Source organism: Cornus florida, unplaced genomic scaffold, assembly GCF_030987335.1.
Source record: "Cornus florida cultivar Cherokee Brave unplaced genomic scaffold, ASM3098733v1 CherokeeBrave_3.0.0_Hap2_Chr10, whole genome shotgun sequence".
NCBI classification, from domain to species: Eukaryota; Viridiplantae; Streptophyta; class Magnoliopsida; order Cornales; family Cornaceae; genus Cornus; species Cornus florida.
In genome coordinates, this window is record NW_026775580.1 from 27283372 (window position 1) to 27355460 (window position 72089).

General features: G+C 37.0%; 1 protein-coding gene, 1 long non-coding RNA gene and 1 pseudogene across 6 annotated transcripts; 1 reads left to right on the forward strand and 2 right to left on the reverse strand.

The window, feature by feature from the left end:
* The first annotated feature begins 25082 nt into the window (after positions 1–25082).
* Positions 25083–25181, forward strand: LOC132280588 (small nucleolar RNA R71; annotated as a pseudogene).
* Positions 25182–27256: 2075 nt separating this feature from the next.
* Positions 27257–31933, reverse strand: LOC132279502 (uncharacterized). 5 transcript variants are annotated; one of them, XR_009471334.1, is made up of 5 exons: positions 31838–31933; positions 31621–31725; positions 27954–28316; positions 27800–27868; positions 27257–27709 (listed from the first exon to the last, which is right to left on the reverse strand). XR_009471334.1 is itself a non-coding variant. In XM_059781488.1 (3 exons), exons 1-3 carry the CDS (start codon positions 31883–31885, stop codon positions 28080–28082), a joined length of 390 nt encoding a protein of 129 aa, XP_059637471.1. In that variant the 5' UTR covers positions 31886–31930; the 3' UTR covers positions 27877–28079. The 5 variants fall into 5 exon arrangements, 1 of the variants encoding a protein (XP_059637471.1); XR_009471333.1 differs by having other exon boundaries at positions 27794–27868; XR_009471332.1 differs by lacking the exon at positions 27800–27868 and having other exon boundaries at positions 31838–31930.
* A 700-nt stretch (positions 31934–32633) lies between these two features.
* Positions 32634–57189, reverse strand: LOC132279504 (uncharacterized). Its single transcript, XR_009471335.1, has 3 exons — positions 57127–57189; positions 52479–52573; positions 32634–32779 (listed from the first exon to the last, which is right to left on the reverse strand). It is a non-coding gene; the product is annotated as an uncharacterized LOC132279504 (long non-coding RNA).
* Between the last annotated feature and the right edge of the window lie 14900 nt (positions 57190–72089).

The following is a 72089-nucleotide window of genomic DNA, read 5'->3' on the forward strand; positions in this document are numbered from 1 at the left end:
ATTCATCTTCATGATCTATCTATTTTCGATCGATCGAATCACTCCTGTGATCGATCGAGCATGTCGGGATCAATTTTTTTAAAATGACCCAAGGGTCATTTAGATCGATTCTTATATCGATCTAAAGCTTCTTTTCTCTCCCGGCAACATTCCTTCATCTTCCCTATCTTCGACGAACCTCCAGCGAGTTTCAATGCTTCAAAACTTCCATCTTTGCACTCGATCTGATCTTCTCTCTCTCGATCCACTTCTCTCCTATTTTCTTTGGTAAGTTCTTGGTTTATCTTCCATTTTCAAAGTACAATCTAGTGTTACATGTTGCCATGCTTCAATTTTGAGCTTCCATATTTGATTTCACTTCCATATTCGAACTTCAGACATGTATATATATATATATATATATATATATATGTATATATATTTTGTTTCTAAATTTGATTCCGGGGGTCATGTGCCTATTTAAGTGACCATTTGTGAATTGTTGAGGTATAAAAGGGGTTACGAGACCATTTGGATGCCCCCGTGTTGTCCACGTCACAGATCCGTGATTGTTCATGTTTTCCATAGGTTCGATCGATCGAACCCAAGCTCAGATTGATTATAGTTTGATCGATCCAATCCATCTCATGATCAATCCAACTTGGATCTCATTTTTTTATGATCGATCGAACTTCATTGCTTTTGTAATGACTCGGTCTTTTTCCTCCTTTTCCAATTTCGGTGGTTTTTCTTTTTTCATCTTTTTCCCGTTTTTCATTTTTCCTTGCGTAACCTCACTTCTAGTATTCGGATTTGATTCCAGTTTTGCATGCATTCATGATATTTGATTTCCATGACACTGGTATTTTTACTTTTGCTAAAAAGCATACTAGTTGCTTCCTTTATTCATAAAGGGCATAAATGCATACTTTAGTGTAATTATTCATAACTTTTGGGGTTTTAGTGTAATTATGCAAAATAATTATTTTTCATTTTAGGGACCTTTTTGCAATTTAATTTAGAAGATATTTTGAAAAAGGACCATTTTGCAATTTTTGGAAAGTGTGACAAGTGTCACACTCTCATGGAGCCACTTGTTGGCATTTGGGTGAATAAACTTGGCACCATGACTTCTTGACATTTGGAGGGTGGAGATTCACCCACTTGTTGGCCTTAGATTAGTGCACATGTAGCCATTGATTTGGGACAAGTGTAGGCTTAGGATTAAGCCTAGGGTGGAGCATTATATTAGTGACAAGTGTAGGATCAAGATTTAGTCTTGCATTGTGTGTGTGAGAGAGGTAGTGCAAGAGCACATAGTGAGTGGAGGATTTCTAACCCCTCCACTCACCATTTTACACTTTACCTTTTTCATTTCATTGTCTCTCATGAACCCTAGCCAATCCACTATTGGAGGAAAGCTTAGTTCATAGCTTATCCCTTCAATTTGGCTCACTTCCATTCACCTTAGAGTAAAAACCTTGTGAGAGAAAAGATTCCTCACACTCTCCTCTTCAATAACCCTAAACTTGTTTTCCATTTTGTGCTTGGTAGCTCAGATTATAGAGATTCAATTCTCTATTGAGGTAGGGGTGGTAGTATGTTTATATTTTGAGTGTTTTAAGTCCTTTGGGGTTTAATATATATTGTATACATACTTTTAATATGGTAGTCTTGCATATTGTAGGAAACCTCACTTGTTGACTTAGGGTTTATTGAATTAAGCATGCATAATTTATATATACCATGTGTAAAAAGGTTGCATGATTTAGTAGTGTCCTGGGTTCTAGTGTTTTCACATGTGGTAGTAATATAGAATTCTTGTAGAATTATAAATGCCATATGCAATTTCTATTAATTTAAATTGTTATCTTATGGTGGTGATAATTCTATATGCTTGTTGACGACTTATTGTGGTTATTTTATAAGCTTGTTGCTAAATTGTTGATGATTAGTGGATAAAGTTTATTATTGAGGCATGACCTAAGTTGATGAGTTAGTGATATTTTTTATACATTATATCATGATGAATACTTCTCATTCATTATGCCATTTTAGACTTGGAACCCTAAGACATGGTTTGTGTGGTTTCAAAGTACTTGTGCTTGTAAGGTGGTTGATATCCCTTATAATCTATGTATAAGTTTTGAACTTGATATATTTTGAATTCTCTTGGGACATTGTTAAAGTGACATGGCTAAAGTTTAGCTTTAGTGCGAGAGGTATGAGTTCTCCCCAATTGAGATAGTGCGCACTGGGGTGGTCTTCCCAATGGGTTAATGCCCGGAATAACCATTTTGATCTTGGTTTAGTCCGAGATGTGATGTCCAAGTATTCCACTAATTGATTTCGCATTAAATTCCAAGTTGATAACCAATGCTTAATTGTAACTTGTAATTTCTGTTATTAGCGAATTGATGTTGTTAAGTACATTGATATTGTTATTGCGTTATGATGGGATTATTGCATTAGCTTAAGATGATCCCTTAGAATACCTTGAACATAGAAGTTAAGTGGATTGCTCCCTTATATTCGTCTATATTAATCTTGCAATGTTATTAAAACTTTAGGGTATACGCATATGTTTCTTCCTACGAGTAAATTGATTACTCACCCTAGTTGTGTGGGTTATTTTACAGGTAAGGAGACCTTGTGCTTGGATGTTCATCATCCTTAGGGGTTCATGAGTACTTTGAAGCATTTTTGTATATTGACATACACTTACTTCTTTGATTTGTAATGTATATCTAAGAATACTTGAAGATTCCTATTTTGTATGTATAACATGATGCCAAGTGCCATATATATTTGTATCATATGTACGCTAGTTTAATTCCATAGTTTGTTTTATGAAATTATGATAATTTGAGGTTTGATTGGTTGTATTTTGTATATGGCATGCTATATGGCCATGGGCTATTGGAACACATGTATTTATCTATATTACATGTGCGTGCATGATCGCTTTCGAGTTTAGAGTTATATTTTGCAAAACGAGCACATGGGAGAGCACTCATTTCCACTTTTTATAAAAATCTGTTATATTTGAAAAGTAAAACTTCTTTTGACATGTTTGTATGGAAAACACGATTTTAAGGGGGGATTCTTCTTTGTGTTTTTCTAGAAAATGTCATCTTGGTCCCGAAAATTCCATGGAAAGTTCATTATTCTACAAATTTACTGTTTCTGCTGCATTTGTTCAATTCTGGGTGAATTGAACCGGTTCAGAGGGGTTGAACTGGTTCAAGGTGTCATTTTGGTCTAGCATAGGTGTACTGCCCATGTTGAACTGGTTCAAGGAGGTTCAACCGGTTCAAGTTTTGCAGAACTGTTTTGTAGGTTCAGCTTTGGTCTTCCAACTTTGAACTATCATAACTTCTTCATTTTAACTTTGAATTAGTCCATTCTTGAGTCCAAACAGACCGCGTCGAAGTAAGCTTTCTAATGGTGTAAATTCTTGTTTCAGATTCTTCTCCTAGCTTAAGATATTCTTGTTTTAGTGAGAGGGTGTCAGTTTTAGTTCGAACCGGGATAGGGTTCGTTTGGGATTTTCACTTCCTTTGGCCTTAGGACTTCATGTGAAGTTACCAAATGATGTTTTAGGGTAATTTTGATCTCATTTGATTTGTTTTAAGTTAAATTCACTCAACTTAGGGTAAAATAACCATTTTACCCTTGGTTTTTCTCTTATAGGGTTGTTGATACCCTTGGCTCCGTTTTGCTTCCGTTGAGTCTCAAAACTCCTCGGAAGGTCACTCTTATGTCTTAAGGATGACGTACATCTCTAAAGACCTTGTTTAAGTTCTAGCTTCCGCATTTTGGATCCGTTGTCGGGTCATCTTTTGTTCATCACTAACACACCGGGTTTATAAAACTTGGGCCGTCACAAGTGGTATCAGAGCTCCTAGGTTTGAATACCTTAGGGCGATGGGTTTTGGGTGTATATCATGCTTTTGTTGATTTACTTTGATGTGTTCACATGCTTTTGATAACATGTTTTGGCTTTATAACATGTTTATGTATTTCTTGATAACACGTTTGGTAGTATGACATGTCTTTATGTTTATATGCCTATGTGGTTAAGAGCATTCTTGTTTGACATGTATGCTTATTTGCTTAAGTGCTTAATTGTTTCAACAGCTTTCTTTGATTGCTTTAGCATGATTGTATGTTGCATACCACGTCTTGCTTCGTGTTTTGTGCATTCATAGTGTGAGTTGCACTCGGTCATAATAACTTATGTTATTGTTGACCTCCTTTCCTTCGTACATTTAGCTTCATGGTTGTCACGCGTGGAGAGTCTTCGTGTTAAGGCATTGAGGAGCAGGTGGCTGACACCAAGTTCACGGAGGGTCCAGGGAGGCCCAGGATTCCAGTTCATGGCATGGATGCTGATCTGCCGCGGGCACCGACTTACGAGGAGCGGGTTGCTCAGGGAATCAATCAGGGGATCGCTGAATCCCTACAGGAGTTGATACGCAGGCAAGTGGTAGGGATACAGATCCTGGCACCGGCACCGACACCAGTAGTCAATGAGGCACTAGAGTACTTTATGTGGCTACAGAGGGTTAAGATTAATCCATTTGCGGGAGTTCAGATCCGCTAGTCTCAGAAGCTTGGTTGGACCTTATGGTTCACAAGTTGGACAGTATGGCGGTACCTACAGACAGGTTGAGGATTTTTTTTACAGCCTCTCTGTTCATGGGGGATGCAGATATCTGGTGGTGGTCTATAACTAATGTTCATAATGTTGAGTTGATGACTTGGAATGAGTTCAGGGGTTTGTTCTTCGAGCACTTCTTTCCTAGGGCTATGAGGTGGGAGATGAGAACACAGTTTGCAGGTCTTTATCAGGGCACCATAAGTGTCATTGAGTATGAGACACGATTTATTTCTCTCTCTCGTTATGCCGAGGATATGGTAGCAATAGACAAGGCCAGGGCAATGAAGTTTCAGGATGGGCTACATCTTGAAATCAGACCACGGGTTGCAATTCTTGATTTAAGGACTTACAGAGAAGTGGTCCAAAGGGCTATACTAGCTGAAGTAGAGGAATGGGATCAGTTATGGATCAGGGGTTCACATAAGCAGCCTCATAGAGATAATCCATCATCTTCCAGGAGTCAGTGGAAGAAGGCCAGGGCAAGGAACAGTACTCACTCATCGGGGGAATTGCAACAGAACCGTTCTGCACCCACAGTTCCTGTATCTTCGGGATCAACCCAGGGAGTGGTTTGTTACCACTATCAGTAGCCGGGGCACATCAAGCCTCGTTGCCCACAGCTTCGGGCACAGGTCAGTCAGACTTCAGTTTCTATAAAAATAGGGCGAGGAGCTTGCTTCTATTGCAAGCGGCCAGGTCATCTCAAGAAGGATTGCCCAAGGTTGTTGAATAAGTCACGTAGTGGCACAGATTCACAGACGGTACCGGCACAGTCTGCAGTGGTTTAATCTGGTTTCAGAGTTCCTCAGGCACTACAGCCAGTGGCGCCAGTTGGCACTTATCCAGCCAGGGGTTCTACACCTACTGCTTCTACACATCAGTAAGGCTATCAGGGCAGTTCATAGCAGGGCTCAGGGACTCAGGGATGAGCTTACGCTCTTCCACAGACGGATGCTTCCATAGGCACCTCTTCAGTTCGAGGTATCTTTCCAGTTTTCAATTCTTGGGCACGAGTTATTGTTAACATAGGTGCATCACATTCTTTCATTTCTGCATCATTTGCACATTTATTGGGTCTGGAGGTCACACTTAGGGATAGACTTCTCTGTGTTGACACGCCAGTTGGGGGTCCAGTATCTTTGGATCGTGTTTGTCGGGGTTGTGCGATTGAGATAGCTGGGCGGACCTTAGAGTTCAATTTCATTGTTCCCAACATAATGGGCTTTGACGTCATTCTTGGGATGGATTGGTTGTCATTCTTTTGGGCTACGATTGATTGCTTCTGTGGGAGGGTGTCCGTTTGAGCTCCCAAGGGAGATTGTTTCCACTTTGTGGGAGATCAGAGTGATTCCCACCCAGCGATGGTTTTCAGTATTGGTGACTGGAGTCGCTATAGATCCTATTTGGCTAGTTTGCTAGTTGATAAGGATAGCAGTTTGGGCCATGTTTTTCCGATAGTTGTTAAGGATTTTGTTGATGTCTTTCTAGAGGAACTGATAGAGTTACCTCCTTTAAGGGAAGTTATTTTTGCCATTGATGTCATTCCCGGAACAGTGCCCATCTTTATGGCACTGTACTGTATGGCACTGACAGAGCTTGATGAGCTGAAGGGTCAGTTAGATGATTTGAAAGCTAAGGGCTTTATTCGTCCTAGTGCTTCACCATGGGGAGCACCGGTTCTTTTTACGAAAAAGAAGGATGGGTCTTTGAGACTTTGCATCGATTATCAAAAGTTGAATCACGCTACGATCAAGAACAGATATCCTTTGCCTAGGATTGATGACTTATTTGATCAATTGAAGGGAGCGACATGCTTTTCAAAGATTGATTTAAGGTCGGGATACTATCAGTTAAGGGTTAAGGATGAGGATATATTAAAGACCGCTTTTCGCACACGGTATGGCTATTATGAGTTTCTGGTGATGCCATTTGGTTTGACCAATGCTCTAGCAGCTTTTATGGATTTGATGAACCGTGTATTCAGTGACTATCTTGACAAATTTGTGGTGGTGTTCGTTGACAACATTCTCGTGTACTCAGCTTCGAGGGAAGAGCATGAGTATCACTTGAGAGCAGTTTTGCAAATCCTTAGGGATAACCGATTGTATGCCAAGTTCGAGAAATGCGAATTTTGGCTACCAGAGGTAAAGTTCCTTGGACATGTTGTGTCAGGGGGCAGTGTTACAGTGGATCCATCGAAGATTGAATCTGTGATGGATTGGGAGCATCCGAAGACAGTGTTTGAGGTTCGGAGCTTTCTTGGCCTAGCCAGCTATTATAGGAGGTTTGTTCGGGATTTCTCTCATTTAGTGGCACCTATGACCCGACTTACTCGCAAGGGAGTCAAGTTCATATGGAATGAGGGTTGTGATTTTGCTTTTAAGGAGTTGAAGGTCAGATTGACATCAACTCCAGTTTTGATCACACCTGAACGTAGTTTGGGTTACGTGGTTTATTGTGATGTTTTGCGAGAAGGATTGGGTTGTGTCTTGATGTAGACAGAACGGGTAGTTGCTTATGGGTCTCAACAGTTGAAGACTCACGAGTTAAACTATCCGACACATGACTTAGAGCTTGCAGCAGTTATCTTTGCCCTGAAAGGGTGGAGACATTATTTGTACGGGGAGAAGTTTGAGGTTTTCTCCGATCATAATAGTCTCAAATATCTCTTCTCTCAGAAGGATTTGAATTTGAGACAGTGCAGATGGGTTGAGTTCATAGAGGACTATGACTTTGAGTTGCAGTATCATCCGTGGAAGGCCAATGTGGTGGCCGATGCATTGAGTAGGAAGTCACAGGGTACTCTTGCTAGCATGTCCATTCACAGATGGAAGATACTAGAAGAGCTTGTAGATCTTGGTTTGTAGTTGTATGAGGATGTTTCACCGGCTATTTTGTTTAGCTTTGTGGCTCAACTGGCTCTTGTTAGTAGAGTTATTGATGCACAGCAGGAGGATAGGGAGATAAAGTCCATCCATGATTGAATTACAGGTGGCGAGAATGTAGAGGGTGGGAACTTACATTCAGATGGTGGTCTCAGGTACAGAGGGAAGATGGTTGTTCCTCTATCTTATCATGACGTTGTTCTTCGGGATTTTCACCATTCTCAACTCGCAGTTCATCCTGGTGGTACGAAGATGTATCACAATTTACGGAGACAAATTTGGTGGAAAGGCATGAAATGGGATGATTCTCAGTTCGTGGCTAAATGCCTTACTAACAGTGGCAGAGTGGAAGTGGGAGCACATCACTATGGATTTCGTGATGGGACTTCATTTGTCCACCAAGGCAGGGAATGATGCCATTTGGGTCATTGTTGATAGATTGACTAAGACGGCTCACTTTTTGCCTATGGCAGTGATAGATGACACAGAGAGGCTTAGTGGACTGTATGTGGGGCAGATTGTTAGGCTTCACGGGGTTCTGGTATCCATTGTTTTGGATAGGATCCCAGGTTCACGTCTCACTTTTGGCAGAGTTTTCAGGAGGCTCTTGACACGGGGCTTCATTTCAGCACAATTTTCCATCCTCAGACTGATGGTCAGTCGGAACGTACCATTCAGATATTGGAGGATATGCTATGGGCTTGCATCTTGGATTTTGGGGGTAGTTAGGAAGACTACTTACCCTTGGTTGAGTTGGCCTACAACAACAGTTACCAGACCAATATTGGCATGGCACCTTTTGAGGCGTTGTATGGCAGACCTTGCAGATCTCCAGTTTGTTGGACTGAGGTAGGTGATACAGTCGCCTTGGGTCCTGATATTGTTCTTGAGACTATAGAGAAGATTAAGTTGATTCTGCAGCGGTTAGCTACAGCTCAGAGCAGGCAGAAGAGTTATGCAGATAAGAGGAGGAGATCATTGTCTTTTGAGGTAGGGGACCACGTCTTTCTCAAGATTTCTCCACAGAAGGGACTTCTGAGATTTCGGCAGACGGGCAAGTTGTCTCCTAGGTTCATTAGACCATTTCAAATTTTAGAGCGCGTCGGTGAAGTTGCTTATCATTTGGCATTGCCGCTAGACCTGGATAGGGTTCAGGATGTCTTTCATATATCTATGTTGAGGAAGTACGAGCCGGACCCATCGCATATTTTATGGTGGACAAATGTTGTTGTTGATGAGGATGTGACCTACGAGGAGGGTCTAGTCCAGATTCTTGATTCACAGGAGCAGGTCTTGCGGACCAAGACCAATCCATTGGTTAAAGTCTTGTAAAGACATCACGGCGTTGAGGAGGCTACCTAGGAGCTCGAACAGGAGGTTCGCTCACGGTATCCCTATTTGTTCCCTCTTTCAGGTACGACTTTATTTCGGGGATGAAATCCTTTTAAGGAGGGTAGGTTGTAATGACCCGGTCTTTTTCCTCATTTTCCAATTTCGGTGATTTTTCTTTTTTCGTCTTTTTCCTGTTCTTCATTTTTCCTTGCGTAACCTCACTTCTAGTGTTCAGATTTGATTCCGGTTTTGCATGCATTCATGATATTTGATTTCTATGGCATTGCTATTTTTACTTTTGTTGAAAAGCATACTAGTTTCTTACTTTATTCATAAAGGGCATGAATGCATACTTTAGTGTAATTATTCATAACTTTTGGGGTTTTAGTGTAATTATGTAAAATAATTATTTTTCATTTTAGGGACCTTTTTGCAATTTAATTTAGACGATATTTTGAAAAAGGACCATTTTGTAATTTTTGGAAAGTGTGGCAAGTGTCACACTCTCATGGAGCCACTTGTTGGCATTTGGGTGAAGAAACTTGGCACCATGACTTCTTGACATTTGGAGGGTGGAGATTCACCTACTTGTTGGCCTTAGATTAATGCACATGTAGCCATTGATTTGTGACAAGTGTAGGCTTAGGATTAAGCCTAGGGTGGAGCATTATATTAGTGACAAGTGTAGGATCAAGATTTAGTCTTGCATTGTGTGTGTGTGTGAGGTAGTGCAAGAGCATATAGTGAGTGGAGGATTTCTAACCCTTCCACTCACCATTTTACACTTTACCTTTTTCATTTCATTGTTTCTCATGAACCCTAGCCAATCCACTATTGGAGGAAAGCTTAGTTCAAAGCTTATCCCTTCAATTTGGCTCACTTTCATTCACCTTAGAGTAAAAACCTTGTGAGAGAAAAGATTCCTCACACTCTCCTCTTCAATAACCCTAAACTTGTTTTCCATTTTGTGCTTGGTAGCTCGGACTATAAAGATTCAATTCTCTATTGAGGTAGGGGTGGTAGTATGTTTATATTTTGAGTGTTTTAAGTCCTTTGGGGTTTAATATATATTGTATACATACTTTTAATATGGTAGTCTTGCATATTGTAGGAAACCCTCACTTGTTGACTTAGGGTTTATTGAATTAAGCATGTATAATTTTTATATACCATGTGTAGAAAGGTTGTATGATTTAGTAGTGTGCTGGGTTCTAGTGTTTTCACATGTGGTAGTAATATAGAACTCTTGTAGAATTATAAATGCCATATGCAATTTCTATTAATTTAAATTGTTATCTTATGGTGGTGATAATTCTATATGCTTGTTGAGGACTTATTGTGGTTATTTTATAAGCTTGTTGCTAAATTGTTGATGATTAGTAGATAAAGTTTATTGTTGAGGCATGACCTAAGTTGATGAGTTAGTGATATTGTTTTAGACATTATATCATGATGAATACTTCTCATTCATTATGCCATTTTAGACTTGGAACCCTAAGACATGGTTTGTGTGGTTTCAAAGTACTTGTGCTTGTAAGGTGGTTGATATGCCTTATTATCAATGTATAAGTTTTAAACTTGATATATTTTGGATTCTCTTGGGACATTGTTAAAATGACATGGCTAAAGTTTGGCTTTAGTGCGGGAGGTATGAGTTCTCCCCAATTGAGATAGTGCGCACTAGGATGGTCTTCCCAGCGGGTTAATGCCTAGAAAAATCATTTTGATCTTGGTTTAGTCCGAGACATTTTGTGCAAGTATTCCACTAATTGCTTTCGCATTAAATTCCAAGTTGACAACCAATTCTTAATTGTAACTTGTAATTTCTGTTATTAGCGAATTGATGTTGTTAAGTACATTGATATTGTTATTGCGTTATGATGGGATTTGCATTAGCTTAAGATGATCCCTTAGAATACCTTGAACATAGACGTTAAGTGGAATGCTCCCTTGTATTCGTCTATATTAATCTTGCAATGCTATTAAAACTTTATGGTATACGCATATGCTTCTTCCTACGAGTAACTTGATTACTCACCCTAGTTGTGTGGCTTATTTTACAGGTAAGGAGACCTTGTGCTTGGATGCTCATCATCCTTAGGGGCTCATGAGTACTTTGAAGCATTTTTGTATATTGACATGCACTTGTTTAGCATGTCTTCCTTTTGGATGTTATATTTTATATACCATGGATGTATGGTTTTTTAGGAGCTAAGATGACTTCTTTGATGTGTAATGTATATGTAAGAATACTTGAAGATTCCTATTTTGTATGTATAAGATGATGCCAAGTGCCATATACATTTGTATCATATGTACGCTAGTTTAATTCCATAGTTTGTTTTAAGAAATTATGATAATTTGAGGTTTGATTGGTTGTATTTTGTATATGGCGTGCTATGTGGCCATGGGCTATTGGAACACCTGTATTTATCCATATTATGTTTGCGTAGATGATCGCTTTCGAGTTTTGAGTCATATTTTGCAAAACGGGCACATTGGAGGGCACTCATTTCCACTTTTTATAAAAATCTGTTATAAGGGCATTTTGGGGATTTCCCTTTGAAAAAGAAAACTTCTTTTGACATTTTCATATGGAAAACATGATTTTATGGGGGGTTTCTTCTTTGTGTTTTTCTAGAAAATGTCATCTTGGCCCCGGAAATTCCATAAAAATTTCATTCTTCTGCAAATTTACTGTTTCTGCGGCATTTATTCAATTCTGGGCGAGTTGAACCGGTTCAGAGGGGCTGATCAGGTTCAAGGTGTCATTTTGGTCTAGCATGGGTGTACTGCCCATGTTGAACTGGTTCAAGGAGGTTGAACCCGTTCAGGTCTTGTAGAACTGTTTTGTAGGTTCAACTTTGGTCTTCCAACTTTGAACTATCATAACTTCTTCATTTTAACTCCGAATTAGTCCGTTCTTGAGTCCAAATAGACCGTGTCAAAGCAAGCTTTCCAATGGGGTAAATTATAGTTTCAGATTCTTCTCCTAGATCAAGATATCCTTGTTTTAGTGAGAGGGCGTCAGTTTTAGTTCGAACCGGGGATAGGGTTCGTTTGGGATTTTCACTTCCTTTGGCCTTGGGACTTCATGTGAAGTTACCAAATGATGTTTTAGGGTAATTTTGATCTTATTTGATTTGTTGTAAGTTAAATTCACTCAATTGAGGGTAAAATGACCATTTTACCCTTGGTTTTTCTCTTATGGGGTTGTTGATACCCTTGGCTCAGTTTTGCTTCCGTTCAGTCTCAAAACTCCTCAGAAGGTCACTCTTGTGTCTTTAGGATGACGTACATCTCTAAAGACCTTGTTTAAGTTCTAGCTTCCGCATTTTAGATCCATTGTCGGGTCATCTTTTGTTCATCACTGACGTACCGGGTTTATAAAACTTGGGCCGTCACAGCTTTGCATATTGATGCCCCTGCACCCTCATTTGTGTTCATACTATTATAATTATACCCAATGCCTATGTTTTCAACATTGGTTACATTCCATACTTATCATATCTAGCATGTTTCACCGTTTGAGTTATCTATTTTCATCTGACAAGCATGTTTCTATCTATTATGCTTTCGATTCTATATTTCAAATATTATTTCCTGTTACTAACTTTATTTGTAAGTCTTTCTTTCTTTTTGCAAACCATGACTCAGTACAAGACCACGGCGAACCGGACATATGACTGACGAGTTCGGTAGCGGGTAGAGGAGCCAGCTCTTGCTCAAGAGGCTGAGCGCTCCTCCTCTTTTGCAACTACCTCTTCATCTTCATCAGCTCAGGAGGCCAAACACATGCCACCTCTTTCTGCTATTCCGGCACCACTACCGGCACAGCCCGGTATGGCCCGTGACTGGGTTGAGACCAGATTTTTTATGCCTTACAGTGGTGCACGAGTTAGTATTTGATGAGACTTTCTTTGCCCGGTTAGCTATGACTAAGTGGGCCTATGATGAGATCTACTGGCGCAACATCTCTCCTATTCTGGCCTCGGTGGCCAATCCAGTTTACCCAAGGCTCGTTTGGTTGTTCTACCAGAACCTTCGGCTGGTTCCAAGTAACCTGGCAGAGTTACAGACCACTATAGATGGCCATCCCATCAGCATTACAGTTGAGACTCTTGCTACAGCCTCTCAGTACCGACACATCTGCCCTCCTGGCTTTGATTATCCAGATCTCCAGAGGCCACCCTATGTAGCCATGACCACAGCTCTTAATGGCCCTACTAGTGCCGGCGAGACATTTTCCATCAGGACCTACTTGCCCGATGACTTATGGTTCTTTGATTTGGTCTTGTACCGAAATGTTTTTATGGCGAGGCACAAGATTCAACGGCGGGCAAACTTTCTAAGAGCCCTCTATGCTTTCTACACAGATCATTGGTTCTCAGTTCCTGCCCTCTATTGGACTGTCATAATGAAGTTCTATGATTCCTTCATCAGCAAGAAAAAGCCCAAGCGGGCTAAATACCTCCCCTTTGCGCACTTGATCACTCAGATCCTCCAGGACCAGCGTTATCCTTTTCACCTAGAGAAGCATCCTGAGACAGGGGCTTGCTACTATGATAAGAAGGACTGGAATAAGAGCTACAATGCTATTATTAGAAGATTAGAGGAGGAGACAGTCCTAGCGGCAAAGGAGGCAGAGGCAGATGTAGTAGCAGCAATAGCACCAGCGGCTGAGGGTGCATTTATGGACATTGACCTAGAGCAGGAGTTTCCAGCAGGGTTACCACATCAGTCTCCCACGGGGGTCACCACTTCATTCGCAGGAGTAAAGTCAGGATGAGCATCAATTTTTCAATCCTACCATTCCTGATGCTCCAGCTCAAACACCCTAGGGGAGCGTATCCAGACATTAGAGGATGCAATCGTCTCCCTCCGAGTAGATGTGACCTCTCTCCACACAGATGTGCTAAATGCACTGCAGGGCATTTCCAAAGATATCCACAGTTCACACCTTGCTAGACCGACTTCTTCTACCTAACATCTGATCTCTCTATTTCTCTCTTTACTATATTTATATATCTATTCTGTGACTGATACTGTGATACTTTTATTATATTTTTTCGGCCAGTCTGTTGGCCCGTACACTGTGATGTATCATATACTATTTTTACTTTACTTTATTTTATGCATGGTATTTTGGATGTCAGATTATATTAATATATCTATTGTTGATTGACTCCACTATCAGGTACATCTTAATGACTTCAGAAAGAGAGTGTAGCCCATACTTTTCAGGACCACCCTTATCTCTCTCTCTCTATTTTCATTTACTATCCCACTTACACTTGCATGTCCACTGTGCACCATTATTATCCCTTTTGTTATCTGATAAGATTTTATCCTAGTGCCATTTTTTCAGGACCATAATTAATCCCAAGTTTTGGGGGGTTGTACCACCCACTTCGGATACTTATGTCCCGGCCATTCTTTGCCATAATTGCTTTGGTATACTCTTTCCATCTTTTCCATTATTCTCATTGCACATTGAGGACACTATGCCATTTAAGTTTGGGGAGGTAATGTGTGTTCTTTGCATTCAATTCAAGATTTTGAGCATGACTTGTGTATTTGAGGGATTTTCTATGATTGGTCCATGACTAGCTATGATTTTGATCTTTTAAGGACTATATTACTTAAAATTTAAAAATTGCTTCACTAGAAAGTCTAATACTCCTTGTATGCCTTGTGGATGCCATTTAGGAGTAAATTTTTCGAAAGATTGATATCTTGCTTGCATTTGTGGTGCACATCATCTTGATTTTGTGATTATTTTAGGATTCACTCTAGGATTCTACACTAGCACAGGCGCACGCACACTACCATTCATTTGTGGGGTATATGCTTTGTTGATTATTGATTTGGTTATATCCCAATTGAGCTAGAAGTGCATTGAAAGCTTTCATTCTTGATAAAGGTGGATAACAAACCCTTTTCATTGAGTGGCCGGGATTCTAGCCTCATCAAGCACTGAACTTCTCGCGCCGAAATGTGGAGGGCCCAAACTCTAGGTTAATAATTGTTTCTACAAAATATATATATATATATATATATATATATATATATATATATATATATATATATATATGTTGGAAAAGCAAATAAAAAAGTGAGGACTTCTCCCAAAAGGTGGGAAGTGGGAAATGATTAGATAGAGGTTGTTTTGATTTAGAGCCTAGTTGATTTGAGCTTGTAAGTCCTTAAGGGTGTTTTAACACCTAATGCCCTAAAGTTGTCCGGTTTGGGAGCCATTGACCTAACGCTCGACCTCATGGATCGCTAGAAAGCTTAATAGTTCAACACATTGCACTATGCTTCCATCTTTGATCCTTAGGGAAAAAAAAAAAAATTCGAGTGAAAAGAATAAGCGCACCTAGATCAATAAAGCTTTAATAAAAGGTCCGCTCTTTGTCTTAATGATCAGTACTAGATTTATGTGCTAGTTTGAGGATAAGGATGTGATCATTTCTTTAGTTGGCTTAGATAGCAACATATTTGATACCGCTTCAGGTTAAAAGGATTCTAGAGTTGTTTTGATTTGTATGATCATTTTTTTTATGTGTGGAGGACCATATTTGTTTGTTTGATGTTGAGATTTTGGGAGATTGCTTGGAAATGGTTGAAAAATTACATACTTGAGGTAGTTTTCTCCCAATGCTTGTTTGGAATATTGGTGCCTCTTTAGTGAGAAAGGGCTTAATGTTTATGGGTATCATTTTTGGAAACCCTCACGAGACTTCACTCGTCCACTAGGGGTAACCTAGGGGTTTAAAAGGCTTGTTACATGCGCTAAATGCAATTGTGTTCCCTACGAAAGTAGCGTTATCCATTTATTGCTTTCTAGTTCATAGTTGTTTAGTTATTCATTTCATTCCTTTACTTTGTAGTTCATTGCTAGGGACTACAATATTTAAGTTTGGGGGTGTGATGAGCACTGAAAAGTGTGCATTTAAACCCCTTAAGCTTAGACGTTCAAGTACCTTATCCTATCTTATTTTCCCGTTTTAGTCTAATTTCATGTTATTTCCCTTTTCAGGCACTTATCCCCAAAATAAGTTAATCCAGCTGAATTAGAGCATAAAAGATGCAATCTCAAGCTCAATGGAAAAAGGAGCAAAGTGGAAGCAAGTTGGTGAAAGGAAGCACTCTTCGATTGATCTAACAAAGCTCTGATCGATCACACAGTGATTATTCCAACAATACCAAGATGGATCAAACATTTTGTCTTTATCCTCAGCAAAATACCTACTTTGATCGATCCAATATTTCTTCGATCGATCGAACATCTTTGATCTTATCCTCACCTACCACTTTTGTCCTCTTCTCAAAAATATCTCAGCTTTGTATTTATTCCAAAAAGGCACTGCCAAGGTTCGATCGATCGAACCAACCTTGAGCTCGATCGAACGGCCTCGAGTTGCATAAAAAATTAATTTCAAGCGAAATTAAATGTGTGCTCATGGTGCAATCATTGGGAGGTCCTAGTACTCGAGGTCTAACCATTGGGTGTGACATTTGAGTACCTATATAAGGATTTTGGGTATTTTGAGTACGAAAGGTTGGTTAGATTAGAGAGACTTGGCTAGAGATTAGAGAGAGAATATGTAATGACCCGGTCATTTTCCTTCCTTTCCTTTTTCTCAGATTTTCACGGATATTTTTTTTCCGTTGATCTTTTCCTTTCTGAGTTTGGTTTCCCGTCACTTAGTGTCATCTTGAGTGCTCGGGGATAGTTTCCAAGACTCTTTTCCTTGGATTGACGACTTCCTTTAAGGACCGAGTCATTTTCACATTTTCACTTTTGTGACACCATGCACCTTTCGTCTTTTTCTCGGTTGTCACTTTGTTGGCATAACCTTACTTTGCATGTTCGGATTTGATTCCGGTTTTGCATGCATCCACGATATTTAAATTCCATGCTACATGTATTTTTACTTTTGTAGAAAAACATGCTAAGTGTTTACTTTTCTTGTAAAGGGTATGGATGCATAACTTTTTTGTAAATATTCTTAACTTGTGGGGTTTTTAGTGTAATTAAATAAAGTAATTATTTTTCATCTTAGGGACCATTTTGCAATTTTATTTAGAAGATATTTTAGAAAAGGACCTTTTTGCAATTTTTGGAAAGTGTGACAAGTGTCACACTCTCATTGGTCCACTTGTTGACATTTGTGTGGGGACACCTTGATGCCTTGGATGATGACACATGAAGGGTGGAGATTCACCCACTTGTTGGCCTAGGATTGGTGCACTTGTTGGCTTGAATGGTTGACAAGTGTAGTGTGACGGCCCAAGTTTTTCAACCCGGTGCGTCAGTAATGAATTGAAAGATGACCCGATAACGGGTCCAAAATGTGGAAGCAAAAGACAAACAACAGTCTCTAGAGATACTACATGACTCTAAGACACCATCATGACCCTCAACGAGGTCACGGAACCCAAAGGAATCAAATGCGGAAGTAACGTTTCAAAAACAAACAAGAATGAACCTAGGGGAAAAATCATCATTTCCAGCTTAAAAGTGGATGACACCGAGCATACCATTGGAAAGACAATGAAAAATCAATGAACTTAGACTCAAAAATCACTTGATTTGGAGTCCGGATGAAGAAGATATGGCTAACGGAAGAAGAAGGGGCAAAACGGTCAAAAAAGGGACAACTAGGAACATCTAACCGGTTTGGAGACCTTCCTAACCAGTTAGGAAGCCAAAAATCTTGACCAAAACACTGCCCATGCACATGTAACTGGTTATGAAGCCCCTTCTAACCGTTTACATGTGAAGGAGGCAGAATAGGCAGCCCAAAAACCTGGCAGCATGGGTTTTTCCGGAAAAAAATGAAAATTTGAGGGCCTAGATGACATTTTCTGGAAAAACCTCAGAGAAGAAACCCCCCTCAAAATCTACTTTTCTACAATTAATTTGAGAAAAATTGAAAAATATGCACTGTGAAATGCCCAAAATGCCCTCCCAAGAAAACTGGTCCAGAGGGTCCAAAAAGTTGCTAAATTTAAAAACTGAGAGCTGAACTTCGGGAATGGTTTCCGATGCCAAGATGATATTTTCTGGAAAAACACGAAGAAGAAACCCCCCCTAAAATCACATTTTCCCAAATGAAATTCCCAAAATACCCTTAGGTCAGAATATGCAACAAAAGTGAAAAATGAGTCTGTAGGAGGCCCATTTCACCAAAGAAGAAGCTTTGCCCAGAAACGACCATGCACGCAAACGTAACTTACTTAGTAAGATGTGCTACAATGGTCCATGACCCAAAAATATGGCCGATACAAAATGTGACCCCCCAACGGCCAAAAAGCCAAAAACAAAGTTTGGAACGAAAACTTGGAATTTAAAATCATGATATGGTTTCAAAATGCCGTTTGGCCCTTGGCCACACTTAATATATGGTGAATGAATGCTAATTGAAGAATCAAAATGGAATTCCCACACCCAATGCAAACATGGTGAATCAAAAACTCAATGTTTTTCAATACTTTCATAATATTCCATGAAGTCAAAAATTACATAGGATACAAATTACATGTCATTGGCCTTCGGCCTCATCTCATATATGTCAAATACATCGTAAAGAGTGTACTCAGGTACACATTACATATAAGGAATCAAATGTACACATGTTGACATATAAGACTACAATTGGCATTCCAAGCCAACCTTCACAAAAATGGAAGTCTCCAAGTCCACAAACCATCCAAGCATAATGAAGACCTAAACTTTGATTCTTGTACCTGAAATATGCCCCAGTATTGTAGGGGTGAGTAACATAAAGCTACTCATAGGAAATGAGCATGCATCGACCTACGTTTTACAAGTTTGCATGATTTAATTATTGTGGTTCATTCCACCTAAGGTCTATGTCAAAGGTGAGACTCAAGGAGCATCCTAGCTACCTAAGATCATTTCTAGCATTAATCACCTCATTCATGCAAGTTTAGTAACATAAGGTCATGCTTACACAAAGCAACAACATAGGAGCATGCTTACACAAAGCAACAATATAGAGATTCTCAAGGTAATCAACTTGAAGTCTAAAATGCAACATCAGCTAAATATAACAATTTAGCATAATTAGAATATCTAATACCACATCTCAAGACATAGATTCTCTAGGTTATCAGCAAGAAATCTAAAAGTGTGAAATCAACTAAATATAGCAATTTAGTATGGATGTACTTAACAACATCAAAATCGCCAATAGCCAAAACCACAAGTCAACAAGATAAACATGATTGTCAACTTGGAATTGAATGCGAAAACAACTAGTGGAAGACTTGGACATCAAAGCTCGGATTTCCACCGAGACAAGGCAAATTTGGAGCTACTAACCCCGAGGCAGCCTACCCAACGCGCAAACTGTATAGGGCTAATTTGGAGCTACTAACCCCCAGGTAGCCTACCCAACGCGCGAACTTTTGACTTAGAGGACTCTTGTCCCCGTACTAGAGCCAAACCCTAGCCATCACCACTTAACAATGTCCCAAGCAACTCCAAAATAATCCAAATAAGTTTATAACTTATACACATTATTACTACATAGTAACAAGTTAGCAATATAACTCTCAATTGTGCATAATAAGCATTTTATATCCATAATGCTATGAAATCACAAGCCAACAATATATTCACATTAGAAACATACTCACATGAATATAAATTTAATAACAATGCTCTTCAATGCATATAACACAATCAAGTTAATACATCACAAGTCTAAATCCATGATCTTAAAATAGAAGCAACTTCCAAAACATGATTAAATCAATGCATAAACAAGATAAAATTTAATTACATCAAAATAATTAAACTCTCTAGATTTCAAATCATTTCCAATTCGCCCCAATTTAATATATGCTAATAGATATATCATGGTCATTACATATATTCACACAAAAGCTTAATTAGGCCCATGAAACCACAAAATTGGATTTTAATTAATTCTCTTAATTTTCAAACTCAACCAAATGCTCTCAAATTAAAGTATGTTAACAAACATGCCAAAACTTAATTTAGAAGCATAATACAACTCAATTTCATGCAAGGTACGGCCATGAACTTTAATCTTTCACAAAAGATAAATAATAATTAAAAAGAGCAATTCTTATTTAATTAATCCAAATTTAATATATGTTAACCAACATATTAAAACAAGATTTTCTACCATGCCACAATTCAAGACAAAGTTATATATCATCATGAATTTTAAATCTTATACAAAGAATTAAAAATTACTAACTTTCTAGATTTGTCACAAGGCACATATATAAGTTGTATAATCATGCTAAACACTCAATACAACACACACAAAAGCCTACAATATTCCCTACCTCCATTTGAGATGAAATCTCAAATCCGCACCAAAATAAATCGGCTCCAAATCTGACGAAACTCCTAGGTTTTGTCGGGGACAACACCACGAACATGAATCCCAAGGAAGCCCCATCAAAAACACAACTTGACTCCAAACCCAAACTCAAGAAATGGCCAAAACGAGATTCCAATCGGTTGGAATCGAAGGCCTCGCCGAGGGGAACAACAAACATAAAGGCATCACCACTTTTTTATGAAGGGAGGAAGCTCAAAAGAAGAGAGAGAAGATGGCAGCCATGGCTGCCTCTACATCCGGCCAAGAGAGAGGATAGAGAGAGCAAAAATTTGATTTTTCTTTCTAAGGCCCCCTATTTATAGAAAAACTCAAAAAGTGCCTCGATCGGGCCCCGCCGGGTCCGGAAAAGTGAAATCCGAGCAGACGCGCTCAAATGGCAAAACTCTATGAACGAAAAAGATTCCAAATGACAAAATATGAACAATGGAAGAAACAGCGTTGAAAACTGAGTCCCAAACAAAGAGTTATGCCCAAAACAAGTTTAGCAGAAATTGAAGCCAGAAACCCTGAAACTGGAAAACATCGTCCAGGAGGAAATTCTAAGAGTCCACGACTCGACGAAATGTGAAAATGAATCCCATAAGAGGATCCAGGCTCAAAACAAGGCATTGAGCAATAACTTTCATTAATTGCACAATAGCCCCTATAAAAAGTGAAAACTGCGAAACTATCCCAGAATGAAAATATCTTCCAAAAGATATTTTCTTAGATACCCCTAAAATAAAATATCTTCAAAAGATATTTACGAAAAGCACCCCAAGAAAAGAAAAGGATTCCCAAGAACTTTGCATCCATGCCCCTATGGACACCAGGAGCAACCAGAATACTTTCATGCAAAAGTAAAGATACGTATTTCATGGAAACCACTCAAGACGAAGATACGTTAAGTCAAAACCAACTCCAAACACAAGAAGTGTGGTTACGCAAACAAAGTGACAACGGGGAAAAGACGAAATAGGGAAAAAGACGAAATAGCGCATAGTGTTAAAAAACGAAAAATGTGGAAACGACTCGGTCCTCAAAGGAAGTTGTCAATCCACAGAAAAGAGTCTCAGAAATCACTCTAGAGCACTCGAGACGACACTAAGCGACGTGAAACTAAACTCAGAAAGGAAAAGATCCACGGAAAAAATTTATCTGAAAATCCGGGTCATTACAACCTTCCCACCTTAAAGGGATTTCGTCCCTGAAATCCAGCCCAACAAAACAGAAAGCAAAACCAGGATAACTACAGAGTACATCTCCAAGTATCCCTCACAACACGCCACACCAGAGACCTCAAAGCAGAAAGGAAACCCCTAAACCAATGTCATTTGCACCCACGTGCTCACGACAAGACAACCTTTCAAAGGAAAAGTGACCACATGGCCATACGACAAGTCTGAACTCACATAGAGAACCTAAGGTCGGACAAAAGAACGGAAAACAACAACCGTAAGCGTCCCTCCTAACAAACCATCATAAGGAACCAAAAACAACCACCAAAAGAACTCCAAGATAACCACATATCAAATCAGGGTACAAAACAAACACAACGTGGCAGTACGAATAGTGACCAAAACCCGCCCACGACGTACTCAAATGTGTGGTAGCAACGACGGTACCTAGTGCCCACCCACACTTACTGGTCAGTAAGGTAGCATCGACGGCAACTAGTACTCGCCCATAACACACAACTTGTACGGTAGCATGACAGTATAAGACACTAGTTCATAACCTGCCCCCCACTAAGTCTACCCATGAAACATCTCGATACCAATGACATCAATGTCAAAATGATCATTACCAAAAGAACTACGAAGACCAACATTTTGTGAGAGTTGAGATATGGTCCAAAGATGTCCGGCCAGACCATCCTGGCCAATCCTAAAACTCCGACAACAATGCTATAGGTACCGCTATGCTTAAGGCCCCAAATCCTCAATACAGCAAAACCAACATCTCCAATGTCTAAAAATACCCCTATTAACAACATTAATCAGGAATCTAAAACCTGACAAGCAAATCAACGCTTACCGAAATCAAAACGAACCTCACAATAAGATATTTCATCGAAAGTCCTTCACATTACTCCCTGAAACAGATCAACTACAAGACCAATCACCATAATCAAACATCAGATCCACATCCCTATCACGGATAACTAAATCCTCAAAATACAAATCCACCAAGTGGCACACACATCAAAATGCCAACAACCAAGGTCACAAAATGAATCTCTCAAAACCGTACTTGGAAACACCAAGTTAAATCAAAATTCCTCAATTTTTGATCCATAACCAATCATCAGAACTACGATTCCTCAAAACTATGCCTAGTCATAACTAGGACGAGAAACTCCACAACAAGCCATATCCAACAGCAATCCTCCAAAACTTTTCCTAAAAGTTAACCACATCCAGGTCTCCAAAACGGAAACAAGTCTCCAAAATACATTCTCAAAAGAGCATCGAGCTCACCTCACGAATCAAACAAATCCTCAATGATATGGATATGTGTCCCTACAAAATGATCTCACACCAATCAACTCACTCTGAGCACTACAGCCGTCAACAACCACGGTAGAAACTCCCCAAGGCAAAACCAACGCAAAACCCTTGTGGAAACCCGTATACATACTACGTGCGACCGAGGGAAATAAATAAGAAAACCAAACCAAGAAGTCATGCATATGACAAGAAAATGCAACTACCAAGAGGTAAATCTACTCACATAGATAAAAATCAAAGGTACATGCAACACGTCTCCACGTAAGCACAAAAGCATCTCACAAAAGTACAGTAACAACATGGCATCTCTAAGCATATAAAGAAGGCATGCAAATGCCACACAACAAGAAGGCAAATGTGGATAGACCTCCACCTACTCATTCATCACAATTTCATAAATCATACTACTACCATGGTAGTAAACGAAACTGCATAAGACAACATGATGCAACAATAAACCTTATGGACGTCGTGTCCTAAAGTGTGGCCAAATGAGATTTTCATTATCCCTGTCCTACAATTGATGTTGGCATTTGCAGTTCCCAAGAAAGGATGGCTAAGGATAACAGGAATTTGGCTCTTAGGATTTGGGATCGGTTCCGTGTCAATGACAATGAAATTGATGGGAAAGAAGAATTTATCAATTTTAATCAAGACATCCTCAATGATACCCCTAGGCTTTTTTATTGATCAGTCGGCAAGTTGTAAAACTACCGACGTTGGTTTTAAGTCTCCTAAGCCTAATTTGACATATACCGAGTATGGAAGAAGATTAACACTAGCTCCTAGGTTAAGAAGAGCCCGATTAATGATATGATCACCAATAATGCATGAAGTGGTAGGTGAACCGGGGTATTTAAACTTGGGGAGAGTGTTATGCTGCAAAATTGAGCGTATTTGCTTGGTTAAGACCACTTTTCTATGTGCTTGGCTTTTGTTCTTCCGCTTTTGGGTGCACAAGTCTTTCAAGAATTTAGCATAAGCCGGAATTGGCTTGATTGCATCCAAAAGTGGAAGATTGACTTTCACTTGCCTAAACACGTCCGTGATTTCATTGACTTTGGCCTTTTGCTTGTCATTTGAAATGGATTCTTTTAAGGCATCTGGAAATGGAGCTTTTGGTTCAAAAACCTTCTCAGAATTTTTCTTTGAAATTTCTTCAACACAAGAAGTTTCCAAATCATTTTGCACATCTTTCTTTTCAAAATCACTTGTCAAATCACTTTTCATAACTTTCTCATTTATATGGTCATGTACATGCAATGAAAGAGGAATATGATATGAAACAGGACGGGTGTCAACTTGTGGTTACACCGGTTCACTCTCTTCATTGGACACACCCACTTAGTTGTCCACAATCTTTCCACTTCTCAAGGTAGTCACCGCATTGACATGCTCTATTGTGTGACCTTCCGATGAGGAATGAGTCTCCACAACACATTGATTCTTTTGTGGGGCATTCAAAGGCATTTTTCCCTTCTCTCTAGCATTTAAAGTGCTAGCTATTTGTCCTACTTGGGTTTCTAGCTTTGGAATGGATTGAGAGTGAGAATGAAGCAATTGTGTGTTCGCCTCTAAAGTGCCCAAAGCGGGCAAAACTTTCTCTTCAAAAGCAGGACTTCTAACATTTCCTTGGGAATATGATGGTTGATTGGGAAAATAAGAATTTGAAAATTGGTTTCCTTGTGATTGATATGATGATCTAAAACCTTGGGAACCTTAGCCTTGTAGTGGAGGTGGAATGTACTTTCCTTTAAAACTGCCTTGGGAAGGGTTTGAGCCTTCCCCTTGGTTTTTCCAAGAGAAATTTGGGTGATTCCTCCAACTAGGATTATAATGATTTCCATAAGGATTGTTCCCTTGATTAGCAAAAATAGCATTTGCTTGTTCATGATGCTCACTTTGCACATGTCCATGGGGACAATTGGAAGTAGAATGTAAAACACTTGAACAAGTCATATATGTTTCATTAGATGCATGATGATAATGGTCATCAATTGGAAGTAGAATGGAAAACACTTAATTCACCGAGTTTTGGTTGATCAAAAATTGATCAAACCTTTGAGATAATGATTTCATTTCGGCGGCAATTTCATTGGAGTGGTCGACTTGAGGTAAGCCAACACTCTTCCTACCACTAGAATTTCTTCCATTCTTTAAAGATAAAGTACGATGCAAAGAATTTTCACTCATGCTCTCATAAAGATGCCACACATCATCCTCATGCCTATTAATGTAAGAGCCACCCATGGAAGCTTCAACCATGCCTTTGTAATTGTCCGATAAGCTCTCAAAAAAATATTTAACTAATTGCCATTTGGGCATGTCATGATGTGGACACTTCTTAAACAATTCATTAAAGTGTTCCTATGCCTCATGAAATGGTTCTCCATCCCCATGTGAAAATTCTCTAATTGAGGTTCTCATGGCATTGGTCTTAGAAACCGGATAGTACTTCTTCAAGAACTCTTGTTGCATTTCTGCCCAATAAGTTATTAAAAAGGCCTAAGATTGTTAAACTAATATTTTGCCTTGTCTTTAAGGGTGAATGGAAAAAGTTTAAGCCTTAAGGCCTCTTCCGGCATGTCCGTATATTTTACGGTGGAACAAACTTCAAGAAACTCATCCAAATGCTTGAAAGGTTCTTCACTTGGAAGTCCATGATAATTAGGAAGCATTTGAATGGTTTGTGGCTTGATTTCATAGTGATGTGCTCTAAATGGTGGCAATTGAATGCATGTGGGTGTATTATATTCATTAGGCACATAGTGATCTCGTAAAGCAAGGGGAGGATTAGCAATTGGAGGTGCAACATGGGCACCTTGGTTGCCTTAAATGATGGGAGGTGGTGGAGCATAGATTGGCCTTGGCATTCCCAATGGAACTTGGCCTTGTTGTTGCGGTGGATAAACATATGGCCTTGGCATGCCTAATGGAACTTGCATATTATCATGATGCACATTGGGGTGGAGGATACCTTGTTAGTCTATGTAACCAAGGTCTTCCACATAGTCCTCATTATGTCATTCCATTGATGAAATGGATTGACTAGAGCTACCTCTTCCCCTAAGATTTCGAACAATGGATTCAAGATGAAAATTCAAAGGGACAAAAGTGGATCTCAATGATCTATGACCATACATGCACAATGCAACACAACAAGCAATAACAACAAACACTTCACCTTCACAACAAATCAATAATCAACAAACTTCCTCCACATTCAATGTTCTCATACTCCCATGCTTTAACAAAAATGCAAGAAAAGTAAATTGCCTCCATGCGGGCTCACGATTTATCTAAGAATTGAATTACAAGCCTCCACGCGGGCCAACGATTTAACTAAGGGATGAGTAAAGAAAAGTTCACAAAGGTCCTTTAGCACTTCAACTCCAAATTTATAGCTTAGCTTAGTAATTTTTAAATTTTTAGCATTTTTCCTTGCTTGCTTAGCTCCTTTGCTTGAATGCTCCTTATTAATCAAGAACAAACACAATAAGTAACAAAAATTGAAAACAAAGTAAAGACACGATCAAAAGAGTACTAATTCCTAATTGATTCCACAAATACGACGTTGCCAATCAATCAATCCCCGGCAACGGCGCCAAAAACTATGGTGTCTTCTCGGAGGTCGCACAAAATAATGCATAAAACTTTGAGTTTGAAAATTAGTGTCAAGTGGCACCATAATTTAAATTTATAAACCGCTTAACACCTATACTATGTAGTATGAGTGAGAAGGGATCGTCCCAAGGGATTGAGTTGTTGTACTAGCTTGAGGAATCAAAATTAGGGTTAGTAGGTCCAGTGATCTAAATAGTGGTTGGTTGGTTGAACCAAACTAGATGCAAATTAAACTAAAGTAAGCAATAATGCAATAGAGAGAATAAAAGATAGAGAGAGATCTTGGAGTTTAGAGATCACCACTAAGCATAGCTTTTCTACACCTTTAATGAATGATTAATGAGGGGAAGAACACGTATTGCAATATAGTGTGTGTGTGGTTGTTCCAACAAGCATGGATGACAAATTAAGCATATATTGTCTAAACAACATGGTAGATAGCACAACACTACAATAGTTCTGGCCTTTACCAGTGCTCAAAAGCGCTAGTAAAAGTCTTAAAAAGCGCTGGTAATTCAACTACCAGCGCTTTTGAAAAAGCGCTGGTAAATCCATTGTCGGTAAGCCTTTACCAGCGCTTTTCCAGAAGCGCTGGTAAAGTCCTTTTACCAGTGCTTTTCCAGAAAGCGCTGGCATAAAGTATTTACCAGCGCTTTCTGGAAAAACGCTGGTAAAAGGACTTTACCAGCGCTTTCTACAGAAGCGCTGGTAGAGTGTATTTACCAGTGCTTTTTGCTAAAGCGCTGGTACAGGGTAATTTTAATTTTTTTTTCCTCCCTCCCTATGCCAGCGCTTCTTAAAAGAGCGCTGGTAAAGGGGTTTTTTTTTTATTTTATATATATATATATATATATATTAATAGTTTTTGGAAAATAATTTATATATATATATTTTTTATAGTTTTTGGGAAAAAATATCAATACAACTATTGCAACTACCAACTACTAAATGTCATCCAATATAACACAAGTTAATATAAAAATACCATCCAAATTGTTTTTACATAATACAACTACAAAGTTAACCATGCCAATATGAAAATTACCATCGAAATTGGCTACTAATACAACCACAAGTTAAGCTGATAAATGTCAACCAAAAAGCGAAAATGTATACTAATACAACCACAAGTTAACCTGCCAATATACCATCCAAATTATCTAAATAAAGCTACTAAATGTCAGACAAAAGAATTAAGAATTTTTGACAAATGTAGTACAAGTTTTTCAAAAAGAACCCATCCAAGGCGAAGGAAATTCAGAAATCACAGCCACGACCCCATCTTCAACTTCAACCAGTCTTCTTGCCCATTTGATTTGAATTACCCTACATTTTTTATAAATTTATTATGCACACATTATAATAAATGAAAATTTAACATATATATAAGAGAAATTAAAAGTTCATAACCTTAACTGAATTGGCATCATGACTAGAAAATGAATTTGGGGATACTCTAGGAGGAGCATTTAAAGAATTAGAACCCTTCAAGATAAGAAAACAAAATACATGAAATCTTGGCATAAGTAAACATATATTTAGTAAAGAGTAAAACTAATAATAAATATACCTGTCCACTACAATTTTGTTGTTGCATCTGCATTAGCATAGCCAACTGTTGTTGTAAATTTTCCAACTTGTTATTATAGTTGGCTCGTAAATTTTCTAACTTGTTGTCATACTCGGCTTGCGTTTTTTAAATGCTCTCCTGCAACTCTATGCATGCAGCACGTGCCTCCTCATCAGATTTTTTCGCATTATTAATCAGTTCAGCTTTACTAGGAGAGGGCCCCCAAACATCGCTTGGTGTAGGCCCGAAGCCAAGCATCCGCACACGACCAGTTCTCTCTTCTCCCCTCACAATGGAGAACAAATCATTGGAACTGCCAATAGGCGAGTCAGAGTAACTTTTTTGAAGTTCTTTTATGTTTTCCTGCCAAAAAAAAAAAGTTTGAACTACCATAACATACTGCTACGAAACATCCAGACAAATCTAATGAAATGAATGATAGAACAGGAATCCATAAACAGTTGAATAGAAAAGTAATTAGATAACAAATTGGTAATGATGAAAGCCAGAGTGTTCTGAAACAGCAGTGCATCACACAATGTGAAAATATAGTTGTACATACCTTTGAACTTTCATACAATCTAAAGCTTCAAAATATTCACACCCACTTCATTTACAGACAAAATGCTAGAAATTAAAGGAATGCTAAAAATTGTGCGGAATATACTGGCATTTCAGAACCTAAATAATAGTACTTAGCTTTAACCTGAAGTCTGAGGCCAATTTATTTATTTGTGTGTGTGTGTGTGTCTGAGGACCATTTTACTTACAAATTCGGGATACTTGCTAATTGGTAATACGAGTACTTGGCAAAGATGATGCACAGGAAGTGATTTCAAAAGCTCCATTCACTACAAACCTACTACTACATTCATGTAACTTGCTTTTCTAACAATTCTTAAAAATAAAAAAATCAGTTCCAAACAAGTTAAAAATAAGTTTTATATATGATTATTTTTGAGTGGCAAACCAAGTAAGACTGTATTAGTTAATGACAGATTAGTTTGCTGTCATTTAATTAAGGCAATAATTTAACTTTTTATTGAAACACAGACAAGACACAAGACAACTATTGTAAAACCACCAAAAAGAAAATATTATGACATGAAAGGTGAAGAATCAGGCATGAATATTAATGTAACTTCTAAATTGAAAAACTTTTAAGTTAAGAAATTACACTACTTAAATCTAACTATGTTAGTTGTAGATTTACCGTAGCAATGGTCAGAAGCCAATTTTATAGGCGGAACTTAAGGATTGCAACTTAACATAACAAACAAGAGCAGGGTATAGCAGCAAAAGTATCTTAATTAGAAATAAGAAACAAGTTCAGATCATGATAGCAAGCAATGTAAGTGATAGCAACGTAAGAGATAGACAGGATTAACAAGCTTGATTTCCTCTCCAGTTTCTGGTTAGAGCACGTCTTGATTCATTTCTGGTATGACTTTGGGGGAAACTAGTGATCAAAAATGAAAATCATGGGATATACCTTCTGTGGAGGTCCCAATGAAATCCAAAGACTCGTATAAAAAACACTTTATTGATTCATAGTTGCAGTTTTCTGTAAATTAAAAATTCAGTTATTTTCTCAATCCAATATTTGATAAAAAGGCACTCCTTACCAAATAAACTTTAGGGATAGTTTCGTCATTGGGCTTAAGACAACAAATATAGTGCAATTGTCAATAGTAGAGTGTGAATATCATCTCTATTTTTTACAAACCATTTAAAGAATTGGGTCGGGGTTAAAACTTTAATGCTTTATTATCTGATCAGTACTTCAAGGAAAAAAAAGGGGGATTCATTCACTAAACAGAATTTTGTCGCCTGGTTGTTTGCTAAATGCTCGTGACAAAATGTTCTACACTATAAAAATATGTTTGTTGCTAGAAGTCTAGTAAAAAAATGTGATAAATACTTTTACATTCCAATGACCTAAAAATTGTTTGTTTCATAAGTTAGGCCTCTTAACTGTCTTTGTTACTCCCCCTTGTGTATATTCATCACTAGAGTTTTTCTATTTTGATTTTTTCTTTTTCTCTCTTTTGCATGCATCTCTCTAAAGTTCTGCTTTTCTTTTTCTTTTTAAATTGCATTTTCTTAACCCATATATATCTGTGCAAGTACATGGTATAAGTATCTAAAAATTACAATCATGCATAAATATGGATAAATATGGACATGTAAGGTGCCTATCACATTTTCATTTATTATTAAATCTATGATTCCATTAATCTAGTTTGTGAGACCACATGGATGTCATTACAAAGGACGATCACATTTAACTCATCATTACACACTTAAATTGACCTAGCACACCAAAACTCGTTGTTAGATGACTACTTAATGTCTTTTAGGCCTTATTACGAATTTTCGCATAAAAAGTCTTATTTACCCAATGGCATCTTCATCCACATCATTCATACGAACATTCCCCTAGGATGTTGTAGAAAAAATTAGGGCATGACAATATAAGAAACTAAAAAGACATAAAAATAAAATTAAAGGGTCAAACTTAAGTTTAATGGGCTTGTTGATCTTCTTGAACAAGATTTGAATTTGCAAAACAAAGAAGACAACTACTATACCCATGCATAATATGTGTTACGAATTATCATAATCCCTCCATTCTCTAGTTTGTGTCCATATTTTCTTAAATTAACACTGTATTTTTTTTTTTTTTTTTTTTTGAGTTAGCGGAGGACTAGTTTTGGAACTTTTTATCCATCTATATCATATAATAATTCTATATGAGTTCCTTTTTAACTTATCATCTGTTCAATTTGGATTAGTTCATTAAATAGATGTTCCATTGAAAAAGTAGTGCAAAGAACCTTCATGAGCTACATACATACAAAATGTTTATTTCTGTTCTTCTGAACTTCACTTACATTGTTTTGGATCTTATGTTTTGTTCTTGACTTAATTTTTGGCTTTTACAAATTTCCCCAGTTTCGCTGTAGTCCTGCCTAACTGACGCTATCTAGAGCAGAGTTGCCAACCTAGCAAGTCATACAGTAGTAACTAGTGTTAGCTACTTTATTTAGTTGATTTGAATGATTTATCATTTCAAAATTGATATTAAGAATCAAAATCATATTAACCATTGTCCAAAATTATGTTAGTCCAAAATTATGTTTCTCACAGAATTTTACTCTTTGCTATATTCCGGTTGAATTTTTGGCATTTATGGGGCAGATGTTATTGGCTACTTCTAGTAGTCATATACAACAAGTGAGATTGGTGATGATGGATCTTAAAAACTTCATGGTGCATGTTTTATTTTAACTTTATATGTGTATATCATACTTTTACCATGATTCAAAAGACCACTGCACTGGTATGAGTAAGAAATTAACACAAACAACAAACAACAAACAACAAATAGCAAATACTTTTCCTCCACAACACAAATCAATCAACAAGAAGCCTCCACATACAATGATCCCATATTCCCATGTTTTTCAACAAATACAAGAAAGTAAATTGCCTCCACACGAGCCGAGGATAAACAATGAAATTAAAATGCCTCCACACGGGCCTATGATTTAAAAATTGGTCACTTCAAGACATATGACCCCCTAATACACCGCAAAGAGTTTAAAAATTGGTCACTTCAAGGCACGTGACCCCCTTTTTGCAAAATGGAAGCATGAAAACTTACAATCATCTCCGAAGCAGCAGCATCAGTAGCTTTGCCATCCTTATTTATATGTGTGCGAATGAATAAATCTGCACGAGAAAGCTGAATGCCTTCGTCTTCCTCAATCTATAAAAGAAACATAGACATTGTGATATATATTATTATTTACCACTAACATTTATAATCATTCAACGACATAAGAACTGAAATAATTTATATTACTAAAACTTCAACTAACCTCGGCAGAAACACGTGTAAAGCTTTTTGTCCCTATAGTATGCATCATTGTCTGCTTCCCACGATGTTCTTTGTTTTTTTTACTGACCTCCTATAAAAAGTGAGAAAAAGTAAACATTCTAACATTCCACCTAAAATAATGACTGAAAGTAGGTAAACTATAAATTCAACTCATTGACTTTAAACAAAATTGATAAATGGAGGATTACCTTCACCATAGGCGTACCCCAATGCCTAACCAAAAATTCCCAATGCTCCTTTTCAACATCAGGTGGTGGGTTTGCCAATCTTTCTGCATCTGTATCCCTAACTGAGTAATATTCACTTTTTAATTCACACTTTTACCCCCTCTATTTTTTTCCGATGGAGGATATTGTCCAATGTTTTGACATGATTCCCACATCATACTTTCCCTGAAAATGTGATAATTGCTGCATGTTAATCCACTTTTTCCATAAAAATTATTTTAATATCATTGAAGGGTTTTACCTTTACAACGTTCCACATATCCTCCTTCAGCCGTTTAGGCATCTCCCACTAAGTTTTGTAGCACAAAGGAGCTAAATTAGCATTTCGGGCAAGTGTTCCCAAATAATTAGTATATGTACCATTTCCAGGGCCGATCGGTTGTCCAAACTTATTAACCCTAAACAAAAATTAACAATTGTAGATGTTTAGTACAAAAATAAAGATAGAAATCCTTTTTTCTCCTTCATATTGAATATAGTCTAATTAAGTAAACTATATAAGATGATCTCTATATATATGTACCTTAATGATAATAAGGTTGTCACGGTTACGACATTCTTGCATCGTGTCAGGTCCCGTCTCTTCTTCGGCGGTGGTTGGGATGATTTTGAAGTTAAAGCTTCGGTATTTTGCTCACTCACTTTTTCCACTTCTCTAACCATTCGTTTCATTGTCAGCTTATTATTTATCCTTCCTGGGAAAAAAAACAAAAAAGTGAGAATTCATTTAAGAGAATGCAATCAAATTGTTTAAAAAAGGCAGTGCACAATCCAGGAAAAATCAATAAAAAGAAATAAAAAATACCTCAAAACTTCAGGTTATTTTTGGTTGTCCAATGGAAATTATATAAAACCATTTTGTTTTGGTAAAATCATTGATTGCACTTATACAATAATGTGCCAAGAATATATCAAAACATATTAAAAATATATAAGCACACAAAAAAGCTAAATTAGTTTTCACGGGAAGCGTACATGTGCATGCTACAAAATATGATACTGCAATATTATTGTCAAAGTTGTATATATATATATATAGTGAATCAGAGCTTATAACATCCAAAAAAGACATTTGACATCCAAAAAAGACGTTTCACATCCATTGAGTAGTAGATATGGAATCATCCTAAATCTAATCTTCATCAAGGTCATCATCAACATCATCATCTTCTTCTATAGTTGTTCCAAGCAAATCAGCTCTTGTCCAAAACGTGCTATCATCAGGTACATCCATGTCGTTATCCACATGTTGTGCATTAAATGGCTCCTGAACTTAATAAGATTCAATATCATGCACTGGCATATCATAAAGGTCTCGCGGTTTTGCGCCAATAACCACTTTCCACTCATTGTCAATGGGATCATCAACATAGAATACTTGTTCAGCTTGAGATGCTAGAAAGAAAGGCTCATCTGTTCCCAATAATCGTGACGAATTAACAAGCTTAAATTGAAAATCATCCTCCTTTATTCCTCTACCCTTGGACAAGACATCAAACCACTCACACTTAAACAATACCACCTTCCTATTTACATTGTAATTTAACTCAATGATATCAGTCAGCACACCATAGTACTGAATATCTCCTGTGACGGGATTTTGATCAGTGGCTCTTGCATAACTAGATGTCACTGCCTTTATAACAACTCCACCGTTCTGAGTCTTTCTACGTCTCTCAACATCCCTAACATGAAACTTCAAACCATTGATCACAAATTTCTTGAACCGTTTCGCGACAGGGTTTGGACCTTGTGCTAGCCACCTCAGCTCATTAGGAATTGGATCCTCACTATCTTGCAACTGTATTCATAAAGATATAACTTATATAATAAGGTAATTTTTCATAAACCTATAATACACCAACAACACAAAAGTCAAATACTTACACGTTCATTAAACCATTTGTGAAATAAATCATGAGAAATCTTCTCTAATTGTCTTGGTTTTAAATAGCGCTGCCTCATTTTAAGAAATCTCTTATGTTTTCTGCATTGTGAAAATATAATGTTAAACATATTGCCTATTAAACTAAATGAAGTTTGACACGAATATAATCATGTAATATATTGGGGAACTTAATCTTACTCAATGAATGGTTCTTCTCCATGATAATTGAACAAAACATACCGATGAGCTTGCACCAAAGTCATCCCATCTATATTAATGAACTCTTGTTTTCCCAAGGCACGGCCTTGTGCACCAAAATCATTCACTTCCTCTCCATCAAGCACATTATCGAAATTCCTCTAGGACCTATCGAATCTCGTCTCGATATTTGTTAGATAACGTGAACAAAAAGTTAAGCATTCTTCTGCTAAATAACCTTCTACTATTGAACCCTCGGGATGACTTCTATTTTGCACGTAATTTTTCAAAGTCATAAGGTACCTAAATATAAAGAATGAAATTTAATAATATCAGAATTACTAAAAAATAAACAAACTATAAATGAATATTCATTAAAAATCTTGACCTCTCAATTGGATACATCCAATGGTATTGCACTAGTCATGCAATCCTTGCCTCGTGAGCTAAGTGAATAGATAAATGTACCATTATGGTAAAGAAGGCAGGTGGGAATATCATTTCCAACTGACATAGTATTAAAATAATACGGTGTTCCAATTTATCCAAGTCTTCAGGCCCAAGAGTCTTTGAACACAGCGCTTGATAAAAGTTACTGAGCTCGACAAGTACTGAACAAACATTCTTAGGCAATATCCTATGAATGGCTATGGCTAGAAGTTGTTGCATCAATATATGACAATCATGACTCTTCAACGCACTAATTGTACGCTCTTTCAATTTCACACAACGTGAAATGTTAGATGCATACCCATCTGGAACTTTAACATTTTTCAACACTCGACATAATGTGTTCTTTTTAAGTGAAGATAGCGTGAAATTTGCAGGACGCAAATAAAATTTGTTTGAACCAAGCTCTTGTGGGTGAACTGAAGGCCTTACTCCTATATCCTATAGGTCAAGTCTTGCTTTTAATCCATTCTTCCCTTTCTAATCATTCATCAATGTGTGAAGTATATTGTCACATATATTTTTTTCAATATGCATCACATGTAGATTATGACGCAGAAGATTATACTTCCAATATGGTAATTGAAAGAATATACTCTTCTTTCTCCAATTGTGCGGCGAACGCGTCCGATCTTCACGCTTCCGATCTTCATTCATTGTATGCACAGTCTTTCCGAATGGTGGAAATTTAAGGCCCTCTAATTTATGTAACAATTGTGGTCCAGATAACATAGGCAGTGCACACCTTACCTATTCAGTGCCGTCAAATGCTGATTTACAACGCCTATATTTATGATCTTTTTCAAGAAAACAACGATGCCCATCATAACATATTTTCTTGCTATGATCTAAGAAATGAGAGCAAGTGTCTTTATTACAAGTAAGACAAGCCAAATACCCTTTTCGACTCCAACCAGATACCATTGCATAACCAGGAAAGTCAGAAAGAGTCCAAAACAATGCTGCATGCATACGGAACATCTCATTTCTTGAAGCATCATAAGTTTCCACCCCATTAATCCACAACTCTTTTAATTCCTCTATCAAAGGCTGTAAATAGACATCAATATCATTTCCAGGTCCCTTAGGGCCAGGTATCAAGGTTGATAGAATAAAATAAGGCTGTTTTATGCACATCCATGAGGGTAAGTTATACACGAGTATCAAAACAGGCCATGTACTGTGTGCAACACTCATGGTCTGGAATGGGTTGAACCCATCAGTTGCTAATGCAAGCCTGACATTCCGAGGATCACTAGAAAATGTTGGGTATCTTTTATCAAAGCTATCCCATGCTGGGGAGTCAGCGGGATGTCTCATCAATCCATCCTTGATTCGCTCTTCGGCATGACATCTCATAGAATAAGCTGTCTTACTTAACATGAACAATCTTTAGAGTCTTGGCTTCAAAGGAAAATATCATATAACTTTAGCAGGAATTTTTTTATTTGTTGATGAGGATGATGTACTTGCATTGCCCTCAGATTCTGAATCAAAACTTTCCACCTTGACTTGCACAATTATGACACATTTCATCAGTAGAGTGCTCCTTCCAATACAACATACAATCAGAGGAACATGCATGAATCTTATCATATTTAAGACCCAGGTCACCAATCATCTTCTTTGTTTCATTGAAGGTTTTTGGTAATGTCTCGCCATCTGGTAATCTATCTTTTATCACTTTTAACAGATCAGTGAATGATTTGTTACTCCAATTATATTTAGTCTTCACTAAATATAGCTTTACTACATAGGATAACTTCGATAACTTTATACACCCAGGATATAACTCTTGGTTTGCATCTTCCAATAGCCTATAAAATTTATCTAACTCTTCACTTGACACCCTTTGGTGCTGATCATTTTCTCCGTTGGTCTCTTCCCTCCCTTCAATTGGAACACCAAAACCCTCGTGTAAGAGTCCATGCATATCATCATTTTTGTTTGCATTGATATCCTCGTGTGTTGTGTGTACATCAGTTTGCTGAGAAGATGACGACACTTCTTCCCCGTGATAAAACCAAGTTGTGTATGACTGAATAAACTTATTGCATACCAAATCATCTCTCACCTCAGAACATGTTTTTTTTTTTATGCAATTGCCACAATCAATACAAGGACAATATTGTAACGACCCGGTCATTTGCCTTCCTTTCCTATTTCCTGAAATTTTACGAATGAATTTTTTCGTTTAATTTTCTTTTCTGAGCATTATTTCATGTCGCTTAGTGTCATCTCAAGTGCTCGGAATTGATTCCTGAGACTCTTTTCTGTGGATTGATAACTTCCTTTGAGGACCGAGTCATTTTCACATTTTTCGTTTTTCGACACTATGCCTATTTCGTCCTTTTTCCTATTCTGTCTTATCTCCGTTTGTCAGTTTTTGGCACAACCTCACTTCTCATGCTCGGAGTTAGTTTTTGACTTCACGTGCCTTCATCTTGAGTGGTTTCCTCGAAATACGTACCTTTACTTTTGCAAAAAAGTACTCTAGTTGCTCCTGGTGCCCACAGGGGCATGGATGCACAATTCTTTAGAATCTTTTTCATTTCTTGGGGTTGTTTTCGTAAATATCTTTTGAAGATATTTTATTTCAAGGGTTTTTAAGATAATATTTTTGGAAGATATTTTTATTCTAGGCCATAAATGCAGTTTTCACTTTTTGGAGGAGCCATTGTGTAATTAATGAAAGTTATTGCAAAATGTCTTGCTTTGAGCCTGGATCCTTGTACGGGATTCATTTTTACACTTCGTTGAGTTGTGTACTCTTGGAATTTCCTCCTGGTCGATGTTTTCCAGTTTCAGGGTTTTTGGCCCCGGTTTGCGCCAAACTTGTTTTAGGCATAACTTTCTGGTCGGGACTCGGTTTTTGATGTCGTTTCTTCCATTGTTCATATTTTATCTTTTTGAATCTTTTTCATTCACAAAGTTTTTCCATTTGAGTGCGTCTGCTCAAATTTTACTTTTTCGGACCCAACGGGGCCCATTCGGGGCACTTTTCGAGATTTCTATAAAAGGGGGGTGAGATATTTCATTTTTCATCTTCTCCCCTCTTCATGCATGACCTGGAGCTCCCATGGAAGCCCAATGGGTGCTGCCATCTTCTCTCTCCTCTTTTGGTTCACTTTTCCTTGATGGAAAGTCTTCGGCCTTAACATTTGTTGTTCCCCTCGCCGTGCTCTACCTTTCCCCCTTATTAGAATTCAGTTTTGACCATTTCTTGACTTTGGTTTTGAGGTCAAGTTATGATTTTGATGGGGCTTTCATGGGGGTTATGTTCACGGCATTGTCCCCGACAAAACCTAGTAGTTTCGTCGGATTCGGAGCCGTTCCATTTTGATGGCATTTGAAATTTTCATCTCAAATTGAGATAGGGGATGTTCTAGGTTTAAATTCTTGTTATATAGCATGCTTGTGATGCTTATACTACTTGTTTGCATAATTAAATGAAAATCTAGAGATTTTATTACTTATTTTTTTCGTACGGGATCTAATTTTCCCGGTTGCTCATGACTTGGTTTAAACATGTACCATAATTTTATATTGCCCCTTGATATGCTCATTGTTGTGTATTAAAATTGGAACATTTGAATAAGTATTAAAGATTTTATTTAATATTTATCTTAGGTGAAAGATTAATTCACATGGCCTTAACTAGCTTGAAATCAATATATGTTGGCATATTAAAGTAGGCCTTAGCATGCTCTCCAACATAGTTGAATTTGAAAGTGATTGGAGGTGTTTTGAAAATTAGTAATTATTAATTAATTTGATTAATTAATTTGCCCCGAGTGCACTATTCACTCTATTTAAATTTCAACTTGATATTCTTGACTTACATGCCATACAGCTTCACATATATTTGATTTAGAATATTCAGTTAGGTTTTCAAACCCTTAATTTAATTAAATTCCTTATTTAAGATTTAATCCTCATTGTGATATACAACTTGGAATTGAATTGTGGCATGCTAGAAAATTAAGCTTAGGTATAGTTGTTCACATATATTAAATTGGGATTAATTTCTTGAGAATTGTAACTTTTAATTTATATTTAACTTTAGTGAAAGGTTAAGTCACATGGTCTTAAATTGAATGAAATAAACTTGTAATATGATATAACATTAGTCCTTGGCATATTCTCTAAGATATGTTAAATTGAGAGCATTTGGTTAAGTTTGAAAATCTAGAGATTTTAATTTAAAAGAATTAATTAAAATCTATTTTGCGGTCCCATTAGCTTAATTAAGGTTTTAACTTGATATTTGTATTGGCCATGACTTGTTTACTAGTATATATTAATTTGGGACTATCTGAAATTATTTTACAACCTTGGGATTTAAATTAGCATGATTTAATTAAAGTTCTACTTTGTTGTTCTAACAACCTAATTAAGTTTTAGAACGGATATAGGTGATGACCTTGCCATACCCTTAAAATTGAATCGGAAATCTAGAGAATTTAATTGTGTTTATCTATTTAAATTCTATCAATTTGCTCCATGATCTAGTTGTGTTTTAGAAGTGGTTTCTATATTCAAATCATGGACTTAGACTTGTTGTATATTCATTTGGTTATGTTTTGACATTAGATAACATAGTTGCTATGTTTGTATTCATGATACTATTTTTCCTTATTGAATATATTGTTGCCTTGTGTAATGATTTGCACACTTCGTGTTTAACATTTTCCATGCATAGCGTGTAACGAATCACACACTGAAGATTTGACATTCATCATATCATATTAGTTGTGGATTTAGAGCATGTATTATATTGGTTTCCAAATTTGGTTGTGCTTAGTAGATAGTTGATTATCTTGCATATTCCTGTTGATATATGCATTGCTGCACAACTTGTTGATTTTGGAAACTTGGGGATGTCGTTGTTTGACTATGGCTAGGACATGGTTCTAGTACGGGGGATAGTCCCTCTATATAGTCTAGTGCGCACATAGGGAGGTTACCCATGGGCTAGTAACCCTAAAGTAACTATGTTGTCGGTCTGATCCGGCGTGACGTCCGAGTATCCACTTTGTTTGACTTCAGATTTCATTTTCAAGTTGATAACTAGATGATGTTGTAACTTGTTGTTCCTTATTTGTCGTTCCATTTTAAGTTACAAAATGTTAACTTAGCGAAATTGTGCTTTATGTGTTGTATTGGAAGTTTTAATGTTGGTTAAATTGCATCGATATTGAAAATTGTGTTTTGACATTCTAACAAAGCTTAGGATTGATCCTATTAATTCATTTAGAACTTAGACGTTAGGTGGCATGGACCACCACTGTTATTTTGTGCTTTAGATTCTAAGTTGATGGCTTTGAGAACTTATACCTTATTGCATTGTATAACATGCTCTTTTGTTGTTGAATTGCATGGATAATGTGATTCTTGTTAACTTGTATTCAAATATACTTTTGTCATGTTATATGGATTACTCTAGACCTAGTTTAATTGTATTGAAAATGCAATTAATGTTAATCTATGCTCAAGCATTCTTCTTGTCCTTTTCTTTAGATTATCCTAACCATGATTCGTTTCATACACATATGTATATCATGATTCTTGTTGCTTAGACTCTAAGGAAGCTTAGGATGCTTCCCGAGTCTCACTTGGACATATACGTTCGGTGGCATGAACCCCTTTAACATGCTTCACCTTAAGGTGATAAAGTTGTAAAATGCTAGGTCGATGCATGCTTATCTCCTGCGAGTAGCTTTATGTTACTCACCCCTACGATACTGGGGCATATTTTAGGTACGAAGACTTGGTTCGTGAAGCCTAGCATTCCTTAGATGCCGTGTAGCTTTCAAGTTTCCATTCCATGCAAATGTTAGCATGAAATGTCATTTTGTAGACTTATATGTCAAAATATGTATATTTGATTCCATGTATGTAATGTGTACATAAGTGCACTCCTTTCAATGTATTTGACATGTATGAGATGAGGCCGGAGGCCAATGACATGTGTATTGTATTCTATACAACTTTTTAACTTCACGAAATATTATGAAAACCTTGAAAAATCGTAAGTCATTGCTTCACCATGGTTGCATCGGGTGTGGGAATTCCGTTTTCATTCTTTTATAGGGTCTTATAAATCATGTTTGAAGTGTGGCCATGCGTAATACCCCTAATTTTAAAAGGATAGTCTCAGTATTTATTTATTTATTTTTATTGTATTTTTTTAATTGTTTAATTGATTATTTGACTAATTGTTTATGTGTTTAATTGAATTAAGTGTTACTTGATTAATTGGCTACTTATCTATGTGTTATTTGTATTTTGTCTAGGTGTTATTTGTATTATTTATTTAATTAGATTGTGTGCTTAAATGATGTATTTGATTAATTGTAATTAATTGTAAATTAAATGATTAAATGTTTTATTTTATTTTATTTTATGGTTATGGTTAGTGGTAATGGGCTAACTAATTGGGTCCCATGGAGTACTTGGATAGAAGGTTGATGGGTATGAATAATTACCCATGGATAGTTGTATATGTATATATATAGATATATATGTATATACATATATATAAAAAGGAAAGTAATTTATTAATATTATAGTAACTTTAGTATTAATAAATAATCTGATGTATATATTTTATATATTTATATAATAAAGATATACATATATTTTATACGTAACATGATTTAAGTTACCTTTTTAATATTATGGTAACTTTAGTATAAATAAATAATCTGATGTATATATTTTATTTATGTAATGAGGATACAGATAGATTATATACGTAACATGTTTTAAGTTATTTTTTAATATTATGGTAACTTTAGTATAAATAAATAATCTGATGTATATATTTTATTTATTTAATGAGGATATAGATAGATTATATACGTAACATGTTTTAAGTTACATTTTAATATTATGGTAACTTTAGTATTAATAAATAATCTAATGTATATATTTTATTTAATTAATAAGGATATACATAGATTATATACGTAACATATTTTAAGTTACCTTTTTAATATTTTCATTTTTTAATTTTCTTTATTAAGTTGACTTGGATTGGGAAAAAGAATATGGTTATTATTTAGCCTATAAATACACAACTATAGGTTGAAAAATGAGTGAAAATATATCACGTAATATATTCTAGAGAGAGAGAGTTAGAGAGAGAAGGAGAAAGAGGAAGGAAGGAGGAGAAAACCTTTTAGAGAGAAGATCAAGGAAGAAGAAGTTTAACTTTCAATCCGAAAGTTTAAGGCAAGTTCTTTTTCTATGTCTTTCCCTTTGATTCGTGTTTCTATACATGCCTAGAAAATTTCAGGATTTATTAAACACATAAAATTAAATAATTATGCATGTTTAATTGGATTAGAACATAGGTTTTATGAATTTGGTTCATATCTGTTCTTGTGTTATGAATTGATAAATGCATGATTTTGATTTGATTTTCGGTGTGAATTTTTACATGTTTAAATTGTGTATATTTCATATCTGTGGAATGATGGAACGTAGAAACATGCTTAGGATTCCTGAACATTAAATAGGAACTAGGTTTGGGTTTAAATAAATTTAAATAGACTCAATCATAATGATGCTTGCTATTTGAATGTTTTAAACAAACGAATGAATTTAATCTTTTAATATGTTTTAACAATTGAGATTAAATGTGTAGGATGAATTGGATATGGAGAATGCTTATTTGACGGTATAATAAAATATCATCATATGTATAAGATTCAGTTTATGTAGGACATATGATATAGGAAACTTAAATAAATAATAAGTCATTCCTATTTGAGATAACTTGATATCATATTATCATAGTTATTTCTGGATTGTTTGATGTATTTCCTTAATCGTTACATCAATTGTTGAATTGTGTGATTTAATGCACCGGTATGGGACGATGGCATTCTAGGGACGGATTAACTTATCAGTTAAGTCTTACCTATTTTATATAAGGGAATGGATTAACTAAAATGTTAAATCCTACTTATATTCAAGTCAAGTCAGCTGAACAAGTTGAATGACTTATGGATGATTAATTTATTATATAAGGGAATGGATTAACTAAAATGTTAAGTCTTACTTATATTCAAGTCAGGTCAGCTAAACAAGTTGAATGACTTATAGAGGATTAATTTATACCGGATAGGATGGTTACTAGATTATATATATATATATAAGTATGGTGCCATGATATGAGCTTGAGTCTCAGGATCAGTAGTTAGGGTGCGTATTTCGCCAGGGATGTGTAGCTAGATATAGTGTAGTTGTGTACCCTAGTAGGTCTAGGTATTCATGCCCACTATATGTGCATTTTGCATGTTGCCTACTATTCAGGTTGAGACAACCCTATAGTCTAGTGAGGTTCCTTTATTGTGTATATATATATATATATACGGACTACTAGTTATTGTTGAATTGACTAGGATGTATACGTGTATCGGATCTCTGCTTGGACTATAGTAGAGTAGAACTTGTTTGTGGGCCTGACCCACCATTATTTTTCAGGTGTTCGTCAAGAGTAGAGGTTGTTCGTGCTGAGCAGGGATCAGTCTACTTCATTCTTCTGATGCTACATAGGAGTTCCTTTATGATTCAGTTTCCTGATTTAGACAGTTATTGCTGTCATTTGTTTAGTTTGGATTTTCTAGGGGTCCACACAGTATGGATTCCCGAGTTGTATTTTGGAGGATCAGTTGTATCAGAAGAGTTTCTTAATTAATGGAAATATATTCTGAGGTTTATTATTAGATTATCATTTTAGTTTTTTGTCAGCATTTTATTTATTCATCTTTATTCTTTTGTACTCTGTGTTCGTTTATTATCAATTTGTTTTGAAATCCTCGGGTATTCGGGCGTGGGCCTGGCCAACCCGCATTCGAAAATCCGAGGGGGTATCATACCATGGGCCAAACAGTCATTTGATCCCATTTTGTATTTTTGGATTTCGAGTTTTTGTTCCAAGTTCCATTTTTGCCTTTTTGCCCGTTTGGGGGTCGGATTGTGTATCGGTGGTATTTTTAAGTCGTGGACCATTGTAGCATGTCCAAATAGGTAAGTTACGTTTGCATGCATGGTCGTTTCCGGGCAAAACCTTATCGTTTGTGTTTTGAGCCTGTTGTGAATTCATTTCGCACTTTTTTTGCATATTCTGATCTAGGGGCATAGACTTTTCACAGTAGTTCTATTTTCTTCTTTCAAAATGGTTGAATAGAAAATATGATTTTAGGGGGGGTTTCTTTTTCGTGTTTTTCCAGAAAATGTCGTCTTGGTGCCGGAAATCGATTGCAAAGTTCAGCTTTTTGTTTTTTTTTTAGTAGCTTTTTGGACCTACATGACCAGATTTCATGGAGGGGCGTTTCGGGCAGTGTACATTGCGTTTTTTTTTAATTCTTTAGCGAGTCACGTAGAAAATTCAATTTTGAGGGAGGTTTCTTCTTTGTATTTTTCCAGAAAAATTCATCTACTAACCCGTTTTTACTCTCTGTTCTGGCTGTTTCTGGAAAAAAAATGCTTGCAGCAGCTTTTTGGGTCCATTTTGACCTAGGCTGTTCAAGAGGCATTTTAGGGACTTTATATCATATTGTTTTTGATTTCTTCTGCATAGTCGGGTAGAAAACGTGATTTTAAGGGGGGTTTCTTCTCCATGTTTTTCCATAAAAACTTGTTTAAGGGTCCGTTTTTAGCCTCGGTTTTGGAAAAAAAATTTAATTGGTGCTTGCTGTTAGAACACTATTCCTGCCCAGATTTCTTACCTGGAAAATAAATCTAATTTTTTGAAACTTTGAGGCTTCATATCTTCTTCGTCCCGACTCCAAATCAAGTGATTTTTGAGTCTAAATTTATTAGTTTTTGCGTGTCTATCCAACGGTATTCACGATTGCATCTAATTCTATCTGAAAAGACTATTTTACCCTTTGTAAAGTACCCTTGCCGCACTGATTTTATACTCAAAGGTTGGTTTTTTTGAAACTTTGACGTTTCATATCTTCTTCATTCGGACTCCGAATCAAGTGATTCTTGAGTCTAGATTCATTAATTTTTCCTAGTATATCTATCGGTATGCTCAGTTGCATCCAATTTTTTCTAAAAAGACCATTTTACCCCTTGTCAATTACCCTTGCCGCACTGTTTTGAAACCCAAAAGTTGGTTTTTATGAAACTTTGGAGTTTCATATCTTCTTCATCCGGACTCTGAATCAGGTGATTCTTGAGTCTAGATTTGTTAATTTTTACTGTCTTTCCAGCGGTGTGCTTGGTGGCACCCGAATCCCTATTTTTTAAAAATGACTATTTTGCCCCTGGGGGCTTATTTGTAATATTTTTGATCTTTTGCTTCCGCATCAGTTCTCATTGAGTTCCATGACCTCATGAAAGATCACTTTGACTTCTTAGAGTCTTGTTTTCTGTGTTCGCTTTCGCTTATCGGATCCGTTATCGGGTCAACCTTCGGTTCATCACAGGACACGCTGGCCTAAAAACCAGGGTCGTCACAGGTGGTATCAGAGCGTCCGGGTTCAAATACCTTGGATGACGGATTTTGGGTGCATATCATGCTCACGTTGTTTTGCTTTGATGTGTCATTTATATCTTGATAACATGCCTTATTTGATAACATGTCTTGTATGATAACATGTTCACATGTTTAGGTGTTTTGAGACATCTATTATTTGTTAAGCATACTTTATGTGTATATATGCTCTTAATAACATGTTTTGATTTGATAACATGTCTGTTTGCTTATGTGGCACCTTGAGTAGATAGTCCATTGCTATGTTGCATGCTAGCTACTTCCTTTATGTCAGGTTTTGACATTGTCTCATAAGATTTGTCGTATTCCTTGGTTACATTCTTTTTTCACGAGTTTCTTCCTTGGATAGGAGAAATTCATTCTATAAGGACCCATGTCAGGAACCTTCTTGTCTATTTTATTGATGCGAGTAAGGCTCATGTGAGCGTGGAATCGCAATCCTTGTCTGGTGGAGTGAGACGTGTGCCAGGGAGACACCGTTTCATTTCCTTTTCCTTTATGGCTTCTAGATCTAAGGCCTTAAGCGTATGGTGCCAGTGTCATTGTTGCCAGAGTTTTGGGATTTGCTACCCCAACTCTCGCAGATGCCTGGTTCCCGTGGTGCTTTTGGTAATGATCATTTTTGACATTGATGTCATCCGTATCAATAGGTTTCTCAGAGTTGACCTGGTTTGGGGTATGTTACGGACTAGTGCCTTATACCGTCATGCTACCTTGCTGACGAGTAAGTGTGGGCGGGTTCTGGTTGCTATTTGTACTGCCTTGTCACTCTCTCCTTTCATCGTGATTCAACGTTCCTTTGTCTTGGGATTCTCTTAGTGGTTGACGTTGAGTTAACGTGTCGGTTCGTATGAGGTGTTGTCTCAGTTCATGGTTTCGCGTTCCTTCAGTTGATCTTTAGACTTCAGGATTTGTCCCTCAGTGCGTTGTGAGCTGTCCTTTGATTTGACCTTTTGTTCGGTCATTATTCTATTCTCTCTGGTATGTTCCTAATTTCGGAGATGGAATTACTTTAAGGACGGTAGTTTGTAACGACCCAGTCATTTGCCTTCCTTTCCTTTTTCCTGAAATTTTACGAATGAATTTTTTTCGTTTAATTTCTTTTCTGAGCTCTGTTTCGTGTCGCTTAGTGTCATCTCGAGTACTCGGAATTGGTTCCTGAGACTCTTTTCCGTGGATTGACAACTTCCTTTGAGGACCGAGTCATTTTCACATTTTTTGTTTTTCGACACTATGCGCTATTTTGTCATTTTCCCTATTCTATCTTTTCTCCGTTTGTCAGTTTTTGGCACAACCTCACTTCTCATGCTCGAAGTTGGTTTTTGACTTCACGTGCCTTCATCTTGAGTGGTTTTCTCGAAATACGTATCTTTACTTTTGCAAGAAAATACTCTGGTTGCTCCCGGTGCCTACAGGGGCATGGATGCACAATTCTTTAGAATCTTTTTTCATTTCTTGGGGTGTTTTTCGTAAATATCTTTTGAAGATAATTTATTTCAGGGGTTTTTAAAAAAATATTTTTGGAAGATATTTTTATTCTAGGCCATAAGTGCAGTTTTCACTTTTTGGAGGGGCCATTGTGTAATTAATGAAAGTTATTGCGTAATGTCTTATTTTGAGCCTGGATCCTCGTACGGGATTCATTTTCACATTTCGTCAAGTTGTGTACTCTTGGAATTTCCTCCTGGTCGATGTTTTCCAATTTCAGGGTTTCTGGCCCCAGTTTGCGCCAAACTTATTTTGGGCATAACTTTCTGCTCGGGATTTGGTTTTCGACGTCATTTCTTTTTTTGTTCATATTTTATCATTTTGAATCTTTTTCATTCACAAAGTTTTGCCATTTGAGTGCGTTTGCTCAAATTTTACTTTTTCAGACCCGACGGGGCCCGTTCGGGGCACTTTTTGAGATTTCTATAAAAGGGGGGTGAGATATTTCATTTTTCATCTTCTCGCCTCTTCATGCACAACTTGGAGCTCCCATGGCAGCCCAAGGGGTGCTGCCATCTTCTCTCTCCTCTTTTGGTTCACTTGTCCTTGATGGAAAGTCTTCGGCCTTAACGTTTGTTGTTCCCCTCGCCGTGCTCTACCTTTCCCCCTTATTAGAATTCAGTTTTGACCATTTCTTGAGTTTGGTTTTGAGGTCAAGTTATGATTTTGATGGGGCTTTCATGGGGGTTATGTTCACGGCGTTGTCCCCGACAAAACCTAGTAGTTTCGTCGGATTCGGAGCCGTTCCATTTTGATGGAATTTGAGATTTTCAACTCAAATTAAGGTAGGGGATGTTCTAGGTTTAAATTCTTGTTATATAGCATGCTTGTGATGCTTATACTACTTGTTTGCATGATTAAATGAAAATCTAGAGATTTTATTATTATTTTTTTTGTACGGGATCTAATTTTCCCGGTTGCTCATGACTTGGTTTAAACATGTAGCATGATTTTATATTGCCCCTTGATATGCTCATTGTCGTGTATTAAAATTGGAACATTTGAATAAGTATTAAAGATTTTATTTAATATTTATCTTAGGTGAATGATTAATTCACATGGCCTTAAATAGCTTGAAATCAATATGTGTTAGCAAATTAAATTAGGCCTTAGCATGCTCTCCAACATAGTTGAATTTGAAAGTGATTGGAGGTGTTTTGAAAATTAGTAATTATTAATTAATTTGATTAATTAATTTGCCCCGAGTGCACTATTCACTCTATTTAAATTCTGACTTGATATTCTTGACTTACATGCCACATAGCTTCACATATATTTGATTTAGAATATTCGGTTTGGTTTTCAAACCCTTCATTTAATTAAATTCCTTGTTTAAGATTTAATCCTCATGGTGATATGCAACTTGGAATTGAATTGTGGCATACTTGAAAATTAAGCTTAGGTATAATTGTTTATATATATTAAATTGGAATTAATTACATGAGAATTGCAACTTTTAATTTATATTTAACTTTAGTGAAAGGTTAAGTCACATGGTCTTAAATTGAATGAAATACACATGTAATGTGATATTACATTAGTTCTTGGCATATTCTTTAAGATATGTTAAATTGAGAGCATTTGGTTAAGTTTGAAAATCTAGAGATTTTAATTAAAAAGAATTTATTAAAATCCATTTTGCGGTCCCATTAGCTTAATTAAGGTTTTAACTTGATATTTGTATTGGACATGACTTGTTTACTAGTATATATTAATTTGGGACTATCTAAAGTTGTTTTAGAACCTTGGGATTTAAATTAACATGATTTAATTAAAGTTCTACTTTGTTGTTCTAACAACCTAATTGAGTTTTAGAATGGATATAGGTGATGACCTTGCCATGTCCTTTAACATGTATTAAATTGAGGTTAATTGAAATTGTATCGGAAATCTAAAGAATTTAATTATGTTTATCTATTTAAATTCTATCAATTTACTCCATGATCTAGTTGTGTTTTAGAAGTGGTTTCTATATTCAAATCATGGACTTAGACTTGTTGTATATTCATTTAGTTATGTTTTGAATATTGGATAACATAGTTGTTATGTTTATATTCGTGATAATATGTTTTCCTTATTGAATATATTGTTGCCTTGTGTAATGATTTGCACACTTCGTGTTTAACATCTTTCATGCATAGCGTGTAATGAATCGCACACTGAAGATTTGACATTCATCATATCATATTAGTTGTGGATTTAGAGCATGTATTGTATAGGTTTCCAAATTTGGTTGTGCTTAGTAGATAGTTGATTATCTTGCATATTCCTGTTAATATATGCATTGTTGCACAACTTGTTGATTTTGGAAACTTGGGGATGTCGTTGTTTGACTATGGCTAGGACGTGGTTCTAGTACGAGGGATAGTCCCTCTATATAGTCTAGTGCGCACATAAGGAGGTTACCCATGGGCTAGTAACCCTAAAGTAACTATGTTGTCGGTCTGATCCGACATGACGTCCGAGTATCCACTTTGTTTGACTTCGCATTTCATTTTTAAGTTGATAACTAGATGTTGTTGTAACTTGTTGTTCTTTATTTGTCATTCCATTTTAAGTTACACGATGTTAACTTTACGAAATTGTGTTTTATACGTTGTACTGGAAGTTCCAATATTGGTTAAATTGCATCGATATTGAAAATTGTGTTTTGACGTTCTAACAAAGCCTAGGATTGATCCTTTTAATTCATTTTGAAGTTAGACGTTAGGTGGCATGCACCACTGCTGTTATTTTGTGCTTTAGATTCTAAGTTGATGGCTTTGAAAACTTATACCCTATTGCATTGTATAACATGCCCTTTTGTTGTTGAATTGCATGGATAATGTGATTCTTGTTAACTTGTATTCAAATATACTTTTGTCATGTTATATGGATTACTCTAGACCTAGTTCAATTGTACTGAAAATGCAATTCATGTTAATCTTTGCTCAAGCATTCTTCTTGTCGTGTTCTTTAGATTATCCCAACCATGATTAGTTTCATACACGTATATATATCATGATTCTTGTTGCTTAGACTCTAAGGTAGCTTAGGATGTTTCCCGAGTCTCACTTGGACATAGACGTTAGGTGGCATGAACCCCTTTAACATGCTTCATCTTAAGGTGATAACGTTGTAAAATGCTAAGTCGATGCATGCTCATCTCCTATGAGCAGCTTTATGTTACTCACCCCTACGATACTGGGGCATATTTCAGGTACGAAGACTTGGTTCGTGAAGCCTAGCATTCCTTGGATGTCGTGTAGCTTTCAAGTTTCCATTTCATGCAAATGTTAGCATGAAATGTCATTTTGTAGACTTATATGTCAAAATATGTATATTTGATTCCATGTATGTAATGTGTACATAAGTGCACTCCTTTCAATGTATTTGACATGTATGAGATGAGGCCAGAGGCCAATGACATGTGTATTGTATTCTATACAACTTTTTAACTTCATAAAATATTATGAAAACCTTGAAAAATCGCAAGTCATTGCTTCACCATGGTTGCATCGGGTGTGGGAATTCTTTTTTCATTCTTTCATAAGGTCTTATAAATCATGTTTGAAGTGTGGCCATGGGCCAAACGGTCATTTGATCCCGTTTTGTATTTTTGGATTCCGAGTTTTCATTCCAAGTTTCATTTTTGCCTTTTTGCCCGTTGGGGGGTCGAATTCTATATCGGTGGTATTTTTAAGTCGTGGACCATTGTAGCACGTCCAAATAGGTAAGTTATGTTTGCGTGCATGGTCGTTTCTGGGCAAAACCTTATCGTTTGTGTTTTGAGCCTCTTGTGAATTCATTTCACACTTTTTTTGCATATTCTGATCTAGGGGCATTGTAGACTTTTCATGGTGGTTTTATTTTCTTCTTTCAACATGGTTGAATAGAAAATATGATTTTAGAGGGGGTTTCTTTTCCGTATTTGTCCAGAAAATGTCATCTTTATGCTGGAAATCGATCGCAAAGTTCAGCTTTTTGTTTTTTTTTAGCAGCTTTTTGGACCTCCATGACCATATTTCATGGAAGGGCATTTCAGGTATTCTACATTACGTTTTTTTTAATTCTCTCGCTAGTCACATAGAAAATTCAATTTTGAGGGGGGTTTCTTCTTTGTGTTTTTCCAGAAAAATTCATATACTAGCCCGTTTTTACTCTCTGTTCTGGCTATTTCTGGAAAAAAAAAATGCTTGTAGCAGCTTTTTGGGTCCATTTTGACTTAGGCTGTTCAAGGGGCATTTTAGGGACTTTACATCGTATTTTTTTTGGTTTCTTCTACATATTCGGGTAGAAAATGTGATTTTAAGGAGAGTTTCTTCTTCGTGTTTTTCCAGAAAAACTCGTTTAAGGGTTTGTTTTTAGCCTCGGTTCTGGAAAAAAAATTTAATTGGTGCTTGCTGTTAAAACACTATTCCTGCCCAGATTTCTTTCCCGGAAAATAAGTCTAATTTTTTAAAACTTTGAGGCTTCATATCTTCTTTGTCCTGACTCCAAATCAAGTGATTTTTGAGTCTAAGTTTATTAGTTTTTGCGTGTCTATTCAACGGTATTCACGGTTGCATCTAATTCTATCTAAAAAGACTATTTTACCCTTTGTAAAGTACCCTTGCCATACTGATTTTAAACTCAAAGGTTAGTTTTTTTGAAACTTTGACGTTTCATGTCTTCTTCATCCGAACTCCGAATCAAGTGATTCTTGAGTCTAGATTCATTAATTTTTCCTAATATATCTATCGGTATGCTCAGTTGCATCCAATTTTGTCTTAAAAGGCCATTTTACCCCTTGTCAATTACCCTTGCCGCACTGTTTTGAAACCCGAAAGTTGGTTTTTATAAAACTTTGGAGTTTCATATCTTCTTCATCCGGAGTCTGAATCAGGTGATTCTTGAGTCTAGATTTGTTAATTTTTCGTTGTCTTTCCAGCGGTGTGCTCGGTGGCACCCGAATCCATATTTTTTAAAAATGACTATTTTGCCCCTAGGGGCTTATTTGTCATATTTTTGACCTTTTGCTTCCGCATCAGTTCTCATTGAGATCCACGACCTCATGGAAGATCACTTTGATTTCGTAGAGTCTTGTTTTCTGTGTTCGCTTTCGCTTATAGGATCCGTTATCAGGTCAACCTTCGATTCATCACAGGACATGCTGGCCTAAAAACCAGGGTTGTCACAAATATATACGCCCATCCTTCCCAACTCGTTCAAATGAGATCTCTAGAAACTCTTTAACTCCATGCAAGTATGCTGAACTTAACCTATTTGCATAGTAATGCATATAAAAAATCAAATTTCTTAAATTGTTGTTATTAGAATAAGTAACCTAATCAAACTACAGTCTGAAGTACCTTGACTGAGTTATCCAACTTCTATCCATGATATTACATCAAGTAACCTAAATAAAATATATGCACAAGAAATATATTATTGGTAAACATGATAACAATTTAGTAAAGGTATTTGAAAAGTATAAAAAAGTAACATGTATAAAAAAAAATCATGACTACTCCATTAAAACAAAATTCTCAACAAAATGTAGCTAGGGTTCCTAAGAATGATCGTAAATTTTTAGTAAAATATCATTATGCAAGATGGGTCCATTGTGTACAGCAAGAAAGTAACAGGTAATAGTTCAAATCTCCAAAAGTTCCACATAAACATAAATAAATTATTTGAATTAATCAAAATAAAAACATATTACAACATGATTATTTGTAAGAGCTGACAATTCAACAAGGTGATATACCAAAGTTGATTTACCTATCATGCAACAAGTAGAATATATATATTGATGAACTCATGAAACTCATAAGGAATAATTTTAAATGAATAGATAAAAAAATTAAAAAGTGGGAAAAGCAATCATCAATACCTTCAAAGAATATTAGCTAATCAAATGTGAGTTATCCCCTTCTTGATTGCTAATGTGAAGGAAACCGAGACAAAGGTTGAATTATAGTGGTCACACTGTCAGCAATAGCAAGAACATAGCAAGCTCAGTGTCTTGTAGCATGCAAAAACATAATTTTTTGTTCAAGTAGAAGGCAAACAAGAGAACAAAATTGTATTTGACAAAAAAAGAAACCGAATATTATATGAAAACACTAATCTGACCAAGATTCAACTCTCGGGGTTTTAGAATCAACAAGATGTAAAACATAAAGACTTGGTCAAGATTTCTCTCTAAGATATTATCCCTCAGGTTTCGTAGGACTTGTAAAGTTTTATTCTCAGATTATTGCGTGTTAGTGGGACCTGATTTTTCACCTCATTCTTCAAAAAATTTTTTTTTTTTTTATAAGTAAAATTCATTAAAGGCACTCAAAAGGGGAGCACTCCCAAGAGAACAAAAAGCCTCTACCAGCGACATTCTTCACAACTTTATTAATATTATTTGACTCAATTTCGGATCCTTTAGTAAATTTTTCTTCAAAGCTTCAGCCTTTTGAATCAAATCTTTGATTCTTCATTTTTTACAAAAAGATTTTTTGAGAATATATCTTTTCAAGAGCCATTTTTTAATGATAGAAAGAATACTTTCAGCAACCACTTCTTTTGTAACAAGACCAATGCCCATTGAAAAATCTTAAATCTTATTAGATTCAATCCTTGTTATCTCACTTATTAGATGACATCCACCATTCATGTCTAGAGCACATACATGATACATCCAGCATTCATGTCTAGAGCACATACATCATCGTGTATAAACTATATTACTCATTAATGCCAAGACTTTTATATTTAATTTCACCTTAAATAATTTCATCTTAGGATCGTATCTCTCATTAAGTTATATTATTTAAACCATTATTTAAGGTCCAAACTTTAAAATTGCCTTATTAGTGCTGCTCAATTTAAGAATTGTCAATTGAATTATTCTACATTAGTCTCCTTGGCCTTAGTTCCCTACAAACTATAAGTCGTGTAATTCTAAAAATTTATGGCAGTTACATTATCAAACCCCTCTCATTTACTTGTGTCAAAAGTTCATATATTTTGTATTACTAATTGATTAATACAAGTCTCTTTTTTCTATTTCTAATTTTCTTTAGGCTCATGTTCGGTTAGATGGAAATGGTTGGAGTCTGGAGAGAGGTTTTTTTTTTTTTTTTTTTCAACATTTTACAAGTTTGGAAGGCAAGAAAAGAGGGAAGTAATTTTCCTTAACTGCTTAACTTTTCCACAAATTCTTCCTCTAGAAAACATAAGAAAATTACCATTCAAAAAAAAAAAAAAAAAACATAAGAAAACTTACATTCTTGGAAACTGATATGAACCAACAGCTTGCCCATAAATTCTCTCTAAAATAAAATATTTTTATAAATCAATTTTGAAAGAAAGGTCTAATGGTTCATATCTCTCTCTAAATAAACTAAAAAAAATTTTATTTAGATTCTCCAATAATTTTTACTTTTTGAGATCAGATAAAAATATTTATTTGAGACAAGTTTATTTAAATATGTTTTCTTGTTCAACAAAAATGAGAAGAAAAAAAAGGTAAACAATAATATTTTCTTTCAAATTTTAAGATACCAAACTATTAAATCAAATTTCTAACAAAATTTTCATTCTAACCAAATACATGTTGAAAAAATAATTTTCCTTTATTCCACTTCAATTTCTATTAGTTCCACCTTGTAGTGGCTATTTCATTCTAACTAAACAGAGCCTTAAGATTGCAACTTCATTTATTTTATCTTTTACTTATTTATTTATTATCCTTATTATCTTTTTCCTAGAAACTTTTTAGTAGGATTTTATCTCAACGTTGAATAATGTACCCTTTTTTTTTCTTTTCAAAAAACGTAATGATACAAGCCCCTCTACAACGATCATCTACTCTCTCCTTTTTATACAATCTTTTTATAGGGAATTAATGAATTCACAATATATTGTAGGTTGAATGGAGTATGGGAAGTGAGTGTGACAATGTGAATGTGATTGGACAGATTGACAGGAAAACATGGTTTATACAAAGATCGTTAGTTTCTCTTATCTTTTTCTCAACACCAAAGGCTTCACAACACACTGGAGAGCTTTTCAATCCCACCCTAAAACGTTAATTCTCCTAGAGTGCCAAAGTGTTCCTTACTGTCAATGCAACAATATTAAGTCAAAAGAAAGCCAGGAAAGAATCCAACTTTTGCGAAGGCAGAATCCCCTTGTTCCTTCAGAAGGTAGACAGCAAATCTAACTAAACAAAACACTATCACTATTACCTGAATTCAATTGAATTTCATAATAAACATTACATATTATAATATGTTACAGGGTAAGAGTTGTCAAGGATGTATAAACCACATGAGAAACCAGAAGGCTTTTAATGGCAAACTATATTTATTAACAATGACACTACTAGAACAACTTTAAGGTGCCCTTTGGTAAAACTAAAAATTTCAAGCACTAAATTTTAAGAGTTGAATGTATTACTTTGAAAACCTATTTGATATTGTCTTAATTTTAACTTTTTAAGCATTGAATTCATTAAGATTGTAGAATACAAAAACTGAAATCTGGTTGTACCGATTAAATTTTTACCCTCAATATGCATATATGCAAAACAAAATATATTGTCTAAATATGGAGTAAGAAAATATAGATTCATTTTTCTAGACAAATGACATGTCAAAATATGTGTACAAATTATCTAAAAAGGAGAAAATACTGCATATTGTAATTCTAGATAATCAACTGCTACATGCAATAAATAAATTTTCTTTTTTCTACCAAGTGTTCTTGTTCTTCCATACAACTATTCACCTTCTATAAAATATCCTACTATCTTCAATTGTTACCTACCATCTAAATTCCATAATCCACCAAACATTCTACCCATCCTACCTAAATTCCAACAACAATGATACTATCCAGCTTTTATAAAATATCCTACCATCTTCAAGTGTTATCTACTATCTAAAGAGTTTCACTCTATCAACCAAAGACTCTAACCATCCCACAACAATGAAGAGCTGTCACACCCGCGTTTCCACCCATTTTGGACTAGAGCTCCCCTAAAGCTAGAAATGTATTTCCCCATGTGGAGGTGAGGTGTCGGAATCCATGGCGTAAAATCATGAACCTAATGCGAGGGTGGGAAAATTACTACGTATCAAGGTTTTTCCGACCCATTTAATAACCCATTGCTCTCTCTCTCTCTCTCTAGACAGCACTTCCTGAAGTTGGTTGAGCTCCTCAACCAAACACCCATTCCACGTCACATTTGAAATTAAACATACAGTTAGCCAAAAACTTAAAAAAAAAAAAAATTAAAACAACAATCTTAGGAAATTCTTAGGAATTTTTTTTTTCTTTGTTTCAAAAAGGATGTCTTTTTTAATAAACTTTTAACTCTTAAAGAAGAACGTTTCTTTTAGGAAATTCTTACTACATACTTCTTCTGTCCCAAAAAAAGATTACTCTTTTAGAAAACTGTACAGAAAAAGTATACAGTAAGAGAATTTTTAAGCCCCATATTTTTGTATCCTTAATTGTCTTAGAGGATCCAATTTCAATTCCCAACTAATCATATTGAGATTTGTTTGAATTTTAATTGATATTTATATACAGTATTATTTTAACCACCAAACATTAAAAAATAGTAATAATAATATTATTATTAATTTTAATTAACAACAAACTGTATATTATTTATATACAGTTTTCTCAATGTTGGAACACAAAAAAAAAAAAAAAAAGAAAGAAATTACCTGAAAAACGAAGTCAAACTAATCAACGACAAAAATTGTTCCAACAATCCAAGCTACAATCGATTATTTCCTCCTGTACAAAGAAAAAAAAAATTTGAAAACAACAATCTTAGGTACAGAATGAGATCAAATAGTGGTTGGAGAATCATTGAAATTGGGAGGATGCGTTGTCGCGTGAACTAAATTCCAAATCAAACCCACCTGATCTTGTTTACACTATGATTTTTCGATCAATTGTGATTAAACTGATTTTGTGCATATAAGTTATTTAGTTACACGGCATTTATAAACAACTTTTGTTTCATCAATAGAACTATAATTTTATGAGTACGGCCTCTTTTGAGATCTCCTTGCTATGGACAATGACCCCAACCTAAATAATGGTAAGTTTGGTTTTTTCATCATTTTGATATTGAGAAAATTATTACACTGGAACACTATGCAATGATCATAGTTGCGCTCCCAAATTCTCCGGTCGCTAAGATGTCAACAAATTTCATTCCTCATCAACTCGAAATTATGGTTTCATGATTCGTACTTAGAGAATTATACACACGGGAAAAGAAAATCAATGAAAATGGGGGAGAGTAATAATTTTCATTGTTTATCAAGTTAGAGTCAAAATAAATGCTTACCCTTGAAAGTTCATATAATACTTGATAAATAAAAAGAAGTGCCTTTAATCAATATTTGTTCTAGATTTTTATGAATTTTATTCATACGCAATGATATAAATATAAGAATTCTCATTCTATAAATTGACATGGTATAATAATACTCCATATTATAAAAATCTCAAATCAAACCCACCTGATCTTGTTTACTGCTTTGGCTGTTTCCGTATTCCCGGCTAGATGACGGCACTTCTTTCCCTATACACTCGAAGCCGAATTGCTTCAAAATCTACTTAGATGATGTCTGGAATATGAATGGTTGGGTTGGGAATAGGAAGACAGAGAGAGTGATGGTTTAAGCTTTCACTTGAAGAAGTTCGAATCGTTGATCGGTGATAGAAGGGCGCGACCGGTGATGGAAGGGCGAGACCGTAATGAGAGAGCTGTGATGGAAGGCGAGAGAAATACTGAGATGGAAGGCAAGAGAATGGCTTGATAAGAGAGTTGTGATAGAAGGAGCGACCGGTGATGGAAGGGCGAGACCGTAATGAGAGAGCTGTGATGGAAGGCGAGAGAACGGCTGAGAGAGCTGGGATGGAAGGCATGATGAGAGAGCTGTGATGGAAGGCGTGATGAGAGAGCTATGATGGAAGGCGCGACCGAGGATGGAAGGGCGAGACCGTGATGAGAAGGCGAGAGAACGGTTGATGGATTAGGGTTATTGCAAAATGCGATTAGGGTTATTGCAAAATGAAATGGGAAAGTGGAGAATACAATGTTAATTCCCCACAAAACGACGTAGATTTAGGGCCCAAATATTCTATATATAAATCAATGGAGGGAAAAAATGGAGGGAAGGGAAAAAAAATTGAGGGAAGTGGAAAAATGGGGACTGATCGACGGATCAATTTCAATTATAAATCAACCTTTTTATAATAGCACAAATCATTGTAAAATAGGGCTATTGGTCGGGTAAGTCGAACCATTGGGACTGCTAGTTTATGGCAACTTAGGTGTCTAGAGTCATTTTTAGAATGATAAAGGGGGTTATAGAGGATTTGTTGGATTGTCACTAAGATTATGAATTGAAAAGTGCATAAAACATTAATGCTAAGAAGTAAAGAGGCAAAGACAATTAAAAAGGGAACTAGGGAAGTGAATCCGCACTACCCTAAACACATGTTAGATCAAGACTAAATTGGGGATAGACAATATAAATGATGGTTAAGAATTATATAGCAACACATGGTTGCCCTATAATCATTGAGAAGTTCATCAAATCAAAACAAGAATGATCTATCAAAAGTTTATACATTCGAACTACCTAAACTAGGGTGTAGCATCAGACATACTCTCTTAAGCAAAAGATCATCAAGCCTTAAATCAAATGATAAAGCACATGAAGCTAGGAATCAAGTATAAACCATCAAAGGGGATACCTAAGCAATGGACTATCAAATTTCTCTATCAACATGCCATGAAAACCATTCATAATCTTATTTCCATTGTTACCATGAAAATGCAAACATTATAATTAATATAAGAAACCATCTAAGACAAGATAATTAACTTACAACAATCATTTATAAACATTAGAATTCATTACAAGAGGTAATATGCTCTAGATTATGAAAAGACCAAAAATTATACATCATTATCCCCAAAATAGAGCTTAATCTAGAACATGATTACAAGGGAAGGCATCATCACCTCCCTAGATGGAGGTTTAGTTACCCATTACTGCAAGGAATGAAGAGGAAGAAGCAAGTCCACCCTCCATCTTTGCACCTCTAGGAAGCTAGAACCCAAGACCTCAAGAACACCTCTCCTCCTCTCTAGAACTTAGCTAAAAATGTGAGATATCCAAAAATAATAAGCTTCCCCCCTATATACACTCAAAACCTACTCCCCATACTCAAAATCCCAAGCTCCCCCCTCTGCATGAAGCTAGACCACACAAAAGAAGGATAAGGGGACCAAAATGCTAAAATTTAGGGGTAGTTGAACTGCCTACTGCAGTTCCGCGGGCGCCCGCGAAGGCTTGGCTTCGCGAGGGTGGCACTGGTTTGTTTGGCGGGGCCCGCGAGGCACCCGCGGGGGCCTCTGCGGGGGCTCAGCAAGGCTCCGCGAAAGAAGGCAGAGAGTTGAGAGAATTGGCAGGCGCCCGCGAGAGCTTGCCACTGCAGCTTTAAATCAAGGCTTCTCATAAGCCTTTCCGAGCCGGAGCACTGACGCGGCTTCCACTATGAACACTAAGCCACGAACTTCACAAAAACGGTGACTAAAGAGGTTAGGTCCTGAAGATGACTCCCCGACATGGCGCACGTAATTCAACAGAAAGTTGTCAAAACCGCCTCTTTGATCATTCTTGGGAAAAATACCTAAAATCAGAAAAAAAAAAAAAAAAAAAAAAAAAAAAAAAAAAATACACAACTGAATTTGTTGCCCAAGTATTGACTCTAAAGGGGGGGTGAATAGAGTCAATGGCCAATTTTTGCAATTTATAAATATGATTACTAACTAGTCTCTTAAAATAAGTATGCAATAACCAAATGAACTAGATAATCAATTCAAAGCGTAAAAGTAAAAGAGATAGGGAAGAGAAATTGCAAACAATGACTCAGCGATTTTAGCGAGGTTCGGAAACTCCTACTCCTCAGCTCAAGACTCCTCTTGAGACTTCCCAATCCACTATGGCTTCTCCTTACAGGTGGAGAGCAAACCTTTACATGAAGCAAGACCTTACTTCTTTTCCTTGCTAAGAGAACAACCTTCTCTTAATCTTCCTTTGGGTCACACCAACCCTTACAATAGATAGTAGCAAGAACAATGAAGTATAATTGATCTCTCAAAGATAGTAGTACAATTTTCAGCTCACAACTAGAGTATTGATGAATATAAATGAAGCTCAAACTCTATGAATGAAATGAATGAGAGGAGATGATATAAGTGAAAAATGTAAGCTCTTATAATCTCTCAAGTGTATAATAGAGCAAAAACTCTATGAAGATTCACGCAAGAGCAAAAGCCCTTTGAGTGCTTAATTAAATCTCTCAAGATAGAATAATAGTGAATGAGAGAGATGAAGAGAAGATTTAAGAACAAAAGCTCTCTTTAATGCAATGTGAAGGCTTTCAAATGATGTCTCTTTTTTAGTAAGACTTTCCCCACTTTATTTATAGAGTTTGCAAGCTCAATATAGCTATTAGGAGTTAAATGCACAAAGGTCGAAGAAAATAGAGCCGTTGCATTTTGAATTCTGCAGATCCGACAGGAACTAGTCGACGTATGGAATAAACCAGTCGACGTCTGGCATAAACCGGTCGACGTATACTACAAACCGGTCGATGTATGGCATAAACCGGTCGACGTGAAAGTTATGTTCCTGAAATTTTAGTACTGCCTAGATACCGGTCGACGTATGGTTCAAACCGGTCGACGTATGCTTCATGAACCGGTCGACGTATGCATCAAACCAGTCGACGTTTTCTGGTGCATTGACACTTTTGACAGATGACAGGTTTATGCTTAGGACTTCAGTACAGGACATCTGCACACAACTTATTTCCATTAAAAACATTTAAGTAAATGTCTTTACAGTATTTATATGTCCATTTAAGTTTACAATGTAAATAAGGAAGTACCCCCCATTTGGATTCAATAAAAAATACTAAAAAATTGAAATCCAACTAAATGAAAATGTAGAAATTCAGTTTTAGTACAAATTTGGATTTTCGACAGTTTTAGTAAAAATGAATCCTTATGTAGACCAATGTAAACTTGGTCAAAAATTCTGATAAAATCAGTTTAGGCTAATTGAAGTATAAAGAGTTATTACCGGGAAAAATTATTTTGAAATAATCATTATTTCAAAAATCCATTTTTCACACTTAGCCAAAAACACAGTTTTTCATGACGCGCATTCTGGGGTCCTAATGTCCGTTACCAACTCATGCCTTAATTGTTGACCAATATGAATTTTATGATTGATGTGCATGGTCTTAGCATTTTTAGCACAAGTGATGAGTTCTTTCAAAGCTTATGCAAGCTTGAACTAACTCACTCTTTAGCAAAGACTCCATATGTCAATTGTATATGAATGAAGTGCATAGTCAATTGCTAATAGATATAGGAGTATATGAATGATGGTATGATATGCGTGGTCCTATAGAGATGAGCTTCAAATGGATTCATAAATACTTTGACATTGAATCCTAAACACTCACCATCCTATCTACCCTTTTCTTCAAGCTTTGTCCATGATCTTTAGGCTTTGAGGTAGTCTCGCTTTCTTCCTTCCTTTGAGTTACTTTCTTGCTCATTGTAGTCCAAGCTATATTTCTTTGCAACTTCAACTCTTCTTTATATCCATTTCTTTCCTTGATGTGATATTGACTAATGGAATATTTGGAATGGTCTTTATGATCTTCATTGAGGTTCTTCTTTGAATATAAGTCATCTATAACACTCAATATGAACATTAGTCCTTAAACACCATTAATGGTTTGTTATCATCAAAACAACTAGATTGTCATTGGATGAAATCCTTAAGGTCAATAGAATTAAAATTGTACATTATCCTCTAATAATGGACTTAACTAATACAAGAAAGGGCGTTTGAATATGTAATATTCGGCGCTTAGCACACCCTCAAACTTACATTTTGCTAGTCCCTTAGCAAAACAAGACAAAGAGCTCCATGCAAATGACGACCAATGAAATGCTAACACATGCATCAATCATGAAACAAAAATATTGACGAAGCTCAACTATGATTTGATACACAGAAAATTTTGAAGATAGACATTAGGCAGACTACCTTGCATATATAAAGCCTTAACACACAAAATGGCACAACAAGATCAACTTAAATGCATCAATCATCAAGGTCTATATAAACACTTCAATTGTCATCTCTTGAATAACATGAACTCTAACTTCAGTGAAAGTGAGCCGGCTTCCTAATATGTGGCTTTTACCCTCTTTTTTCAATCTCAAGAACACATTTTCACATCCTTAAATCTCCTTCTAAATGAGGTCTCCAAGGCATAACTTTATTAACTAAACAACTTTTGTTGCTTATTGACAATTTTATTGATCAACTCAAAAGATCACCTACTATGGTCGTGCAATGTCAAAAATTCATTAAGCTTTCTAACCAACCCATGCAGCAAGTGTTGGGCCAACAACTCCCAAGCCAGATGGCTTTAGGATGCTAAGTATAAAGACACTCCTAGGGCTTAATAACTCGAATTTTAAAGGCTACGAATTTTGACAAACCATCTTTATTTATTTTTGAACAACCGTGCAAGGTTCTTTAAGCTTTCTAACCAACCCATGTAGCAAGTGTCGGGCCAACAATTCCCAAGCTAAATGGCTTTAGGGTGCTAAATGTAGAAACACTCCTAGGGCTTAATAACTCAAGTTGGAAAGGCTACGAACTTCAACTGGTCATTGATTTTTTTTTTTTTTTTCTTAACTTATGCCAAGGATATCCATTCATTAGGGTCATTAATTTAGATCACTGAGTCCCGATCAGGGTCAATTTGGGTTGCATACCTCACAATTAGGTTTTCAGTGTGCAAATATGCAATGTGAAGCATAACGGAGTATGAAATTCGACGAAAATTTAATTGAAGTTTGTATACAAACTGATTATGAATCAACATGCTTATTTCAAAAGTTTCTTTATTTTTAAAAAAAATTGTCTTGGCTTCTATACAAATAGTATTAAGCACATGCTTGAACCTTCAAAAACTTCTATGATTCCACTATCATTGCTTTAAACAATATGATTTTATTAACTTACGAGCATCAAAAATGAGCAAAAATATCAAAACTACAATTACATGCATATGCACCAAAAATGTAATAGCATGCGCATGCACCCCCAAACTTGAATGTCACATTATCCACAATGTGAGAAGACAAGGGATAAGCAAAGAGAATGAACAAAAGGGGGAAAGGAACAATGGTACCAAGTTAAGAGGATTGGAGTGGCGGTGCACAGATAAGCCAACTCATGAATTCCATGAGCAAGCCCCCAAACTTGGTTTCAAAAACCTGTCAAAAGATATCTATATAAAGCAAGAATCATATGAATCCAAATTCAATGAAAATAACTATAATTTATTCGACTAAAAACTATAAGCCATGCAAAGTAGCAAAAGTGATGCAGTTATAAGTGCAAAAGAAAAACTGAAAAGCAAATGCCCAACGCGGCCCAAAATAAGTCTAAAAAGTACTACTGAAAAAGGAAATAAGACAAAAAACATGAAATCACTCCACCAATGGAGTAGAAGAGGAAACACCAGGTGGGCCAGGTGCACGGTCAATCAATGACTGGAGCATAGCCTGTAGAATTTCTTGATTCTCCTGAGTCTTCTGGACAACACCCTCTATGGCGTCAAAGCGCAAGGAAAAGGCATCAAGACGAGCATTCAAGGCGAGATAGTCGGCGTAAGTCATGACATCTGGCGGCGGTACAAAAGGGGTAGTTGGAAAAGTGAGGGCATCAGGAGCAGGAGGAGCAGGAGCCACAGGGGGGGCCGGAGCACCCCAATCCAACTCGCCACCAATGCGGGCCTGACGGGACTTCTGAAGCTGAGCTGTGCTGGACTTCCAGACCCCAAGGTTGAAGTTCAACACATCTTTCTCTTTCTGCTCACCACGGGGAGCTCGAAACCCTGCATTTTTTAGCAACCTTGTAATAAGGTATGGAAATGGGAATGCCCAGTGGTGGTGGTGCGCGACGGAACCAAGATTAATTCATTATAGATTTTTAGCAATTGGTCCCAGACAAGCTGTGGGACACAAAACCAACACTCCTTTTCAGCATAGTAGAGGGTTTTCAAAAAATCCCCCTTGCACTCAGAATGGCCTGGCACGGGTAGGACGTTCATAGCCAGGACCGAATTGAGAAACCATAGTCGGCATGGTAAGAAAGATTTATTGGTGCTTGGGGTTTTGTTGCCGGTGAATTGACCATGACAAATTTCTCCCACAATGTCCGCTAAGGTAAGCTGATCGGGACCTTCAACATAAAGGGCGAGGCCCGCCTCATCCACCGGCGAAACCAAGGGGTAATCTATAGCCATAGCAAGGTCATCCAGGTCAAGTTCATAATCATAGCCATCAATGGTGGTTTTAAGTTTATCCGGTTCCTCACATGAGTGGAACATGTTGGCGTAGAACAGACGGACCATACGCGGGTAGTAAAAATGAGCGCACGGTTTGAAAAGAGAGGCGAGGCCACGGGCCCTCAATTCGCGGACGGACCATGCGGTCTCCAAATTGTTCTCGAAAGTATTTACAATGTCGAATTGGGCTTTGGTTTCAATTGGCCATTCAGCCCAATTTGGGGTCAGAGGAACATTAGAAAGGCCCTCAGATAAACGAGCACACTTGGAAATAACCCTAGGAGCCATTGAAATGAAGAAAATTGGTTCGGGAATTTCTACGAACACCTAGCGTGCAGCAGAATTGGGAAGAGAGCAAAAATAAGGTTAGAAATGCAAAAACCCCAAAATTTTAACCTGTAATCAATAAAGCACAACCCCAAACAATTGCAAATCCTCCACATAATTAATCCAATCCTCCATTGATTCATAAATTGAAAGAAAGGGAGAATAAAACTTACCCCAAGTTGATGAACCAAAAACTTTCTTGTTGGAGCTTTGGGATGGAAGATGATGGGGATGAGGAAGATGGATGAATGATGAGGATGGATAAAAAGGGATGAGATTGATGGGGTTGAAGTGAGAGAGAGATTAAGAGGTGATTGAAAGGGTTGAGGGAGAGAGTGGGGAGAATGAAAGGGAAAATAAAAGAGGGAAAAAATGGGCTTGAAAGCCTATTTAAAACCCTACCAGCGAAGGCGGCGGGCACCCGCGGACTGATGCCTGGGGCCCGCGCGGCTTGGCGGGGCCCCGTGGAGGTTGGCTTGTTACTGCCCAATTTGGCCGGCGCCCGTTGTGGCTTGGTGGGCACCCGCGGGGCCTCTCTGCAGCTGCCTTATGCAGCTTAAGCTTGTCTTGCAAGGCCCGGTATGGGATCGAATAATAACTTGAATATGGATTTTTTAATTGCGGAGGATTCTAGTTACTTTACAGGAATGCCGAAACAGGATTTGGCATTAACGGCCTAAAGGAGAGTCACGAAATCCGAAAGGCATTTAAATGTTTGGATTAGATGAGCCAAATACTTAAATGACCAAGAATAATTTCGGACGTGGTACGAAGACCTGAAAATGACTAACAAAACCAAATGGGACCATGGAATGTAAGATGAGTCAATTCAGGAAAGGTGCACATTTTGGTTAAACTTAGCGAATTCTTGGAATATTTGTGGAACCAGGCACTTAGAAGAAGAGAGCTCGGAAAATGGAAGAATTTCTTCCATGAATGCTAAATTTATTGTCAATAGCTAGATGAACCAGGCGTTGCATGGAGCACTAATCCTCGTAAATTGGGTCCATCAATAGGACTTTCTCAACTTTTCGAAAAGGGACTATGCCATCGATGTAAGGCTTAAGCCATTGGCCATTAATCTTGAAGAGAGATCCATTGGTAGGATCTTGGAGTTCAACTGCATCATGAGGAAAGACGGCGGTGATGACATATGGACCATCCCACCGTGAACGGAGTTTACCGGGAAAGAGTCTCAATCTAGAATTGAAAAGCCAAACTTTTTGTCCAGGGGCAAAAGACTTTTTGACAATGTGCTTGTCATAAAAAGCTTTAGTCTTTACCTTATAGATTTTGGCGCTTTCATATGCATCATTTCGAAGTTCCTCAAGTTCATTGAGTTGCAACTTACAAGTAGAGCCGGCTTGCTTGAGATCAAAGTTGAGCCTCTTTATGGCCCAATAAGCATGGTGCTCTAGTTCAACGGGGAGATGACACTCCTTGCCAAAGATAAGTTGATATGGCGACATGCCAATGGGTGTCTTATAAGCTGTCCGGTAACCCAAAGCGCATCGTTTAGTCTTAATGACCAATCTTTGCGGTCCGGTCGAATCATTTTTTCCAAGATGTGCTTAATCTCTCGATTAGATACTTCCACTTGACCACTCGTTTGAGGATAGTAAGGTGTGGCAACCTTGTGAAGGACAGAGTACTTGGAGAGGACGAATTTAAGGTAACGATTTCAGAAATAAGGTCCACCGTCACTAATGATTGCTCGGGGCGTACCAAAATGACTAAAAATATTGGACTGAATGAAGTTGATCACTACTTTATGATCACTGGTTTTGGTAGCTTCGGCTTCAACCCACTTGGAAACATAATCCACCACTACAAGGATGTACTCATGGCCATAAGAAGATGGAAATTGTCCCATGAAGTCGATCCCCCACATCAAAAATTTCTATGATTAAGATGGGAGTAAGGGGCATCATGTCCCTCCGGGACATGGATCAGAGCTGTTAACATCGCTCACAAGATTTACATAAATTGTATGCATCCCAAAACAAGGATGGCTAATAAAATCCGCTTTGAAGGACTTTGTTGGCGGTCTTTTTGGCACTAAAGTGTCCCCTACAAGCAAGAGTGTGGCAGAAATTTAGGACACTTGTGGTTTCATTGTCAGGAATGCATCTCCGGATGATTTGATCCGGGTAATATTTGAACAACTCCGGATCTTCCCAAAAGAAATGCTTAACTTGGGAGAAGAACCGATCTTTCTCTTGTATGGACCAATTAGATGGAATGTTGCCTATCGCTAGATAGTTGACAATATCTGCATACCAAGGGAGACTGGAATGGGAAATCTAAAAAAGTTGCTCATCTGGAAAAGAATCACGAACTGCAGCAAATTCAGAAGATTTTTCAATGAGTAAACGAGAGAGATGGTCTGCGACAACATTGTTGGTCCTTTTTTTGTCTCAGATTTCAATGTCAAACTCTTGAAGTAAGAGTATCCATCGAATTAGAGGGGGTTTGGTCTCTTTTTTAGCCAGCAAATGCCTAAGAGCGGCATGATCCGAGAAGACAATAACCTTGGATCCAAGAAGATAGGAATGGAATTTATCCACGGCATTCACCACAGCTAACTGAGCATCGAAGAGAGTTTTGCTAGCATAATAGATGACGTATGGAAGTTTTTTCGCCCGTTGACCCAAAACCGCGCCTAATGCATAGTCGGATGCATCACACATGATCTCAAATGGAAGAGACCAATTAGGCGGTTTCATGATTAGGGCGGATGAGAGAAGAGTGCGTAGTTTCACGAAAGCTTCCATACAAGCTTCATCAAAATTGAATGGAACGTCCTTGGCAAGAAGATTACACAAGGGCCGAGAGATTTTGCTAAAATCTTTGATGAAGCGACGATAGAAGCCGGCATGTCCAAGGAAGGAACGGATTTGACGGACCGAATTTGGAGGAGGGAGATTAGAGATTAACTCCACTTTGGCTTTGTCAACCTCAATTCCCTTTTTGAAATGACATGTCCTAAAACAATGCCTTTTTGGACTATAAAGTGACTTTTCTCCCAACTAAAGATGAGATTTGCTTCCTTGCACCTTTGAAGGACAAGAGATAGATTTTGGAGACACGAGTCAAAGGAGGATCCAAAGACGAAGAAATCGTCCATAAATACCTCTAAGAATTTTTTAACCATATCCGAAAATATGGACATCATACATCTTTGGAACGTGGCCGGTGCATTGCATAGCCCAAAAGGCATGCATCTATAAGCAAAGGTTCCGAAGGGGCATGTGAATGTGGTTTTCTCTTGATCTTGCAGATCAATTGCCACTTGGTTATAGCTGGAATAACCATTAAGGAAACAATAGAAGCTGGCTAACCTCTCAAGGATTTGATCAATGAATGGGAGTAGAAAATGATCCTTCCTAGTGGTAGAGTTAAGTTTTCGGTAGTCAATGCACACACGCCACCCTGTGGTGGTGCGTTGTGGCACGAGCTCTCCCGCGGAATTTTCAACGACGGTGAGGCTGGATTTCTTAGGAACAACTTGAGTGGGACTCACCCATTTGCTATCGAAGATAGGGTAGATGATTCCTGCATCCAATAGCTTGATCACTTCTTTCATGACCACTTCCATCATGTTGGGATTCAATCGGCACTGCACCTCTCTAGAAGGTTTAGCATCCTCCTCCATATGGATGCGATGCATGCAAATAAAAGGGTCGATTCCTTTCAAATCAGCCACTGCCTAGCCAATAGCTTCTTTGTGCTCTTATAGCACCACTAAAAGGCTAGTTTCTTGATCCTTTAAAAGGTTAGAAGCAATAATGACTGGAAGAGTTTGATTTGCACCAAGAAACACATACTTGAGGTGAGCCGGGAGCGGCTTTAGTTCAAGTTGTGAAGGAGACTCTAAGGAAGGGACCGGAGGAGTAGAAGAAAGTTGAGGAAGCGGTTCTTTTGGAATTTTCCAAGGAGGAGTATCCATGACAGCATTAATGTCAAGCAAGGAGTTTACTTCTCGGATTGATTGGTCAATATCAAAGTTTGAGAAGTCAAAATGAGACATGCAAGTTTCCAAAGGATCTTTGCTTAGAATGAAGGGCAGAGATTCTTCGACCACTTCATCTACCACATCGATAAGGAAACAATCATCCTCATCGGAAGGATGTTGAGTTACATGGAAGAAGTGGAGTTTGACTTGCATATTTCCAAAGGTGATATCCATTACCCCGGTTCGGCAATTAATTGAAGCGTTAGCCATAGCTAAAAATGGCCTACCGAGGATCATGGGAATATGCTTCTTTGGGTCATGGACCGGTTCAGTGTCAAGAACCACAAAGTCTACCGGGAAGTAGAATTTATCCACTTTGATTATGACATCCTCAAGAATGCCTCGTGGGTGCTTAACCGATCTATCGGCAAGCTGCAAGACCACAGAGGTGGGCTTTAGATCTCCCAACCCAAGCTATAAGTAAACTGAATATGGAATCAAATTTACACTAGCTCCTAAGTCAAGGAGGGCCCTTTCTATCTTGTTGTCGCCAATGACACACGAGATAGTTGGAGCGTCCGGATCCTTATACTTTGGAGGAGCACTGTGTTGAATGATTGCACTCACATTTTCAGTTAATCTGACCTTCTTTGGCAAATGATTTTTGGAAGTGCGCTTTTGAGTGCACAAATCCTTGAGAAATTTTGCATAGGAAGGGATTTGCTTTATAGCATCCAAGAGAGGCAAGTTGATCTTCACTTGGTTAAAAATTTCCCACATATCTTGAATTTTACAATTCTTGTTCCCAAAATGTGTCGACTCTTGGACACGTTGAGGAAACGGAGCTTTTGGCTCATAAGAAGTTTCAACATTTGGGGTGACAAGCTTGGGATTTTCATGAGTAGGATTTGGATTAGAAGAGTTGGTACTTGGATTTGGATTTTTCAAAGGAGAATTTTTCTCATCCTTGTTTTCATGAACCTTGTTGTTAACAACACGACCACTCCTAAGGGTGGTGATTGCTTGGACTTGTTCATGAATTAGCCCACTCGGAGAAGGGGTTTCGTCAATCACATGCATCCCTCTAGGGTTTTCAAATGGTTGAGCGGGAAGCTTACCCCTGTCCTTTTGGAGCAATTGATTCATGGAGTTAGCTATTTGGCCCACTTGATTCTCAAGCTTAGCTATGGACTGAGTATGAGAATGAACCATTTGGAGAGCGGGTTACAAAGATGTCAAGAGTTGCTTGTTGGAATCCATCATTTGCTTATTCAATGATTCCATCATTTGCTTGTTTGCAGCCACGATCTCATCAGTTGGGAACACATGGGGTTGATTGGAGACATTTGGATTGTATGGAGGATGGTAGCTTGAGGAGGCCTGAAATTGCCTATTTTGAAATTGAGAAGAGGGCTGATTTTGTTGCCCTTGATTTTGAAATTTTGAATTTTATGGGGCTTGTTGCCTCCACGAGAAATTCGGATGATCTCTTCATCCGAGATTGTAAGTATTGGAATATGGATTATTTTCGGGCCTTGAAAACATTGCATTTGCTTGTTCTTGATTGGAATTAGGAAATTGTTCCGAAGTGGGACAATCTTCCGAGGACGGAATGGACTAGTACATGATGCACAAACCGCACTTGCCGAATTTTGAGACAAAGAAGGGGAGAGATGTGGTACCATCAATTGATAGAATTTATGAGCTATGGCATCCACCTGGGAGGATTCCTCCCTCAATGTTTTTGATTGACAAGGGTTGGTGTTCTTTGTATTGGTTGAGGTTGGACCACTACGAGAGTTATGCTGCAATGAGTTTTCACTCAAATTTTCAAGTAAGGTCCGTGCCTCATCCGCACTTTTAGACATGAACATCCCTCCACAAGATAAGTCAACCATGAACCTATGTGGGTTGGTTAACCCAGCATAGAAGGCTTGCACCAATTGCCATTTTGGAATTAAGTGGTGCGGACATTTCCTTAAGAGGTCTTGAAATCGCTCCCAAGTCTCATAGAGTTGTTCCCCCTCGCTTTGTGAAAAGCTAAGAATGGAACACCTTATTAAATTGGTTTTACTCACTGGATAATATTTCTTTAAGAATTCTTGCTGCAGTTGAGCCCATGTGGTGATGGAATTGGCAGCAAGGGAGTTCAACCAATATTTTGCCCGTTCTTTTAATGAGAATGGGAAGAGATGCAATTGGAAAGCATTATTAGGAAAGCCCCTCAGCTTGATGGTAGAGCATATTTCAAGGAATTCATCAAGGTGCTTATAAGGGTCCTCATTTTTAAAGCCATAAAAAGATGGAAGCATTTGGATGGTGCTAGATTTGATTTCATATTGAGCGGCCTTAATATTTGTCATCACTATGCAAGAGGGAGAAGCATAAGTGGTAGGGATGAAGTGGTCCCTAAGAGTCATGGGAACCACATTTGGAATTTCTACCCTATCATTATTAATCCCCCTCATTTCTAACATTTCCTACATTTTCATCCATTGTCTAAGAGTTCTTTCAAGAGAATTTATATCAACTGGTGATTCTAGAGTTGGTAGGAAGAGTGTTATACAGCCAAACATCAACAACACACCCCATAATCAATACAATAAATCATCACTATCAACTCCACATACGATGTTCCCTTTCTCCTTAATTATCAAGACAGAAATTAAATGGTCACAACAAGGACCGATGCTTTGCAATTGAAAATAAACAAGAAAATAGCCTCAACAAGGGCTTCACAACTTAATTATCACCAAATTTACACATAGACAATATTAACAATTTCGAAACTAAAAGGCCAACAGACTTACCTGGAGTCCTCTAGACTTAAAAATTCGCTAGCGTTCCAACGGCAAGTATCAAGTCCCTAGAATCTCACAAACAACTTTCAACACCAAGATGGTCAAAACCGCACAATTAATATTCACAAATCACAATATTGACAATCAAACCAAAGTTAACCCTAGAACTTCGGTTGCTAAACCGTTTGCAGTCCCCGGCAATGGCGCTAAAAATTGATCAACGAATCGATTTCAATTATAAATCAACCCTTTTGCAATAACACAAATCATTGTAAAATAGGGCTATTGGTTGGGTAAGTCGAACCACTGGGACTGCTAGTTTATGGCAACTTAGGTGTCTAGAGTCATTTCTAGAATGATAAAGGGGGTTATAGAGGATTTGTTGGATTGTCACTAAGATTATGAATTGAAAAGTGCATAAAACATTAATGCTAAGAACTAAAGAGGCAAAGACAATTAAAAAGGGAACTAGGGAAGTGAATCCGCACTACCCGAAACACATGTTAGATCAAGACTAAAATGGGGATAGACAATATAAATTATGGTCAAGAATTATATAGCAACACATGGTTGCCCTATAATCATCGAGAAGTTCATCAAATCAAAACAAGAATGATCCATCAAAAGTTTATACATTCGAACTACCTAAACTAGGGTGTAGCATCAAACATACTCTCTTAAGCAAAAGATCATCAAGCCTTAAATCAAATGATAAAGCACATGAAGCTAGGAATCAAGTATAAACCATCAAAGGGGATACCTAAGCAATGGACTATCAAGTTTCTCTATCAACATGCCATGAAAACCATTCATAATCTTATTTCCATTGTCACCATGAAAATACAAGCACTATGATTAATATAAGAAACCATCTAAGACAAGATAATTAACTTACAACAATCATTTGTAAACATTAGAATTCATTACAAGAGGTAAT

Excerpts from the sequence above, each read along its gene's own strand:
- LOC132279502 (XM_059781488.1), bottom strand. The coding sequence starts at position 31,885 with ATGATGCATACTATAGGGACAAAAAGCTTTACACGTGTTTCTGCCGAG. Across the intron at positions 31,726-31,837 it reads TTACACGTGTTTCTGCCGAG|ATTGAGGAAGACGAAGGCAT; the intron begins GTTAGTTGAAGT and ends TTTCTTTTATAG. Across the intron at positions 28,317-31,620 it reads CTGCTGCTTCGGAGATGATT|GAAAACATAAAAGAACTTCA; the intron begins GTAAGTTTTCAT and ends TTTTTTTGGCAG.